The sequence below is a fragment of the Cryptomeria japonica genome, chromosome 5 (genome assembly GCF_030272615.1).
Source record: "Cryptomeria japonica chromosome 5, Sugi_1.0, whole genome shotgun sequence".
Taxonomy (NCBI): Eukaryota; Viridiplantae; Streptophyta; class Pinopsida; order Cupressales; family Cupressaceae; genus Cryptomeria; species Cryptomeria japonica.
The window spans coordinates 699027282-699099370 of record NC_081409.1 but is presented as its reverse complement, the minus strand read 5'-3'; the positions used below and the strand labels follow the sequence as shown (position 1 = coordinate 699099370).

At 36.7% G+C, this 72089-nt stretch overlaps 1 protein-coding gene across 1 annotated transcript; it reads right to left on the bottom strand.

The window, feature by feature from the left end:
* Positions 1–28783: 28783 nt before the first annotated feature.
* LOC131070657 (thiamine-repressible mitochondrial transport protein THI74) lies at positions 28784–64191 on the bottom strand. The gene is made up of 8 exons (XM_059221638.1): positions 63849–64191; positions 62654–63055; positions 46629–46846; positions 46215–46285; positions 45985–46086; positions 29608–29725; positions 29386–29521; positions 28784–29246 (listed from the first exon to the last, which is right to left on the bottom strand). Exons 1-8 carry the CDS (start codon positions 63927–63929, stop codon positions 29184–29186), a joined length of 1191 nt encoding a protein of 396 aa, XP_059077621.1. The 5' UTR covers positions 63930–64191; the 3' UTR covers positions 28784–29183.
* Positions 64192–72089: the final 7898 nt, after the last annotated feature.

The following is a 72089-nucleotide window of genomic DNA, read 5'->3' as shown; positions in this document are numbered from 1 at the left end:
ATGCAGATTTTGGCAAATTGAAATGCCAAACAAATTCCCAATTCCTACTGGTGTTTGAATGCAAGCTGGAATGGTGATTGAAGACATTGCAGAGACTTTCAATTAAATGTAAATAGTTCACATTCCCCTCCTCTCACGTGGTTTTGGCAGAGGCTGAAACTTTATGCAAATTCCATTGGCCTGGTCCCCAATTCTCCTTGTTGTGCGTGGCTGTGTAAAAAGCGTTGAAACCAAATGGAAACTGGCAGCTTGTGTGGGGGTCTTCAAACTCCACACTATGAGCCCAGCCCCTTGTTGCGTGGTCAAGGTGCTGAATGGTCAAGGTGCTGAAAGGCATATAAAACATAGCAAATACAATTGGTTGGTATAAAGCCATAACCCTCCTCTTCTATAGTGATGAAACAAGTAAATGCCAACAGAAGACCTCACTGGACATGGCGTTGAAAATAGCAGAAGACTCCATGCTTCACGTGGCATGTGAAAAAGCAATAGAAATCTTTAAGCAAATGCAATTGGTAGGTGTGCAGCTATCATCTCCTCCCTCTCTGCCGTAGCCAGGTGAATAGCCCACAAAAATTGCCATTAAAGCTTTGTAGAAAGCTTAAAAAATGAAGTTCCAAGCAAAATGAATTATCCCACATTCGCTGGGAAATGGCATTTTTTGGTATTTATAACCAATACTCTACCTAAGTATAATGTCAAAGCCATCAAGGCTTTTGATGGACGGTGCCCAAGCGGATCCCACGTGCTTGGGCATGAATCCCAATGCGACCAAGTGGTGACTAGGTGGACCCCATGAGAGCATGAATCTCGAGGCAAGAAGGCAAGTTTTGTAGGAAACAAATAGCTTAACCAGTGAGCAGGTTCGAGATGATCTGACGGTCAACGCGACTTCGCAGGGTGGAGATGCTCATCGGTTAGAGGCTGCAAAATGGCGAAAAGTTCAGTGAGTTAAAGACCCTACAGGCTTGAAAGATCGGACGGCTCGTGCGACTTTGCGAAGGAAAGTTGCTCGCCGGTTAAGGTCTGCGAAATAGCGAAAAGCATCTCCAAAAATGAGCAAGGTTAAAGGTTGAGCAAGTTCCAAACAGATCGACGATGCACGTGGTTTCGTGAGGCAAAGATGCATGAAACATACCATCTGCAAAATGGCGAAAGCTAGGTGGCAATGACATGGCAGGTCCAGATGGCCGTCCAGCAGGTGGGCACCATCCCAGTGGTGGTGATGTGGCTCACATGTGGCATACAGGTGGACAAACAAGCAAGCGGACACGTGGCGGTGATGAGGTGTCAGTTGAGGTGGCACCCAGTAGACCTTGCGAACCAATCAGAGGTCCCCATGTGGCAAAGCATCAGAGCACAACAAGAGCCAAAAATCAAAGTTAAATGAGGTTTATTATATAGTTGAAACTATATTAAAAATTCCAAAATTTAAATGATTGTGCACATGTGCATGATTAATTAGCCCAGGGCTCTATTTTTGGCCAAAATATGAAGTATTATATGTTTTCGAAAAGCTCTCGAAGTGAGGAATTTGATCAGACACTTAATTTTAACCAATTTGGGATATTTTGAGAGAAGTTTCCATGGGAATGAAGAAGATGCTCACCTCTTAGAGGCTGCAAAATGGCGAAAGGCAAAATGGCGAAAAGATCAACGAGTTAAAGACCCTGTAGGTTTGAAAGATCGGATGACTCGCGCGACTTCGTGAAGGAAAGTTGCTCGCCGGTTAAGGTCCGTGAAATAGCGAAAAGCATCTCTGAAAATGAGCAAGGTTAAAGGTCAAGCAAGTTCCAAGTAGATCGACGGTGCGCGTGGTTTCGTGAGGCGAAGATGCATGAAACATACCGTCTGCGAAATGGCGAAAGTCAAGTGGCGATGACATGGCAGGTCTAGATGGTCGTCCAGTAGGCGGACCCCATCCCAGTGGTGGTGATGTGACATACACGTGGCGTACAGGTGGACAGAAAAGCAAGTAGACATGTGGCGGTGTTGAGGTGTCAGTTGAGGTGGCGCCTCGTAGACCCTGCAAACCAATCGGAGGCTGCCACATGGAAAAGCGTCAGAGCACAACAAGAGCCAAAAATCAAAGTTAAATGAGGCTTATTATATAGTTGAAACTATATTAAAAATTCAAAAAATTAAATGATTGTGCACATGTGAATGATTAATTCGCCCAGGGCTCTATTTTTGGCCAAAATATGAAGTATTATATGTTTCTGGAAAGCTCTCGGAGTGAGGAATCCAATTAGGTAGTTAATTTTAACCAATTTGGGATATTTAAAGAGCAGTTTCCATGGGAATGAAGAAGATATTTTGCTATTAGGGACATAGGAGACACTTGGCTTGTTCTGATGAGATCTGATCTTTCCCTCCTCTTCTTATTCTCAATTCTTATCATTTGTAGGGGTTCCATAAATTTGGAAAAATGCTCTAGTTTTCATAGCTTCCATTTCTGAGTTCTCTTCAATATTGTATAGGGCAGGGCTTTTCTTTTGAGTAATAGAGTTCTTTCTTGTTGTAGATGTTTTGCTGCAGGTTCTTGTGTATGTAAGGCATGCACAAATTCACACAGAATTCGTCTCTGGATGTATTTCTTGTTGTTATAAATTGAAGGCCTTAAGGGGGTTTGAAGTTTATCAATTTCAAGGAGGTTGTAGTGATTGTTTGCAGGCATTCTTCAAGGAGGAATTTAAATTCTATAATACATCATAGATAATGGGATATACATTTTTTGCAGATTTGATGGTTTTGTGAATGAGCTGAGTAATGCATTTTTGTAAGGCATTAATGCAGGGATATTAATAATGAAGATGGATTTGCAGTACATGCTATCATTTACAGTTTGATATATGACTCTGTTGCCGTTAGATAAGGCATTGGTCTCACAAGTTTTGGGGATGTTCTCAGAGCAATACATTTTAAAAGATAAATCTATTTCCCTTTATGTTTAGGGGTTTGTGTTCCATTCTTTCCAAGCTCTATTTCATCTTATTGTTTGTACAGATCTAGCCAATTTGTAGTGTTTCCTAACCTGTTGAGCTTGTGAAATGATCTATCAACTTATAGTTGATGCAGTTGTGTGTTTGTAATCATTGTATTCAAAGCATCAAAGGGTGTCCCCCCCTAGGTCTAGCAAAAACTGAAGTGTAGGAGGACCAATTAGGGTCCTATGTTATGTTGTCCAAGCCCTGATGTGTTTTGTAGATTGAAATTGGCCATTTCATAGAAGGATTGCAGGTGTTCTTGGGTTATCACTTTTGGTGAACAACAAAAATGGCGACTCTACTGGGGAATTAATGGATTTGAATGTTTGATTGATAAGGTCAGAAGTTGAATGTATCCTTCGTTCTATCAATTTCATATCCAACCAGTTTGTCCATTATGTATGCACAGAGTGTGAAAGTGATTTTATGAGTTAGAAAGTGTTCCTTATTCTAGATCTGCAGAATGATATGTGTTTCATGTCATATTTTATGAAGGAGTAACAGTGAATTTATATTGTTGAGAGTTGTAAGAAGTTCTTGCAGCTGTGTGCAAATTTTTCCCCAATTCCTTATTGGGTGGCAACTTTGTGGTTCATACCAGTGTTAAATAGCCTGGAAGAGTGTTTATTGCAGTGAGATTGAAGGGGGAAATAGAGATTTAAACTTGTGTTGAATGGCGTTTTGCTGTTCAAAATATCCTCTGTGCAAGAGGTGGCGACTCTGATGTAAAAGACTGTGCTAAAAGTGAAGTAAATCTTCAGATCTACAAGTCTTACAGCTACAAATCTCCAGGTATTTTTAGAAGTTTTAAATGCAAGACATCTCTTTTAAAAATTTGAATGTGTAATGTTGTTTTCCCATTTAGTGAACGACACTAGTCTAGAGGGAAAGAGGAATCACAAAATTAATTTGCATATCTATGATGCTAAAATATCCAGTGTATATGATTTTCCGTAGTATGCAAATGTGGAAGAACTTTATGTCAAGCAATGTTAATGAATAGATTTGAATAAGGATATGTGCTTGAAGTTTTTATCCAAAGTTATATAATCATTTGTGGGAGTAAGAATAAATGTGTAGTGAACTTTTTCAGCCCCAATCTTATCCACACATGACCATGTCCAACGAAATAGAACAACCATGTAATAGGAAGAGTTTCAGTATGAAGTATTATGCTGCTCTAAATTTTGAAGGTGTTCTGGGTTACCCAAATCCCACACCCACAGAAATTAGAAAGTATTTGCCAATTTTCAGTGGGAAGAAATCAGAATCAACATGTCAACGTTTGAAAAGATTTTCAGATTTGATAGGAGAGTTTGAAATTTGTCAGGAAGATGTATGCATGAAGTTGTTTGTTCAGTCATTGAAAGAGGATGCAAGGGATTGGTTCTCTTTTTTGCCAGGAGATTGTATTTCCTCATGGGAAGAATTAGTTTCAGATTTCATGGATCAATTTGATGAAAAGATGAGTGATTATGACTTGTTGAAAGAATTCACTTATATACAAATCAGGGAAGATGAATTGGTACCAACATTTAATATCAGAATTTCACAAGCTTTGTCTAAAATTTCTAGAAAGTATAAACTTGATGATAAAGTATGTTTGGATATTTATATGAGTGCTTTTGGTAAGAAGATGGGTTTCCTATTGAGAAACAAAGAACCCAAAACCTTGTATGAAGCTTTTAACACAGCTAGGGACATGGAAAATAATTTGAAATTTGGGATAGCCAAGAGATTTGTGTCTACTGTTGTTTCATGCCAAAGTACCTTCAATGGTGAAATACCATGTGAAGCTGAGCAAGTCATTCCATGTCTAGGTGCATCAAGCTTTGCAGTTCCGAATGGTTTTGTTGATGCATGTGTTTCAGATTTAAATGAGAGTCAAGAACCTCTGCTGTTAATGTCGGTTGTCTCTCACAATAATGATGGAATGATCAATGGGAAGTGTTGTGAAAATGTTGATACAAAGGTAGATATATACAAGGGATACGTACCATTTGATTTGTATGCCAGTTATGTTGATTATGTGGCTGCCAATTACCAAGTGAATCATGCATCTCTCCAGGATAATATTAATGAAAATAATGGTGGTGATGACCATCAATCTTTACATGCTGCTGATGTATTTGATGTTGAAATACAAATACAGAGGGATTACCAAGTGTTGCTATTTGTGCAAGTGAAAATGTGCAATATGATGAAAATCAGAATTGTTTAGTGCAAAAAATAGTTGATCCTCACTTAAACATTGATAATGTCACTTGTGTTGAGGATGAAGTAAATCTATTTTCAGATTTCACTTCTTCTAATCATGTTGATAATCTTTCTATTTTGAAAGTTATGCACAAAGTTAATTCAGAAAATTTCAAGGGTGCACATTATGGCAATGAAAATATAGCACACATGGATGGACAAATTTTTACGGAATCTCACATGGAATAGAAAAGTGCAATGCAAGTCTAGAAGATTGTAGAACTTAGAAAAGCTCTTGAGGTTGTGGACAAGAAGGTTCAAATGTTGGAGAGCCTTTGAGCTATTAATGAAGACCTTCTACAATATGGTGAAGAGAATTCGTCGGAAAAGGACTATGAATTGAATGCTTGTACACTTGATGAACATGCTGATCTTAAAGATGGTTTTATAACAGAAAATTTTAGTGAATGTGCTGAAAGTTCACTTGATGAAGTAAATGGCAGCGATGTTCATTTTCATTCTTTGGCTGATGACGAGTATTCTATTGGTGAAGAAGATCAGTTGTGGCAAGATAAGTATGATTATCTTGATTTTCAGAATGATGGTCATAGGATAAAATCTTATGGATGTGAAACATGGAACACTGATGATTGTTCCAGCCAAGTTTCATTTTCTTCTTTGTCTGATGAAGATGATTATGATGATAATGCGGATGGTATCTTTAGCAATTTTACTAATGTTTTATTCAATGCTGATATAGATACGGACCAATCACTTCAGTGTCATAATGTTCATAAGGGGATTCTTCATTTTGTTTCTAACCCTTTGTATGAAGAAATAACTGATCAGCCAAATGTTGTAAATGATGAACCAGTCCATAATACTGATGAAATTCCGAACAACAATAGCATGGGTTGTAAAAATTTACTTCATGATGAAGGTAAGAGGCATGGGTTGTGTGGTGATTACTTAAGACCACAAATGAAAGTGTTTCAGGTGGATGTAAGCCTGGAAGGGAAAGAGTTAGCTGAGGATTTGCTTCAGCTAGAGGTATGCATTCTTTTCCATGAATGGGATGTTGAGAATGCGGAGGTTTTCAGTTTGATAATCAAGGATAGTATGAGGTGTGATCAGTATAGTGAAGTATCACATCCGGATTGTAATGTTTATGTTCCTTGTTTGCATCAGTTGATTAGTAATGCCCCTCATTCTATGAATTTAAATGATAACAAGGTGAGTGCTGATAGGAATTGCAATGTTGAAAATGAGTGTTTTATTTTTCAAGTTCAACATGATGAAGCTCTTGCAAATGATAGAATTGATTGGGATAGTGAAGTGTATTGCATATTGTGGGAAGGCCTCTATGGTGAATTTTCTCATGTTTTTACTTGTGTTGAAGTAGTGTGTGATTACAAAGTTTAGAATCAAAGAAGAGGTATGCACACCAACTATTACAGTAATGAGACAATGGAGGTGGATTACAAAAGTTATGCTCAGTTGTTATTGAAAGGTGCTTTTGTTTGGATCACGACATCAAGAGATGAAAATCAGATTTTTGACAGAGGTAAATATTGAGGAAAGTGGAGCAGTTATGATCAATTGTAAGTATGTTTGTATCTATTGTACAGTCACTTTGCTTCAATTGTGTGGTTTTTAATAAAGTGTCCTACTGTTTGGGTAGAATAAGGAAGCCTTGTTTTTGAGAAGAGAAGAGAAAGTGATCCGTTTTTGGGTGGTCTACTTAACCATTGATCCTAGATTCTTGTGCTGATCTTGCAATCAACCATCCCTAATCAGAGCCATTGTTGGGACTCATTAAATTTGAGTCAAGTTTAGAGGCCCATTTCAAAAAATTTGCTCTGTATGTCAGAAAAGTACCTAAATGAGTTAGTTTGAACGACCCATTTAGAGAGAGGGCAAAATGGAGGCAGTTGATTTTCAGGGGGTAAGGCTTTGGAAACATGTCCTACACCTTTAATTTGGCCTATTCAGTGATGTGCAACTTTCAGAATTCAATTTGGATGAGTTTACCAGGTACCCATTTCGAGGGGTGAGCTGAAAGTGCATTTTAAGCACAAATGCAGATTTGATTGAGTAGCCTACTTTGAGTGTTTGTATCTTTTGCCCTATTGATCATCATGAAGAATTTTAAAATGGATTCAATTGTATGCATAAATTTGAGTCATCCTACAAAGTTTCAAGTCTTAACGAATCCATTTGCTCAGTTTTCAAAGCCAAATCCGTTTGCAGTTTGTGTGGTTTGACTAGTCCTTGTTTTGACAGCTAGTCGGAGCCCTGTTTCGTACAAGTGTAAAAGTTGCCTCAGTGAGTGTTATGACATAATGTTTGTTCTAGGATAATGTTGATATAAATGATGAGCTATGTTTCAAATTTCAAGCCTCTGTCAATCCGTTTGATCGGTTTTCAAAAGAGTTCATTTAGCCATCGTTTTCAATTATCCGTACTTTCAGTGCTAAATCAGTTAAAGTAGTTGTTTTTATGAGCACGCCATTTGCATCTAGTCAGGATTTTGGTCGAATTGAGAATTCAAAGATTTAGTATGTACTTCAAGGTACCTATGTTTCAAATTTGAGGGTCTACGGAGGTCGTTTGATATTTTTGAGAAAGGCATCAAGTGTCGCTAGAACATTGACTTCATCGGGTCCGTAGTGTCGACAAAGCCAGTTGGTCATTTTTGGCGATTAATATCTCTTCGATTGGGACTTGTCTTGAGAAACTGGTTGGCATTGTTCATTCTTGTATATCAGAGTACATGCCTGTCAGATGGCGAGGTCCAGAAAAGTGTTTTGACCAGCTTGAAAAATACGTCTTCGCGATTAAATGCTAAAATGTGGCGTAAGTGCCTGAAAGTTGTAAAATTCAATTTTATGATCCGAAAATGGTGTCGATCGATTCTAGAGGTATGTTTGAGGTTCGTGAGTCATTTCAGAGGTTAGTTGCATGAAAACAAATTTTTTTTTAGTCGAGCCCACTTTGGGGCCCGACCTGGCTCATGCCCGATGGTTTTGAATTCATGGTAATGTGTATCGATGTCAGCTCGATTGCAATTTGCCAATGGGATGGTGAGAGATGATTTTAGTTTGCTTGTTGTTTATGGATTGATGAGTGGTATCTTGCATTCTGGTTGCAAACCTCAAATATTTTAGAGAGATGTTAAATTTACCAATATATATTATTGATTGTGCATGCGCATATGAAAAATGAAGAGAGGTTAGTCTTGCATTGAAAGAAATGCTTAAAATGAATGTGGTAAAGAAGAGTTTTCATTATTTTGACAAAGGCACACAAAGATAGTCCATCATGACAATTCCTGCTATGAAGCATTGTGCAAGATCAAATGATCAAAACAATGAGTAATCAAAATTTTAAGAGTATTTATCAAGAACACGGGGATAAAAGTATCAATACTTTTGGTGCAGCATTTAAAAAGACATTGAAACTCTAGGAAAATGAAGATTAGCAGATGTATATGCCAAATTATCCTGCTGGAGAGTGGCATAGAAGTCTGGAGAGTGTAGTTTAAAGCTCAAGCAAGTGCCAAAATAGTAGCAAATGCCTTAGCATCTCAAAGCCAAATTCATTGCCTTTGTCAACATACTCATCCTCCTAGGTTGGATACAACAGCAACAAACAAGTTTTAGCGAATAAAATTTGCAGGGTAATGGCAGCCAACAAATACCTTCATGCAAATGCAATTGGTAGAGGAGTGAGCCAAAGTCCTCCTTCCACGTGATGTTTAGCCAACATATTCTCTGCAATGAAAAGTTTAGAAACTCAGAAGCAAATCCTCCTCTTCGCGTGGGTATGGGAGCAACAATTAAAACATTCTAGAAGATGCAGATTTTGGCAAATTGAAATGCCAATCAAATTCCCAATTCCTATGTGGTGTTTGAAAGCAAGCTGGAATGGCGATTGAAGACACTGCAAAGACTTTCAATTAAATGCAAATAGTTCACATTCCCCTCCTCTCACGTGGTTCTGGCAGAGGCTGAAAATTTATGCAAATTCCATTAGCCTGGTCCCCAATTCTCCTTGCTGTGCGTGGCTGTGTAAAAAGCGTTGAAACCAAATGGAAACTGGCAGCTTGTGTGGGGGTCTTCAAACTCCACGCTATGAGCCCAACCCCTTGCTGCGTGGTCAAGGTGCTGAATAGTCAAGGTGCTGAAAGGCATATAAAATATAGCAAATACATTTGGCTGGTATAAAGTCGTAACCCTCCTCTTCTATAGTGATGAGACAAGTAAATGCTAGCAGAAGACCTCCCTGAACATGGCGCTGAAAATAGCAGAAGACTCCAGGCTTCACGTGGCATGTGAAAAAGCAATAGAAATCTTTAAGCAAATGCAATTGGTAGCTGTGTAGCTATGATCTCCTCCCTCTCTGTCATAGCCAGGTGAATAGCCCACAAAAATCACCATTAAAGCTCTATAGAAAGCTTCAAAAATGAAGTTCTAGGCAAAATGAATTATCCCACATTCGCTGGGAAATGGCATTTTTTGGTATTTATAACCAATACTCTACCCAAGTATAATGTCAAAGCCATCAAGGCTTTTGATGGATGGTGCCCGTTGGGCATCCAAGCGGACACCACGCACATGGGTGTGGATCCCAATGTGACCAAGGTGGTGATTGAGTGGCGACCAGGTGGACCCCATGCATGCATGGATCCCAAAGGTGAGCGAGTTTTGCAGGAAACAGACAGCTTAACCAGTGAGCAGGTTCGAGATGATCTGACGGTCGACGCGACTTCGCAGGGTGGAGATGCTCACCGGTTAGAGGCTACGAAATGGCGAAAGGGGAAATGGCGAAAAGCTCAGCGAGTTAAAGACCCTACAGGTTCAAAAGATCAGACGGCTCGCGCGACTTCGCAAAGGAAAGTTGCTCGCCAGTTAAGGTCCGTGAAATAGCGAAAAGCATCTCCAAAAATAAGCAAGGTTAAAGGTCGAGCAAGTTTCGAGCAGATCGACAGTGCGTGTGGTTTCGTGAGGCGAAGATGCATGAAACATACTGTCTGCAAAATGGCGAAAGCCAGGTGGCGATGACATGGTAGGTCCAGATGGCCATCCAGCAGGCGGACCCCGTCCTAGTGGCGGTGATGTGGCACACACGTGGTGTATAGGTGGACAGACAAGCAAGCGGACACGTGGCAGTGATGAGGTGTCAGTTGAGGTGGCGCCCAGTAGACCCTGTGAACCAATCGGAGGCTGCCACGTGGCAAAGCGTTAGAGCACAACAAGAGGCAAAAATCAAAGTTAAATGAGGTTTATTATATAGTTGAAACTATATTAAAAATTCAAAAATTTAAATGATTGTGCACATATGAATGATTAATTCGCCCAAGGCTTTATTTTTGGCCAAAATATGAATTATATGTTTCCGGAAAGCTCTCGGAGTGAGGAATGTGATCAGGTAGTTAATTTTAACCAATTTGGGATATTTCGAGAGCAATTTCCACGGGAATGAAGAAAAATATTTTGCAGTTGGGGACGAAGGAGACACTTGGCTTGTTCTGATGAGATCTGATATTTCCCTCCTCTTCTTATTCTCAATTCTTCTCATTTGTAGGGGTTCCAAAAATTTGGAAAAATGCTCCAGTTTTCATGGCTTTCATTTCTGAGTTCCCTTCAATATTGTATAGGGCAGGGTTTTTCTTTTGAGTAATAGAGTTCTTTCTTGCTGTAGATGTTTTGCTGCAGGTTCTTGTGTATGTAAGGCATGCACAAATTTGCATAGAATTCGTCTTTGGATGTATTTCTTGTTGTTATAAATTGAAGGCCTTAAGGAGGTTTGAAGTTTATCAATTTCAAGGAGGTTGTAGTGATTGTTTGCAGGCATTCTTCAAGGAGGAATTTAAATTCTGTAATACATCATAGATAATGGGATATACATTTTTTGCAAATTTGATGGTTTTGTGAATGAGCTGAGTAATGGATTTTTGTAAGGCATTAATGCAGGGATATCAATAATGAAGATGGATTTGCAGTACATGCTATCATTTACAGTTTGATATATGACTCTGTTGCCCTTAGATAAGGCACTGGTCTCACAAGTTTTGGGGATGTTCTCAGAGCAATACATTTTAAAAGATAAATCTATTTCCCTTTATGTTTAGGGGTTTGTGTTCTATTCTTTCCAAGCTCTATTTCATCTTATTGTTTGTATAGATCTAGCCAATCTGTAGTGTTTCCTAACCTGTTGAGCTTGTGAAATGATCTATCTGCTTATAGTTGATGCAGTTGTGTGTTTGTAATCTTTGTATTCAAAGCATCAAAGGGTGTCCCCCCTAGGTCTAGCAGAACCTGAAGTGTAGGAGGATCAATTAGGGTCCTATTTTATGTTGTCCAAGCCCTGATGTGTTTTGTAGACTGAAATTGGCCATTTCATAGAAGGATTGTAGGTGTTCTTGGGTTATCACTTTTGGTGAACATCATGTTGTCTTCTGAATTGCTCGTGTTGAGCTCTAGTCCAAATTGACATATGATTGATTTGAAACTTCTCAAGTTTTGATTTTCTAAATGCAACTCAATAGCTGATTATTGGTTTAGGAAGATATGCTAAGTTGATTTTACCACCCCTATTAGTGCGTTGAGATAAGGCATCTCTTTGTTGAAAAGAACATTCTTGCAAAGTTCCTTTGTCAAAATCTGTTTCGTAACCACGTAAATAGTTACGAAAATGGTGTAGGAATGTGTAATGCTTTAACAAAATTTTGTGATTGATGTACAAGAATCTCCTCTTCTTCAAGATAGCCTTATAACTATGCTTCCTTTTATTGAGGCGATATCGAAAAGTCATATAAGCATATAATGATTTTCAAGTTATTTGATTCCAAAGTGAGTGCAATTTTGATTTCGATATAATAGGTCCAAATAGGAACAATATATCCAAGATGATGAACAAAGGTTGATATGATCTAGTTTCGTGATAAAGGATTTGATGTATCCTGATAAGAAATTGATGATGTTAACAATTTTGCACTTGAGATGGTTGAGTCAATACCTTATTGAATGTTTATGCTTATGAAAACCTTTGGAAATAACCCATTTGAGTGATAAGCTTGGTTGTTTGACTAGTTTGAAAATCTATGACATTTGAAAACAAACCTCCTCAAAAAAACGGTATCTGAAATTGATGTTGAAATTTTGCTCTGATATGTGGAAATGCTCACTGTTATAGATGTAGGAGAACAAATGCGCTAACTTGTTGAATAAAAGTGTTGTCCTGCTCAACAAATGCATTGTTCTATTGATTAAAAGTCTTGCTCTATAGCTATAAAAGCATGATCCCAGAGTGTGAATGTGTTGTTCTGTTGAGCAAAAGCGATGTCTTGTTAAACAAATGCATGATCCTAAAACTCAAATGTGCTATATTGTTGAGCAAAAGCGCTATCCTAATGTGTAAAAGCACTACAAAAGCATGATTCTAATTGTTTAATTCAATTTTTTAGTTTACCAACAATTTGTCGGATTTTTGACTTATTTCTAGATGATGATTTTTTTTTCAGTTTTTGACTATTTTGCAAACACAAAAGACACAATGTTTGGAAAATCAAAGTGCACAAGCAAGCACAAGTCCTATGGCAGGCCGAGATAATAATTGTTGAATCTCACATGGGGTTTCCCTCGAGGATACATTATTCAAAGCGGATATCTAGGTGCTTGACCCCATTGGCTCCACCCTCGACACTCACTTCTCCAGGGCATCCAAGCACCAGTTTCCATGAAAAATCCCCATGGAAAACTCCAAATCTCTACTAAGAACCATATGTGTGTGAGATGCTTCAGAGGTCCGACCTCCTACACCAACAATTAGAAGGATTTTGGTAACTAGACAAAGTGGTTTTTAGTAAGAGCTTTCGGTCATGTGGCCATACATGCAACACTTTACACTCTGTAAATACAGAAGGTTCCCAGCCTATAGAGGTTGCGCTCCATAGGGTTTATGGGGAAACATAGTGTTGGTATGAACTAATTAGCACATGTTGCCCATGACTTTCGTTATAGACACAATTTATTTAGAGTGGATCGAAAGGACTTGGTATTAGCCCATTGCCACTTGGGTCATTCCCCTCTCATTGGCCCCCTCAAGACAGCTTGGGAAGGCAAGCCCTCTAAAAGTAAGACATAAAATAAAAGCAAGTCTATCTTTTTTATCGCCGTATTAGGGTGAGAGCATACTCACCTACTACTTTTAAACAAACATGACAAACAATGTTTCTTTTTAACCTTTAGATTATCTATGTGCATCTACCTTACTAAAACAGATGATGCAAGTTGTGTGTTGTTCATTAAACCCCCTTAGTTAAGCTACATGAAATATGTATGGTCTTTTACTTTCCAAAAGAACTCCTAATTACACTAAGTGAGGAAATGCATCAAAATTGCTCAAGATAAAACCTGCATGCACACAAGTTATTAGTTTGAAAAAATTAAGTCTTGGACAGTTGAACCTGCAAATATCTGTTATCTGACAGATTGTAAAATTTCAAATTTTGCAGATAATGAAAATGAAAACACTAAAACAACAAAAATGTTATCCCGCAGAGAAAAAGTGCTACCTTGCAGAACAAAAATGTTAACTTGCGTTGTAAAAGCATTGTCCTGCATTGTAAAAGCATGATTTCACATGCATAAGCACTAACCTAAGAAACCAAAGTGCTATCCTGAGCAATAAAAGCACTAACTTAAGTAGTAAAAGCCCTAACCTAGGGAGTAAAAGTGCTAACTAATTTTACACAGGTTTGAAAATGGTTTACAAATGCATTAATTTCAAAATTAGACAAGATATTAGAAGATGTGCGAGGCCTCACACCCCACGGTGGGTGCCAACTTAAGTTTTCACCTCAAAAGTAACCTGCAGCTTGTTAGTCCATCATGAAAATATAAAACTACAAGGAACTCAAGCTTCAATCGATGAAACAACATGAAATAAAGAAAAATAAACTAATTATACCTTCATGACTTATGTCTCATTGTGTCCTAACCCCATTGTTCTTGGTTTCATATGATTTGCTCTTAGACAAGCACTGGTAGCTTCCAAGATGACAAGTGTGGAATGAACTGATAGATGATATGATATGCAAAATCTATGCTATGAAAATGATTTATGCTAAGTTGCTCAAAAACTCTAAAAATGCTTAAACAAATGAACTCACAGATACAAAGATTAAGACTCCTAGTTAACTATAAGATTAGCTATTAGTTTCAAAAATGGCTTAGGAGGCCTCTATCTATAGATTTTTGAGTGCATAAGCTTAGGTGTCAGAGCTCAATGGTCATGATTAAATCTTTCTTTTTGGATGGCTATGAGCAAGAGGTTAAGATGTAAGAGATAAAGGTGGAAGATGTTCCTCCTACACCTACATGATGGAGGAAAAGGTGGAAGGAGAAGCCAAGTGTCAGAAGGCTCTCCTTGATTGAGGATGTAGACTGGGAGAATATAGGATAGTTGGAGAAGATTTAGGAATCGAGGGACAAGTGGACATGGAATAGGGTTAGGTGGACAAAACCTCCTCCAAGAGTATAGGAGTGTTGGAGATAAAAATAGGGAGGTTTCAAAGATTATGTGCACATACACATTTTATTCATGAATATGGAAGTTGGAGATAAGTGACTCATAAATGTTTTATTTTTATTTGTTTTTATTGATTTAAATTAGCCACATGATGAATGAGTTGGCAAAGGTAGATATGATGTTGAGATGAGACGAGTTGGAAAGTGTTAATTATATAATTATAAAATTATTTAATAATGGAACTATAGGATAGCGAATAGTGCACAAATATGATAAGGAATGATAATTAAATATTAAATATTTGATTATTGGCTTAGAAGAAAGAGGGATAATGAATGAATTAATTAAATGTTTCAACTCAATTAATTAATATAAGAATAAGAATAATGAATTAAATAAATTAATGTTTTTAAATTAATTATTTAATAGAAGAATAATCATTAAATAAATATTTTATATTTATTTAATTGCTCATAGCCAATTTTATGTGTATACACAATTAATTATTCATAATACAATCCATAATTATTATATGTAGGCCCCATCCTTACTTCTTTCCTAACCCTAATAGAGGATGGGGATTTACTAGCATAAGGTGCTTGGAAACTAGTCTACAAATAGGCTTCCTCAAGGTTTTAGGACTTCATCCATACTCCATCTTGGGTTTACCTATCTTGTAAGGATTTACTCAACCTCTCCCTAGACACACCAATGTATTCTCTTGAAGGCAATAGTGAATGACTAAAGCCTAGGCCATTAATATAATAATATGTCATGTATTATGAATGCATATGTGCATAAATGAAATTAAGTATAAATCTAATCTCCCTATTATTAACAAATATAAAGCTTATTGAAAACAACACTTCTTTATACATATTCATGCTCGAATAAATACAATAACTTAAATATTACAGTTATATATATATTGCTTATTATTCATGATAGAATGCAGATATATATATATATATATATATATATATATATATATATATATATATATATATATATATATATATATATATATATATATATATATATATATATATATGCTTATTATTCTTGATAGAATGCAGACACAAAATAACATAAATGTAAACAAGCATATGATCATAAGTAAGATACAACATAGCAATCTGTTGTTCTGATTAGGATAGTATTTAATTTTGATTTCTTCTTTGATGTAGACTTAACATTAATTTCCCTAATCTCCTTTGACACCATAGACAATTAGTCTTCATACCAAATTATACTATATGTTTGTAAGTCTAATCCCTTATATGTTCTCTTGGTTAATGTTTTTTCTAATATATTCCTCCATTTGTAATATATATATATATATATATATATATATATATATATATATATATATATATATATATATATATATATCAAAGAGTCATACCCTTTGAACATTAATGAGATGTGTCTTCTCATTGCATCTCTTTCCTTAACTTAAATCACACCTTATAAGAAGCATTACTAATTATAATTAATTTTTGGCTATTGATAATACACCAAAATCACATCATTTGGTGATTATAATAAAATCTCTCATTAAGATCACACTTCTTCTTAATAGTCAAACATGTTATCATACTCGTTGCATAGAACTCTCTCTCATGAAGTCAAATTTGTATTACAGTCTACCTTATAATGATCTCTCCCACTGTCTCTTTTAAATGCATTTGTTGCCTTCATCAATCATCATAATTATTGTGTATTTGTTGGTCTTGCACACCATTATCATTGGCAATTAATATGTACTTGTATCAACATTAATATATTCATTAGGTCTCTTGCAAAGGGGGTTGAGTTGGATTTCAAAAGATTGTGAAGTCTCGTTCCAAGAAAATATTATCTTATTAACTATGGCATAGGTATAGTTGTCATGGTGGGAATATGACTTCCACTCTTGGATGGAATTTTAATAGTGTAGAGGAAAAAAAATATTTCATAATGATCCAAGACAACCATGCATCCCAAATCTAGTACATAACAATTGATTGGGTACAAACATAGGGGAGGGGGGAAAATAATGGCACAACACTTTAGGGGTTGGCATGGCCTTATATTTCCCGATTTGACACAAAATATTTATATTCACATGGCCCATCAATCATTACAATCATGTGGAGGAGGTCAATTTATGAAAACTATTTTTTGGGGCTAAAAAAGATTGACTAGAGGTGGTGCACATGGCCCCATTGTTCTTGAATGCCATTTTCAAAATACATGTTTGCGATGATTTTTTTCATTGTGCAAGCATACATGTTATAACCAAATGTGAAATAAATTGAACTAGCATCACTCCACACTCAACTACCACATTGATATATTTACTAATATTGCCTCCACACTTGCATGTATGAGATGGAGTGGGGAAATGAAATGATAGCACCATCAATGCAATCCACTATATGGACAATGCAAAAGGTTCCACCAACCATTGCATTTTCCCTAAGAGAAAGTGTAGAGTTTGTTATATGTGCTTCCCAAAAATAAGTTATAAGTTTCAAAAGTTAGAGTGATGGTTGGATAGAAGATTAAAATTTGCAATTACAATTGTGTTCATAAAAACAACCATATGGATGAGATGATATACTTCTATTAAATCATTGTTCTTAGAGACATGTCATTCTTCAAATAACAAGATCTAGAAACCAAAAATAGATGAATTTTTGAAAAGCAAGAGTCATTGATGTTTTTACATGATGAAACAAGAATAGTATTGAGTTGATCAATACAATGACTATTATGAGGCATTCAAGATAATTAAAAAAAATCAATTATTAAGATTTATTAGGAGAATGATGTTGATTTACTAGGTTATTTATTCACAAAATTTGCATGTCACTTTAGAGTCCAGATATTCTTTAGATGGTTTTCCATAGATAGAAGGATCCATATATATAAATATTGAAGATCAAATACCTTAAGATGAACACTATATTCACCAAAACCACAAGGCATAAAATAAATCATATTCATTGTTGGGTTTGGACCAAATGATTCATCATGAGGAAATAAAACTAAATCCCTATCATCATCTCTAAGGCTAGAAACGTATAATTATAAAAGTAGTAGAATGCGAATGTGAAAGAGTCATCAAAACCAACATACATCTCTATCAAGATAGAATTTGAATTTTGTACTCAAGATAGTATCATCATTAATAATTTTATAGTTAACATGCAATAATGTTTTGACAAATAATGAATCATTTGTAGAAATTCATAATCATCACTGAAAATTGAATATTATCATCATAAAAGAAATAAAGTATCATTTAATATGATCCTCTAATAAATCATTATCATCAATCCATGTGGTAAAAATAAGTGAAATAATTATCATTATAGAGGTCATAGTGATGGTTAGATAGAAGATTTAAATTTACACATAAGTTTGTTCATAACACAATCATGGGGATAGTACACTTCCATTGAATTCTTATTCTCGAAATGTATCATTCTCTAGATAACAAGAATTAGAAACCAAAAGCAAATAAAAATATTTGAAATCAAGAGTTATTATGAAACAAGAGTAGTTTCAATTGAAAAAGGAGGTTGAACAAGTTTGTGTCTTCACAGGAATTGAAAGAGAAGGCTCAAATATTTTTTCTCACAAGAATTGCGATTCTAATTTATTTTGTTTGGTAGATAAATTTTTAGAATTTGTTTTTCAATTTATAGGTGTTTGTTCATTAGAGATATGTTTACACAAATGTCCAACAAAAAGAGGAAGGAACAACATATTCATATACATCCAAATGACTAAAGGGTGATACACTAGTTTGAGTTGGGTAGTGATGTTTGAGTGATGATGAGGGGTGGTGCTAGCTATACTTGTGCTACTTGTTAGGTTAATTCCCCTTGGACATGGTAAGAATAAGAGACTCCATGATACAAGGGATCGAGGATTGTAGTCCCTACCTATACATGGGATCCACTTTTCTAACATTCATATACAATAACATGGCGTACTCATTGATAGATTCGATGATGATGTAAGCATATGCCGAATATTTCTTCCAATGTTATAGCTCTACCTTGCAATAGTACATCAATACAAAATGGAAGAGACTATACTCCACACAAAACAACATGTCATACAGTTTTCCAAAATTGCAAAAACACAACTGTAAAGCGGAAAATCGCAATCGAACCCTAGTTGCTCTCCCCTCTTCCAACTTCGAGGAGAGAGAAGGGAGGTTCGCTAGGATTCGATGGTTTTCACTTAGGGGAGAGAGACTTTACATTCAAAAGAGGGGTTGAAACTCATAAGATCCAATCCCACACAATGCAAGATTGGATGCTAAATGAATTTCAAGGGTCAAGACAACAAGGCTACCCTCTTTTGTAAAGAATGTTGATAGAGGAATTAAGCTAGGAATGCATAGAAAGTGACAAAGATTTGCTTATAAACTGAGTTCGGATTATAGGATAAAGCTGCGGACCTAGAATTAGCAGTAAAATGTCGATACGGCGCTGTCCTGTAAATTTGAGCGAAAGTTGTCGGGACGATGGCGCCCGGTGCCACGGTCCTCCGAAAAATCCGCGAAACCAAGGGGGATCTGTTCGTCTCTGCACAAGGATTCCAGATCTTCAATTTCAGCCGCGTACCTGCAACCTACACACAGAAAAGTGAAGACGATTGGGGTGTTAGGGATTAGGGGTTTGCCTTTAGGTCAAACCCCGGTTTTGGAATTAACCAAGAAATGAGCAAGTGCTGTAAATGTAAATGACTGTAATGTAAAACAAGTACTAATACCTTGTTCTAAGGATGTTTGTATCCTTATGTGCGAAGGTTTAGATGTTGTTGTTTGTTGTATGTTGTAGTAGCATGTAGTAAGTGATCTCCTCTTCAATGGTTGAATCCTTGACTTGAATGCAACACTTAGCCTTGAATGGAGACTTGAAATGATCAATTGCTTGAATGCTTGAATGCTTGAATGCTTGAATGCTTGAGTATAGTTTCCACGTCATATCATCTTATGTCCAATGAGAGAGGAAAATGTAGTTTATATACTTGTCAATTAGGGCTGATAGACTGATTTTCCCGACCTTAGGCCGACCAGGAAATGTAATTTCCAAATTGCAAACAAAAAGACCCGCAATCTCCTTAGGAGACCGGGCCCAAAATAGGACCCAGGGACCAGGGCGCTGGGCGCTCTGGTCCCACCTCCCGAGACAGCAGGGTGCAAGGAGGTTCAGGCCAGGGTGCTTGAAAAATGCAGTTTTTGGTGTTGTGAGCAAGTTTCGGGGTCTCCATTCAGGTTGCGTGTTGCGTCACCATCGTGAAGACCCAAATGCAGTCGAAATTGCAAGTGTCGCAATTTTAGGACGCTACATTTAGCCCCCACTTTAGCGGGAGTATGTATGCTCATACTTCCGGTAAAGTACAAGGAAACAACATTGAATAGACTTTCACCACGTCAAGGAGGCAAGATACACCAAGCCCCCAGTGGACTAAGGGTCTTACGACTTCGATTGACAAAGTAAAAGGGAAGATCACGAGGGAGAACCATGACTGTCAGTAGTAAGGTTCCCTCACTATGAGTCATGCAAAAGAAATACCAAAATTTTTCAAGGCAAAGCTAAGTTCGCCAAGAAATTTTCAAGTATCGTGAAAGGATAGACAGGGTGTATGCCCCCCTACGTTAAAGCGATTGCACACGCCTCAACGGGGGTGATTGTTTTAACGTAGTGATACACATAAGAAATGAGAAAGGAAAGGAGCACGTTATCGCAAAGATTTAGCCCCCAAGTGTGAGATAAACCCAAGGATAATAAACACAAACACAAAGCACGAGGTGACTTCGCTTTCCTCGGGGTCAGTATGCTGTATGATAAGTCATGTATATATCATATGTATGTATGCATAATTGTTCTTCATTCCCCAATCAAGGAAGGTCACCTAGAAGAAGGGAACACAAGTGTCTTTTGAGTCAACATGAGAGAGACCAAAGAGATCTCAGTGCTTTGCATCGTCCTCAAGTAGACAACACTAAGGACGACAAATAGAAGAATGAGAATAACATATAGAAGAAGTAACAAAAGAGAGGAGGAGAGAATCTGCTATGCTAATGTAACTAGTCTAGCACGTCATCTACCCCCTGATCTTACTGATCAATGTTTCGAGAAGGCAGGGAACACGCTAGAGGAGGAACATCCAACACAGCAGATGGAGCTATCACAAGATCCAAACAAGGGCTATGTTCATGTTCCAAGCCACGTTGTTCTTGTCTAGGAGCTAGGATAAGTGCTTTAGAAAATTCATTAGATAAATGGTTATCAACATCAACAAGTTCATATTCACTATCAGAAGCAAGAGGAGTAACATGTTCATCATGAATAACATTTTCATCTATACCATCATCAAGATTTATAAAAATAGGATCTTTAACTCGCACAGGATCAAGACCATCATGCATCTTATGTTTAGGAGATTTAGGCTCAATTTCTGGCTGAGGAGAAAATGGAATAATGCTTGTTGAAGGTGTTTTTGGAGATTGTAAATTTTGAGAAGCGGCTGCTTGAGCCCTAAGACAACGCTTTCGTCGGCGTTCACGTGCAGAACGATTTCGTCTAGTCTTAGTAGGAAGTGTAGAAGATAGAGGAGGAGGAATGTTCTCATCCTTATCACTTAGGTGTTTAGGTTGTGGTCTCTTAGGCTGGATAATAGGAGAAGAAGAAGGTCTCTTCTCTCTATAAAAGGCAGGAGGAGGAACTGCTCCATATAAAGGAGGAATTTTTGGTTTAGGAAGAAGACCAAGTCCATCATGACGAGGAGGTATAGGTCTACTTTTAGAAGGTTTATTAGGCATAGACATAGTCACATCCATAGGAACGGGTTGGGAATCTTCTTGAGGAAAGACATTAGTTTTATCTTTCAAAGGAAGAACTTCCTTCTCAAGAATGATAGGAATATCAAGTTTAGGTGTTCTAGGTTCACTTAGAGATAGGATCATATCTGTTTTCCACTTTTGATAAGATTTGAAAAGATGATCACTTCGCGGAGGAAGAGACTGGAATTGTTTAGGCCAAAAGTAATCAATAGGAACACTAGAAGTTCTTTCAGCTGGTTTAAAGAGACTATGATTGACAGTAACAACTTCACCATTATGGGGAAATTTCAAACACTTATGTATAGGAGAAGCAATAGCTTTCATGGAAGATAGCCAAGGATAGCCAAGCTTCACACGAAATTGTTCGGATGAAGGGATAATAGCAAAGTTCACATCAAGGGATTTGTTATGGACCTCAATAGGTAATGTAATAGAACCAATTGCAGGAGAAGAAAATGCATCAAATAATTTCACAACCACATCTGTTTTGTCATAGATCACTTGATTCAATTGCAAAGTAAAAAGAAATTCCTCAGTAATAACATTAACCATGCAGGAAGGATCAATAAGTACTCCACGGCAAGGTGTATTCTTAACTTTTGCAACTATGTATAAAGGACCATCAGGTGCTCTAATGGTTTCACTAGAATCAAATGTGATGGAAGGTTCTTTAGGGTTTTCTTGCTGCTCTACAAAGTTAATCACATTCGGAGTCATAGACACAAGACCATCAGATGAGAGAGAGGAATCATTAGCCTCAATCGCATTAGAGGTATGAGAAGTATGAGAAGGTAATGGATCAGTAAAAATTTGAAGATTTTGGTTAGGAGGAGCTACAGATGTGTTGCCTTTATCATTCACTCCAGAAACATAAATAGTATTATTATCAATCAAATCTTGAATTTTACCCTTTAAAGAAAAACATTTTTCAGTATCATGACCAGGCTGACGATGAAAGTGACAAAAAGCTTTGTGATCAAAATAAGGTGAAGTAATCTTTGCAGGATCAATTTGCCTTATAGGAGGAAGAGTACGCACATTTTGTTCCAATAATTTATTCATAATACTATGCAATGATTCATTCAAAGGAGTATACTTTCTTTCTTTCTTGAAAAATTTAGAAATAGGAGGCACACCTAATGCTGCATTCACATTGTTGTTGATGATGTTTTCATTGAATTTGATGGAATCTCTGATCGGTTTAATCTTCCCAAATGGTTGTTGACTGCTATCACCCTTATCACTCGGAGCCATAGGATGTGATTGTTCCATTTGACTCACAGTCAGTTGATAATTGTGAAGAGTGGCACACAACTGTTGGAAAGAAGTAAACTCAGAAAACGGAAGTTTGTCTCGAATATCTTTTTGCAAATTAGAAATAAAGATTCTTTGAATATCATTGTCAGGCACCGGAAAAGAAATTTGAGCATACAAATGCTTATATCTACCAATAAAATCAGTCACTTTTTCTTTAACACCTTGTTTACAATGCATTAAATCAATCAAAGTAACTTTAGGACTTATATTGTTTTGAAATTGTTGAATGAAAGCATTTGCAAGTTGTTCGAAAGAAGTAATAGAATAAGAAGGCAACGAGCAATACCATTGTAGGGCTTTGTCTCTTAATGTTCTAGTGAATAGTTTTGCAAGCAACCTTGGGTCATAAGAAAAATCAGTACAAATTGTTTGAAAAGTCTTAACATGTGTTAGAGGATCTCCTTTACCATTATAGAGCTCCAAATGCGGGATTTCAACATGTTTAGGAGGGATAGCTCGAACAATGTCAAGAGAAAGTGGGCTCGCAACATCAAATGTGGGCACACTAAACTTAGATTGATTCATAGAGGCAATTTGTTGCTGTAAAGAAGAGACAGTTTGTGCAAGATTATTAATGGTCGCTTCAGTCGAAGAGTTCATATTAGGTGTGTTAGATTGAGATGGAGGTGTTATGTTATTGAAAGAAGGTAGAAAGTAAGGTGGTGGGATCCTATGATAGTCAACCATAGGGGATGATTGGATAGGAGGAACACTACAAGGAGGAATGGAATGGTTAAATGAATTGCCCCCTTGTGTCATGTTCATTTGTGAAGATGTAATAGGAACACTCATTGAAGGAATGTATGAAGAAGTCGGATTAAATGAAGGAAGAGGATTAATTGAAGAAGAGGGATTGCCCCCATGACTAGTGATCACAGGGGGAATGTCTTGTATAGAAGTAGTCATTATGTTTGATGTAAAGGTAGGTATGCTAGCAATAGAAGTTGTTAAAGGAATAGAATGATTTACTTGTGTAGGAGGTTGTGTGTAACCTAAAGTTTCAACACAACTCTTCATAGGCATCACGTTCGAATTCACAATGTGTGAAATACCACGCAAAATATCAATTCCATTCTTATCACTTTGAAGCATGCGTTTTAAACCCTCAATTAAAGGAAGAGCTTGACTATCGGGATACTCATGAGACATCCATTGGTGAAAATCATCAAATTGGTTATCCAATTTCGAAAGTTGTTCAACAGAAACCTCATGGAGAGCTTCTTCATCATTAGGAGGATTAGAGGAATTTCCCATGTCCTCGTTAAAAAGGCTATTCAAATTAGGTTCCATCTCCTCGGTAGTTAAACCTCGGAAAGACTTAATTCTACAGCTTCGTCTAACGGGAATAGTGTAAGTAGGGCTTATTGTTGTAAAACTCATGCACTAGAGAGAGAGAAAAGATTTTGATTTTAGAGGTAGCAATTTTCAGTAAAACCAGCCAATCTTCTAGATTTTAGCTGTTAAATGCAATCACGACAGTCTCCCGAAATTTCAGAAAAAATGTCCGGGACCGTGGCGCTCGGAGTGCACATGGTCCTTGCAACTTTTTTTGAAATTTTCAGAGATGAAAGTTATGATGATTTTAAAGCTAATCTGAAAAAATTGAGTGATTTTACGATCTGTAGATAGGCCAAATTAAAGTTGCAATCTCAAAATTGAACCCTATCAAGATTGTCGAAAAATGCAAAATTTGAATTTTGAAAAAGAGAGGGAAACTGAAATTTTGAATTTTATGATTTTAGAGGGAATGTCAAAAGCAATGCAAGTTTTGAAATTTAAAAATTGACTCAATTTCACGCAAAATTCAATTTTGAAAGTGGAAATCGAAGTTGTTGTAATTAAGCACTTAATTTCAAAAGTCACAAATTGCAAGAATTTGAATAAAGCACTGAAATTTCGAATGAATGCAAACACACTTTTCAGATTTAGGACGGTAAGAAACACAATTTTGACACAAAATTTCAATTTCCACAATTTTTGAATGATTAGGAGCCTTAATCCAAGCAATCACAAGACCAACTTTGACTGTAATTTTGAGAGTGTTATAATTGATAAAATCAGCCAAAATTCTGGATTTTAGCAGGAAAATACAGTAAGATCTCGCTCCCGAAATTTCGGAAAAAATGTCGGGGACGATGGCGCTCAGAGTGCACACGGTCCTCGCAACTTTTTTCCAAATTTTCAGGGATGAAAGATATTGTGATTTTATTGCGGAATCCAAAGTTACAGCTGATTTGGAGATGTTTTGATCAGTGAAATTGTCGGACAAAGATTGAATTAAGAGGGTTTCAAAAATTAGGGTTTTGACATTTAACCACTTAATTTTCAAAATTAAAGCACAGATATGAATTGATAATTTGTAATAGAAAAGCAGATCTGAAGCAAGCATTAACAATTAAACATTTCGCAAGTTCAATGTTCAAAAAGAAAATTTAGGGTTTTTATGCAATCACCTCTAAAATTTTGCAAAAGATTAAACATGGAAATGTAATCAAGGAATCAATTTTCAGATCTAAGCATGAAAAATCAGAAAGGATGTTCACGTCGGGTTCACCAAAATGTAAAGCGGAAAATCGCAATCGAACCCTAGTTGCTCTCCCCTCTTCCAACTTCGAGGAGAGAGAAGGGAGGTTCGCTAGGATTCGATGGTTTTCACTTAGGGGAGAGAGACTTTACATTCAAAAGAGGGGTTGAAACTCATAAGATCCAATCCCACACAATGCAAGATTGGATGCTAAATGAATTTCAAGGGTCAAGACAGCAAGGCTACCCTCTTTTGTAAAGAATGTTGATAGAGGAATTAAGCTAGGAATGCATAGAAAGTGACAAAGATTTGCTTATAAACTGAGTTCGGATTATAGGATAAAGCTGCGGACCTGGAATTAGCAGTAAAATGTCGATACGGCGCTGTCCTGTAAATTTGAGCAAAAGTTGTCGGGACGATGGCGCCCGGCGCCACGGTCCTCCGAAAAATCCGCAAAACGAAGGGGGATTTGTTCGTCTCTGCACAAGGATTCCAGATCTTCAATTTCAGCCGCATACCTGCAACCTACACACAGAAAAGTGAAGACGATTGGGGGGTTAGGGATTAGGGGTTTGCCTTTAGGTCAAACCCCGGTTTTGGAATTAACCAAGAAATGAGCAAGTGCTGTAAATGTAAATGACTGTAATGTAAAATAAGTACTAATACCTTGTTCTAAGGATGTTTGTATCCTTATGTGCGAAGGTTTAGATGTTGTTGTTTGTTGTATGTTGTAGTAGCATGTAGTAAGTGATCTCCTCTTCAATGGTTGAATCCTTGACTTGAATGCAACACTTAGCCTTGAATGGAGACTTGAAATAATCAATTGCTTGAATGCTTGAATGCTTGAATGCTTGAGTATAGTTTCCACATCATATCATCTTATGTCCAATGAGAGAGGAAAATGTAGTTTATATACTTGTCAATTAGGGCTGATAGACTGATTTTCCCGACCTTAGCCCGACCAGGAAATGTAATTTCCAAATTGCAAACAAAAAGACCCGCAATCTCCTTAGGAGACCGGGCCCAAAATAGGACCCAGGGACCAAGGCACTGGGCGCTCTAGTCCCACCTCCCGGGACAGCAGGGTGCAAGGAGGTTCAGGCCAGGGTGCTTGAAAAATGCAGTTTTTGGTGTCGTGAGCAAGTTTCGGGGTCTCCATTCAGGTTGCGTGTTGCGTCGCCATCGTGAAGACCCAAATGCAGTCGAAATTGCAAGTGTCACAATTTTAGGACGCTACAACAACAGATTTCTACAAAAATTTTCAGGAGTTAATTCGTGCTTTGCATCCCCATTACTGTTAAACCAAAAAAATCCGACGAAAAAACTGTGTTTTACAAATTTGGGAGGCTTTTTGGAATGCCATCTTGTGTGGATATTAGCCTGTACCCAAAATTGTATTATGATTTGTACAATCACAAATTTTCGATAGTGAATTCTTCAAAACTAAAAATCGGTTGCCAAACCCTATTGACTTGTATATTGATTTATAGATATTAAAGCCTTCTAAGGTCAATGAAATTGTCATTTTTGCACTAGGATATATCATGTGAAAGTTGGTCAAAAATATCCATGAGGGAAGGGAATTGTAGATATGGTGCTTTGGTACTATGTAACTCTATAGGAGACATAGATAATCTACAACCAAAAACTAGAGAAGTAATGGAAATACTATGAAGCTAGAGAATTCATTAGATGCATAAATAAAACTAGTACAATACACAATGAAGAAACCCTTATTACAAGAACACAGATGAAAACCTAGGATAAATAAAACTAGTACAATACACAATGAAGAAACCCTTGTTACAAAAACATAGATGAAACCCTAGGATAAACTGGGATCCCATGATATGAGATAAAAAGAGTTAATGACCTACATAAGTTGAAGTATGTAAGTGTCAACATGACCTAATGTGAAACTGGTTAGGTGATATACCACGTCGACACCAACATGTCATTAGTTTAGCAAGGTGATGACTCGACTAGTAGCCTAATTGCCAAATAAAAGCAAGTGTGTCATTGCATTGAGTGGATTTTAGTGAGAATCTAAAGTCGCCACAATAACAACTTTCATGCACAATGAATAAGAACTAAGTAAACATGTAGCTATAGACATATAAAAACATGCACTTTTAACACATTTGATGTTGATTTGTTTTTGGTGTGGTTCATAGAAAAGTTTATAAGCCTTGATTGAAATGTGAACATGTGTACTTGTGGCAATATATGATACGTAGATATAGGTTTAACAATGTGATTGGATACAAAGTAGTATGGCTTAGCAAGTGGTCCTGGTCTTAGATAAGCAATTGTATTAAAGAGTATACACACTTTGTGCTAATGGACTGCGTCTATTCTGGCTCCAAAACAGACCTTTCATACAACGTGTTAGCGATAGGTTAGTCAATCGCAGCCGTTAATTGCAAAATCAACGGTGTAAAACGCGCAACTAACACGCGCGTTAGTCAATCTGTACTCTATCGTTTTGGAGCCAGAATAGATGCATCCGTGCTAATGCATTTGAGTTGGGTAAGCCGGTAATAAGATTCAATGCAGTCAAGAAACCTTTATATGATATATTTTTACATACATTTGCAATGAAGAAACCTAGAAACTATAACGCATCGCTAAATTCCGGTTTGCAAAGCTTATAAGGCTATTTGAATGTTTACACCAATGCATCGAGTTTGGTAAATGCCCAAAGCACTTAGCTCAGTGAACATGATGCTGTACAGAGCCATTTCTTGAAGAGAAAGACACACATAAAGGGGGTACAAATGGCCACTAACTGAAGCATATAATACAATCAAGAAGGTCAATGGCTATTTTCATTAGAATACAAGGTTTGAACATTGTTTGCACAGGGAAAATTCAGCCTTTGATTTTAAAAAACACATCCTAACACAAAATACACTTTCTGGAGACCAGTGACAACAACAATAGCCTGATTGTTGCGTTTGATTTTAAAAAAATGCATCTTAACACAATACGAGAGCTGGAAAAGACATCTTTAGATCAATTTCTAAAGTGAAAAAGAGGAGGAAAATGTAGATTTGAATTTACTGTTAACATGTTTAGATAATTGGTGAAATCTATAAAGCAAAATTTGTGTTTGGATCCAATATCCGCATTCTCACATGTACCCTTGAAAGACTAGTTCTACTTGAAAAATACTCTTACTAAATGTTTATTTTGAGCTCTAAGTCAATCAAGATTACATTAATTATAAAAGGAAACCAAATTAGTGAATTTGAAAGCAAAATAATATGAGATGTTCACATCAATGACCTATTTTCACCGAGGCAGAAAAATGATACTAGCATGCAGCTTTGATGAAAACATTACCAAAAGCTTTGCTATTCTGAGATTCAAATGTTGGAAGTGAACATAGAATTTCAAATATAAAAATTAGTTTATTTACATGAATTTGACAGAGCCGAACTTCAGTTATAAGTATCAATACACAGTATATGCTGAACCCTCAGGTCCTTTTGGATTATTGTAGTAAACATGTTAACAATGACCAATACATGTAGATACTTCACCTCAATAGAGCTTTGTAAGTGATCTAGAATTTTGCAGTTCTCAGGTGTAAAGGTTGCCATACAACATTAACTGGACGAACATTTGAATATGCAGGTTCCTATCCAAAATTGTACTGGGCACCATCTTGCCTAAAAGAAAAAGATTGCTACCAACATTCCAACAATTAACTGTATGCCTACTAATCAAAAGCTGGAAGATCAAATTGCACGCTTTAAAAGATATTACTATGCTATGAACCCAACTTTTGGGTACACTGGCCTGAAATATTTGCAATCACAAATCCTGCAAAAACCTGTAAGAAACATGATACCGAATATTAATAAATATTTTGAAAGCTGTATTCTATGAAACACTTAGACCTAACGAGAAATTACAACATGCTTTCTTTTGTGACAACTGCTGCATTATAGTTGCTTGAGAGTTACGCATACCTGTACAGAACCAATAATGTAGATGGTGGAATAATGACGACCATGGATTATCATATCAGCCATCATTGCTAAGGGTATAGTAAGAGAAATTCCCAAAGTGGCTACTAAAGGTGTTGTCCACACTACGGACAATGCCCTGCAGAAAGGCATAATTTGTATGTGTCTTATCTTTATTTTGCTTCAAATAATAGTGAATGTGTTAAATAATTACAAGGTACATACCAAAAGTAGTCTGAAAGCACACTGCCTATGAAGCTATTAGCAAGTACAACTTCATCCACTCTCAATGAAGGGGGCATGGTAAACTTTGGTTCTATACCAATAGCATTTAGAGGCCATACTGTGCAACCACACAAAGTATAAAATATATTGTCAGATATTCTCCTCAGCCGATTTTACAGCAAATGTTTAAATTAAAATCCACATAAAAATAAGACTAGCTCAGCTAGAAATCTAACATAAGTATAGAAATGAAGGAGATAACATGGGACTGAACCAAAGTACTTCAACTGGTGGATAGAAAATGTATACCATCACATTCTATAAGAGTTCCTTTCCTCTGGAATCTTTGTTCATTAATTCAAGATCAGGCAACGAAGACTATTATCATGCCATGGGATTAAAGTCGCATTTCTAAGCTATTAGATTCATTCTAGAACTAAGCAGTTATTTGAATTAATGGGAAGTGTTTTCTTCAGTGCTGAAGCTCCGAGAGGTTTAGTAATTGCAAGCTGACAGCAATGCATTCCTTCAAAATATTGCCATAGTTAGTTATAGTTCAATGATTTGGGCTATACATAAGTTTTCTCTATTTGGTGTGCTTTGGATATTTCAGACATTTCTAGGCTCTGGGATCTCCAATGACAAGTGAATCATGCTAGCTCTGTAAACAATTCAGGCTCAGGAGCACGTATCGGCATAATATAAGAAGGGGGAGTGGTGAAGCAGGACAACTTTGAATTTTATCAAACGATTTATTATTTACAAATTACTGCCACTCTGTTGATCTAATAAAAGTGTCATAACGACAACTGGTGGCATCGCATTACAGCAGACAAGCAGGGAAGGTTCAAATTATATTATTGATTTCATTTGTCACTTTTTCTTTGCAGTGCTGGTAACGTGAGGACATGCAGCTAGCGGCAACAGACTACTCAGAAGAAATAGGGAATACAGCAGACAAGTAAGGGGTTCGAATTATACTGTTGACTTCATTTTTCGCTTTTCATTTGCAGTGCTGGTAACAACATCAGGGCATGTAGCTAGTGGCATCATACTACTATGAGGAAATTGGAATTACGAAAGTCTTGCTCAATTCCTCAACTACGAATCAGCCCCATTGCATTGTGCCTATGACTGAACTGGAACTTCATCTTTTTGTCAAGTCAGCTATCATGTGGAATCATCCATAGACGTGCTAGATTTTTTAATCACGATATAATAATATACCTATCCTGTCAAACTCATAATCATGACCTTTCATCCATCATTTCTCCACTTGGCAATTTTTCCACAACTCGTGATTATTTCAAGAGCATTCTATTCATTTGCGTTTTAACTTTTAATGATGTTTCTCCATTGTCCACTCTGTCATACTATAGATATTCTGCTACATATGCTACTACATCCTGCACTTATTTATCTATAGCAGCACAATCTCTCAGATCTGGAAGATATTTTTGGCAGCTGCAGGATGCTCTTGCATCAAACTCTTCTTGACAGTATGAGCTTCCTAACTCACTAAACATCACCTAGATTGAAATTGGATTTTGAGCAACATAATTGGTCCAACTTTTCTAAAATCCACATCCTGGAAACCTTTTCTCTTCCATTTTATTAGGTATTGATTGTAGTTCTGCAACATAGTTTAGTGCTCCTTTTGTCCAACACTGCAGTTTCATCTCTCTTATCTGCTGCCTCCAATTTACTATTTTTTCTGTCTCTTCCTCTGACTGATCTCTTTTGTGGTAGTATTAGTTTGTTAAATTGAACATGGGAGAAATATACAATCTTAGTTACCAGAAACGAGAAACGAGAAACGCAACCGCAACGGCAACGTGACGAGAAACGGAATATTTAAAGGTTGCGTATAAGAAACGTATATATATATATATATATATATATATATATATATATATATATATATATATATATATATATATATATATATATATAATTATTTTACATAAATGAAAAAGCATGGAGTTTTATATATATTTTCATTAAAAAACTTTATTTCACATAAATAAAAAATATGAAGTTAAAGTTTCTAAAATACAAAACAATAGATATATACGCATGTAAGTTTATTATAAAAATATATGTATATGCAAGTTTTTATTATAAAATATTATTCTACATAATTGAAAGGCATCTACTAGTTAATCTAAAGTTAAGCCATGAAACATGCAATTTCACATGCCAAAAAAAATCAATGTGTCAATGTTAAATCAATAAAAAACAATTAGTTTACTGTCAAATCTGTTTAAAACATTTACTTTACTATAAAAACCTGTTAAAAACAATTACTTTACCATTTAAAACATTTACTTTACTTTAAAAACAATTACTTTACTTCAAATTGATAGTGCATGCATCTATTGCTTAATCCAAGTTAAGCCATGAGCAAAAAAAAAAACTCAACCTGTCAATGTTAAATCATTAAAAAACAATTACTTTACTGCACTTATAGTAATTGGTACGAAGTAAAGTGAAAGAGTTCGTTATTTTAAGTGCTAAAGATTTCTGCAAGTCTCGCATGCAAAGTGAAGATAAGTCGAAAACACCCAAAAAGGAATTTGCCTGCTGGAAACGGCCGTTAGAAACGAGAAACGCGAAACGACAGGAGACCGTCGCGTTTCTGGCAACTAAGTATACAATGAATCTTTTCAGCAACTTTACCTTGTATGCACTGTTCAAAACTTTCCTCAGAAGTTTTCATGAATAATCTTCTGATACTTGATCTTTTTTATAGGTCCCAATAAGAATCCTGTTCTTCAACAGTTGCCTTCACTCTCCTCGCTATGTCAGCATCTCCTTATAACTCTGGTTGCTACTCCATAACTTTCTTATTTCTTCATGCTCCTTATGTATGCAATCCACAAGCTTCTACACATCAGCAATCCTCTTGTATGCTGATGGAAAACTCGCCAAGCTAGTCATTTCTTTGGATGACATCCTATATAATTTGTGATGGACCCTCTCCAGTTGACTTATTCGCTAAGTTATTAAATGTGAACTCTGCAGGGACAATGCCCTATGCCTTTGTTATCCCTTGATTCCTAGTAGTTGCCTGAGTAAATAATCTGGCCTTTTCTTACCATCTACATTTGTCCATACGATGGTGACTATAAGCAGTAATATACTGTAATGTTTTTCCTCGTCTTTTTCTACAAAGCTCTCTAAAAATGAATAGAAAACTGGATGGGGTCTCTTTAGCAAGCCCCAAAGTTTCACGACCTCTTTGAATTGTGCCACATCGGTAACATTACTTGTCTTTTTAAACAGAAAGAAATACGCCATCCTAGAAAAATCTATTGAACACCAAAAAGATGGAATCATTATTGCTTACTTTTGTTGGTAGATCTCACACAAAATCCAGGGCCCTTTTGGTACTGAAAATTGGGTATATGAACAGGTGTTTTAACAGTTTTGTTTAGCTATTTCACAGACATTATATCTCTTGAAATATTTTGACATCCCTTTTTAGGCTTGGTCAACAATATCTCTCATCCACAAAGCTAGTGTCTTGTCCTCCTAAAATATCCACTCAGTGTGTAAATCAATTTTTTCTCATAGAGGCTCTTGGTACACAAAATTATCTCCCTCTAAACAAAAACCCATCCTAGAAGAAAAATTCCAAATATGCAGTTTGGCCTTCACCAATGGAACCTAGAAAACACTTTAAACTTCTGCACAGTCTTCATCAATCTCACACCTTCTTGATGCTCTTAAACACACTTAACTCAATAGATATAATCGACAACAATGAACATTCCTCAAAGAATCAACTACCTTATTTGATATCCCTAATCCATTGATCAATAGAAAAAGTAACTTTGCAAAAACTCTAAACAGCTAATGTATCTTCAATTTAACTTACCCTATGTTGAAATATACAACACAAACTCCTTCGGCATTAACTAATGCTTTGATATCTTCAATGCTTGAACTATGGCATAAAAATTGTATATCATACACAAAATACTTCCTCTTAGCTTCATTTAACTTCTCACTGGATTATGCAACAAATGCCTCTTTGCTAAGAACAGTTCTGATTGCCTCATTCAGGTTGTCACTATCAACACTTCAGTGCTTCATTAATAGAATAAAAACTTACCATGAGCTGTAATTCTGGGCCAATTATTCGTCAACAGACTTGCAGAAATGTTTAGGCGAGTGTGAAATCCAAACTCATTGCAATTACTCAGTTAGTCTACCACGTGTAGACTTGCCATATGTGGCAGACCTGCATCTGAACATGCATGTGCAGAAAAAATTCAGTAATGTTGGCCAAAGTGTTTGCCAACAGACTCGCAGAAATGCTTAGATGAGTCTACGGTGGAGACCCATCACAAGTACTTTGTGAGTTTACCATGTAAACTCACACCTGGGCTCATATCTGAACATGTATATGCAACAAAAATGCAAATTACTTTTTACTTCTTGAGAAATTCAATCCATGCAATTTTCTCACACAACATTTGCAAATTTACATTGAGTGATTCAATTGAGTTTAAAAATGCTTTGAAGAGCAAAATTCTGCAATTTTCAGAGTTCCAGGTCAGAATTTTTTTTCTTTTTTTCCACGTATTTCAAGAAACTTATTTGTTTCCTAAATAGTAGATTGAAATCTTTAAGAATTTTTGGAAAGCACTGAATTCATTTTCACAAGTTTTAACATTAATTCTGTGTTATCGTTTATGAATGAAAATGCTGATTGTTTTACTAGTTAGCGTTTTTCAAATTATGGTATTACATTTTTTTTTGTTTCAATTATTAATGCTATTTATCTATCTTCGAAATGCAAACCATTTAATATTAATTTTATTTGAGTTTAAATCAGTGTTGCCTATAATGTTCTTGTTTTGGGTTTAAACTTTAAAGGTCTATTTTTTAGTTTTTAACATTTTTTCTACATTACAAAATGTGGCAAAAGAATACATTTTCATAATTATATCTATGTCCGATTTGATGGCATAAAAAAGTGGAGTTTGATCCACTCCTAGAAGGGGAGAAGGGTCTTCATTTGGAAACATGGCACACCATGTTTGAACTTGAGAATTGTTATTTGCAACTACCATAGGCTAAAGATGAATGAAGGTATAAATCACCTCAAGTACCATGTTGCATGTATTGTTGATCATGATATCAAAGTGTGTCCCGATGCCAAAAACAACATAGAACAAGAGATGTACACAACCCTTGCATTGACAAAGAAGAAGAGGATAAACATAGGCACAACAACAACCATTAATCCCAACTTTGCACAAGAAACAAAGGTGGATATGATAGAGATTGTGGGCTCCAATTATGATCCATGCCTACACAACAAATCCACCTTGTCTAGCTCAAATCGAGTTCTATCACAAGGCTTTTTTGTCACTCAAATACACTTGGATCACAATCTTCATTTCAAGGTACAATGTGGAACAAGGAGAAATACAAGGAAGTAGATGTGTCTTATGTTAATGTTTGGTTTTGCAATAATGCTCCTTTCAACATAGTGAAGAGCCTATATTGGGAATATTTACTCATTGTATTGATAGTTGCAAGGAAGAGTATAGTACAAAGTGTTGGAGTTGATAGTGAAGCCCATAGCTCCCAAAAATCACCTGCAACCAAAATGCCTATCATTTTTGAAGAGAAAAATCCATGACTATGCTTTGCAACTTTGAGAGATGAATTGCCACAAGAGAATTATTTGATATTGAGATGCATCTGAATAACCTTGAATGAATACAAGGAATGCTTATAAAAGAAAAAGCAAAAAAACCTAGATGAAAACCTTGATGAGGATTATATTAGATCATGACAAGTGTCCTTATCCAATTTTATGTGACAACATGACCTAAATATAACTTAATATAACAATAGAAAAACACTCCTAAGTTTATCTTAAGTGTAATAAAGTAATAAGGGACCCAAGTAATTAATAATTGATTAATTAATTACTAAGATGATTACCTAATTACTAAGATCAACTTAGGGAGAAGCTTAGAACCTAATGATGAATGCATGGATGGTTCTTAGCTACAAGGCCTAATGAGATACCCATGTACAAACAAATGAACCTCTAATAACCAGCGAAAGGAGAAAACCACATGGAAAAAACTCATCTCTAAAATAGAGAAAATGAAATAAATGCACTAGTGAAAGAAGGATAGGAGAACTGATGTGACCCAAGAATTTCTTCAATCACACAAGTATAGTAGATGTTCCCCCCATAGAGAGAGATAATGAGGATAAGAATTCCCCATAAAGTAGTTGTTGTGCCAATGATGACAACTTGAACATGGAACACGACCAACTTTCTGCAAACAACATTTCTTGCCTTAAGAAGAAACAGATCCACTGGTGATAATATGAGAAGTCATTCCCAATAATTGTAAGAATCAAGAATACAAATCCAAATGATGTGTGCCTCTAAAAACAACACAAATGTCCTCATGTCAGAATGAGATGATGTCAATCCAGAAACCTATGTGTTGGCCATTTGGTGGAATTGATTATGTGTTGCATTGATGTTTTGTCATTGATGCCAACACTAACTGTTTGGATGCTTTACTGGCACCCTTCTGGTCCCGGTGGGTTGAGTAGTTTCTGGTTAGTCTGGATCCGACATGATCCAGTAGGCTCCGGTATAGTTTGGTGATGGAATTGGCTTGTTCATAATACTCATGCTCATATTTGGTCAGTTGGTTTTGGTTTGGTGATCAGATGCTATCCTGTTTGCTTAGAAGCTTAGTTTCTGGTTTCGACAAGGGTTTCACCGGCAGAGCTTTCGATGAAGATCTTTGATAAATTGCATAAGTGGTGTTGGTGTAGCTTCTGGTGGAGTTTCAGGATGCTGTTGGTGATCATGTTTGAGACTTGGCGGATGGAGATCATTGTTGTAGCGTGTGGACCTATACTGGGTTTCGGTTGATCTAGGTTATGGATCGGCTTTAATGTAATGTGTGGATTGGACCTCTCGATGTATTTCTGGGATGTCTTATGTGTTGGATATTATTTGTTTGGTCTAAGGCCGACATGGTTTGTAATTATGTAATTGGTTTATTATTTGGTGGCCGACCTAATTGTTTATGGTCGATGGTTTGTATATATAGATGTAAGATCTCATTGTAGATCATCATGGTTATTGTTAGAGGTCATGGTCAAGGAATGTAATGTGCGAATAATGTAATATCATTCGGAAAAGCATTTGGTCGATCATTGGAGATCGAATTGGGTTTATGTAAGAGGATTTAGTCCTACAGTATTGAGCTTAACCAAAACTGTACTCAGGCATAGGAGATGCTATCTTTTGCAGTTCAACACTTCTCCGAATTGTAGTCTAGATTTCTATGTAGTCAGTGAGGCTCCTTTTGTGATGAGCAGTGCGCTCTAGGCTATTGGCCTTCCTGCAAGTGCAGGCCCCTCAATTGTAATTCACATACTTACTGCAAAAGTATTATCTGGTTGTGGGTAGGCTTCCCACTGTGGTTTTTCCCTTTACTGGGTTTTCCACATATAAATCTTGGTGTCATGTGGATGGCTTTTATTCTGTGATTATTGTTTATGCTTAATTGGTTTAATTGCTATTCCTGTATTTCGTCTAAGCATTCCGGTATTAATGTTTGAGTTCCAGTATTAAAGTTTTAATTGCTAATAGTTCCAGTAATCTGTGACAACTGATTCATCCCCCCTTCTCAGTTGTCTTCTGATTATTTGAACTGTCTAACACTATGAAGACTGATGTAGCACAAGTAGAAAAGGCAATGAAGATGGTGGCTAACAACAATGATGTGGCTATTAGCAAGGAGACGAATATCCTCAAGCTAATCCTCCTCCAAATCACAATTTAAGACTCCACAAACAAGGATGACATGTTGCAAGATACAAATCCCAAGTAGCTATGTCTGAAAGAAGATGAATTTCTTGTTGCACTACATCACTAGGGACCATGGATGTAGCTGATCAAGAACAATAGAAGATGGAGATTGGGTCTCTATGTGAGGAGTAAGAACAAGGAGAGAAGCCTATAAACCATAAAACATGCAAGACTATTGATATACTCAAGCTCCTGTAAAGTATCATCACCAAAGGGAATACAATCTTCATGTGCAAGAGGAATGAGACAATCTGCAATAGGATTCTCTAGGAATGGAGAGATATGAGGGTCTCCATGGATCTCCCAAAGTCTAGTCCAAAGTGACTGGGGATAGTCAATTTTCGATACAACACACAGTATTAGGACCAATGCTAGAAAAAATCAGTGTTCCACGGGCGTTCGGGACGGGGGGATGGGGGGACGAGGGGGACGCGTCTCGGGGACGGGGGGACCAAGGGCCTAAATTTGGCGACGGCGGGGGGACGGCGGGGGGACGGCGGCGGGGGGGTGGCGGGGTGGTGGTGCTCATATATATACATATAGTACTTGAAAAACTAGTTTTGAAAAGATGTATAACAGTATAACAGTATAAGAATTAGATTTCAAATGAAACTATAGGAAATACCAAGATTACTTAGATTAGTGATACGTAACTAATTGCTAATTGCTAAAACTAAAAGTAAATAAAATTTGACAAATGAAATTGTCAAATTGGAGATTTCTCATTTCTATCATATGAATATCGAAAAAGGAAAACGAAAAATATGAATATCTGATGCCATTGCAAAGTCTATAATAATAAAGATGATTACATGATTCATCATTACAATGAGTAGCCAAATACAAATACGTGTAGCAATAGCATTACAAAAGAGACGAGTCAAATACAAAATGACAAAACTGAAAAGTGAAAACTCAAACTGTAGCTAATGGAGGCCTCTAATCATCTGCAAACTCCTCCTCACTGGAACTGCTGGACTCCTGAGGATCAAGGTCCCTCAAGCTCACACCAACTAGCCCTGCATCTGAAGTGGTAGGATCATCCTCATCAATCTGTGAAGGCTCCTCTGGCTCTACATCCCATCGTGCCATTGGACTCTCCTTGTACATAAGTGTCTTGCGGTCAATGAGACGCAAAGCACTGTGTACAGCCACAAGCTTCTCTGCTCTCTTAGAGGTAAGTCTGTTCCTCTTAAGAGAGTGGATGAAGCTATATGTAGACCAGTTCCTCTCAGCAGCTGAAGAACTGGAAACCTGGGATAGCAGACGGATGGCTAGAGTGGTGGTCCAAGATTTCGGGCCATGACATTTCCACCACAAAAGTGGGTCCTCCTGTGCCATAATGTCTATATCCATCTTTGCTACATCTGAATAACCTCTAAGAGTGGCAAATCTTCCCCACTCAGTGCGCATTGTGCTGGCATCTCTGGAATCAAACATCTTCTCTATGCACCTAAAGAAACCTGCCTTCACCTCATCATCCTCAATCGGTGTCGTTCTACCCGGTCTAGCCTTGTACCACTTAGGATTCAAGGCAAAGGCAGCCATATGCAAAGGAGTGTTCAACTTGTCCCATCTACTCTGAATGATAGGCCGGATTTGCTCATTGTAGAATGCTAGAGAGGGGTCCTTCACTCGCACAGCAGCCCTCATCTGGCCAAGCATAGAGTCAATGCACTCATACACCTCTCCAAGGTTAGGTGCATCCCCATCCCCATATCTGATCACCTGGAATACTGGAGAAATGATGGAGACAATGTATTTCGTATCAGTCCAAAACACATCACTCTTCCCTATCTCCTTCACCCTTCTCCCCTGCTCTGTCTTGGCCTCAGCCCACCTATTCCACTCATTAGTCATAACCATGAGTTGCAATGCCTCTTGCAACTCAATCATTCTCTCCAAGAGAATGAAATAGGATGCATATCTAGTCTCAACTGGTTTCAAGAACTCCTTCTTCGCGAAGGTCCTGAAGAGTGCATGTGAAATGTGGTGGTTGCAGATAAACATCTGCACATCTCTCGCATCGGTGACCACTCCTCTAATCCAGTCAATCTTCCCCATGTCCTTGAGTGCATTGTTCATGGCATGCACACAACATGGGGTCCACCAAATGTGTCTATAGGCTACCTCAACGAGTCTCCCTGCTGCTCTACACACATAGGCTGCATCTGTCACTACTTGGACCATGTTTTGTGGCCCAACCTCCTCAATAGCCTCCCTGAGGACCTGAAACTGGAAATCAGCATCTTTACGATGCCCTGTACAATCAACTGCTCTAAGGAAGTATGGGCCCTCTGCACATGTGACCATGACGTTGATGAGTGGACGATGGCTAATGTTCGTCCACCCATCCATAACTATGTTGCACCTCGATGCCACCCAACATGCCTTCATCTTCTCCATCAAAATATTGATCTTGGAATAGCTTTTATCCAAGATCGAGGTCCTCATTTTCGTCTCCCCTGGTGGCACATAAGATGGTCCTCCCTTGGCCACCATATCTATCATCTTCCTATAATAAGGAGACCGTGAAACATGAAATGGAATGCCATTGGCAAAGAAGAAATTGCCAATGGATTCATCTATCTCATCTCTCAGCTGCACATTAAACATATCAGCAATGGGGTTGCTCTGTGGTGTATGCAACTTACGTTTCCCAGCCCTGGCAGCAGTAGAAGTGGAAGTAGATGGAGATCCAAACATCATTCCTCCCGCCTGCGAAGCATGATAAGTATGTGGCACTGGCACATTCTGGCTGTCGTGAAGTGATGCCCTAGCAGACAAAGTAGTAGGCATTGAAATATTTGTGTCATCTGGAACCCCCCAAAGCCTGTTAAACTCAATTCTGTAATGTATATTTTTGGGTTCCTCCAAAAACTTACAATGTTTCATGCCTTTTCCTCTCCAAAATAGAAAGTGTGCATTCACCCTACTAATGCTACCGAACCATTCTCTGTCACAAATATTGCACTTCCACTTCCTTGTTCCCCCACTTGAATGTGATGCAGTGCCTTGTACTGATATTTGTGAAGCAAACTGTTTTAGAGGAGACTTAGGATCAAAATGACCCCTAGCATATGGTGCCAACAACTCTGAAGGGCAACCTATACTAGCTGCTACACTTGCCATAGAACTAGATTGGGCTCCAGGATCAGCCCCATGGTCACCTCCCTCATTTTCAGGTTCAAATTCTGAATCATTCTCACTATGAGAATGGATTTCCATGTTATCTTCACTCGTGCCTTGGGAGCTCATTGTGAAATTTTCAAATTGACACTGCATTTCACAAAATAAAAATAAAAATAAAAATAAAATCAGCCTTGTTTAACAATATATTTTTAAATTTTTTTCCTATTCATCTCAAAATGAGATTTGATGTTGAATCTTGAGGGCAAAATGATGAATCATTTTGCCCTCAAGATTCAACATCAAATCTCATTTTGAGTCTTAAGATGAATAGGGAAAAAAAATTAAAAAAACCAAAAATGACATAGAACAATGAAAATCAGAAAGTAAAACAAAAAAAAAACAAGAAGAAGTTGAAAAACCCTACCTTGTGCTTGAAAACTCTCTCCAAAATGTAGAAGAATCTTCTTCTTCCTCTTCTTCTTGCTTCTTCTAGCTCCTATCACGCTTTTCTCACCCCTTCAATCAATCTTCTTCAAGCTGTTCCTCCTCTTCAAGCTGCTGGAAAAAAAATCAGTTTTGCATAATGAGAGTGAAATCCAAACTAAACATGTTTTTGTGTTGTTTTGGGGGGTAGGGTGGGGCCCACGTCCAATTAGGGTTACCCCTTAACCCCCCCCAAAAAGCAAATGTCATTAAAACTTAAAAAAAAAATGAAAAATGCGCTTTTAATCCCGTGGGAACGTGGGAGACGCCTGGGCGTCCCCCCGTCCCTCGAGAGATGCCTGGACGTCTCTTGAGGGACAGGGAGACGCCCAGGCGTCTCCCACGGAGACGCCCAGACGTCCCCCAGGAGACGCCCAGACGTCTCCGCGTCGGGGATGTCTCCCCGTCCCGGCGGAGTTTGGGTGGCGGTGGCGGGACAGCGGGGGACGTCGCGTCCCCGTCCCCGCGTCCCCGAGACGTCTCTGACGAGGGGACGCGCCCAAAAATGGGGGGGACGCGTCCCCGTGGTTCACTGGAAAAAATCAACCCTACAACATGATCATTGATAATACCCCAAGTTGATCTACCCCCTAGTGTGGTTGGTTTAGGTATGAGTCCATACAAATAAGGAAATGGATCAAGCCACTCGAAATGTGTTAGGATGCCATTTCATCAAGACTCATAATTATCCTTTGCTAGGATGACAATAGAAGGATGAACAAAAAACTCATGATGATTACTCAAATGAAAAAATTAGAGATTGATAACCTCAATGCATGTAAAGTAAATCTAGTGAATTCATCTTACACAAATAGATCCTTTTAGGTGCCAAAATGTCCTAGTAATTGACCAAAATCTGAAAACACAAATCTAAAAATAAAATGTACTTGGGGCAAATTCTAGAAAAAGTGCATAGATAGAACCGAAGAGATCTAAATTACCTTTCCAATGCCAAAGAATTGCAAAAATCAAAGATAGTAGCAAAAATTTGTGAGCTTGAAAGCAAAAAATGATATCTGACTTTGAATGAGCATAAAATGAACCAACAAAAAAAACCGATTATGCAACATACACCACTGGAAAGTGCTTGGAACCAATTTTTCAATGATATCTTACTTCATATGCCCAAGTTATGGGAAAAAGAAAAAAATAGCTAACTTAAGGGAATATTCCCCTCAATAGCAAAAAAGGCCGATCCTTGTGAAAAATCCTCAATTGTTGGAAAATGCCACAAAAGGTTGGAATGTTCTTCGTGGGTGTGAAAGATGGGTGGCCAATTTTTTTTGACATCGTCAGTATATTTTGTGTTGATCCTAAAGTATTTTGCAAGTCTCCGTGCATGGGGTGGTTGAGAGTTTTATTGTTCGTGAGTTCATGACAACTAGGAGTGGAGGGACCATGTTCGAAAGATGGAAAGCTGGGAAGCTACCAGCTAGTGAAAATACACATTGTTGATTGAAAGAGGACCTCTAACAGTTTTCACAAACGCAGTTGCTGCTGATTTTTGGTCAGCCAATAACGATTTGGTCACTAATTGTGAAAAAAGGTCAACACTGCCTACAAAAAATTAACATTATGTAGGTCTTCTTGCACAAGGTATGAGCCCCTGCATAGGCCTTAAATACCTACTTTTTAAAATTTGTTTTTGATTTAATAAAAAAATTATTTGCCAAAACAATTAATTTAATTTTGAAATTTCAATTGTTTTTGGAAATGTTGATTAAAAAAATAGAACTTCATCCACTCTATCAGTTCCTCTAGGTGAGTGCACAAGTTGGTGGCTATGCATATTGCTTTGCAACTTCAAGATCATTATGTTGAAATGTGGAGACTGATCAGCAAAGTACTGTACAATCAGCATGTATCCTCGCTGGGGTTCGGGGCCGGGCCGGGCCAGGCCCCGGGCAGCGGTTTGGGGGCAGCAGCCCCCGAGAATTTTTTTTTGCCGTTTTTCGTTGATGAAAACCGACATTGTAATAAAACCCTAAAAAGGCCGACTTTGTTTGTTGCCCTAAAAACGCATGTTATAAGCGGTTGGGATGCTTAAGGCATTGTAAGGTTGATGTACTGTTTTTGCTGGATAATAAGAAAGATTGGACGACTATGTATGGTGGACGTAACCCATTCTGGGTGAACCACGTTAAATCTCTGTGTTATCTGTGTCTTGTTTTATTTCTTTATCTTTTGTATTTAAATCTGCATATAATTGTTAGTTCATATTTGCTTCGGATTTGCTTGAAACCCTAACACATCATACTTCAAAGTATTGATAAGCTCAAACTTTATGGTAGAATATTGATGCCAAACTCGCCACCCAAATTAAGGAGGCAACACATGAGGCATTGGATGGGATCCCACTCTGATTCAATTCCTTGAAGTGGTAATGGCACAAAGTAAGACTCCGATTTTAATGTTGGCAAAAGCCAATTAGGGGCAGCAACAACTTTCTATGTTCGTCATTTTATTGTTGAAACTTGCAGTCTTTGGAAATTTTATTGTAATTTTTAATTTTATATATTATATAAAATATCATATGCACATAAACAATTACTTATGGAAACAAGTAATTTTTGATATTTGTTAATTTGTTCGTCGCTCATGTGAGTTCTGAATTCAACTCCAATGTTATGTATTAAGGATCTATAATGTATACAATGAATGCTTTATCGATGTTCTCATATGAACATTTGAAATTTCCCTATATTTTAAAAATTTCTCATAATGTATATGATGAATGCATTATCAAGGTTATTGTATGAATATTTGAAATCTCATTATATTTTAAAAAAGTTTCCTATTTTTTACATAGCTTTCCCATTTGTTGTCCCCTAGCATCCCCTAGAATGGCCTAAAGTAACTCCATCCCCAAAATGTGAACCCTGTCCTCTACTGTCCTCATCTTGGAAACCTAGTGGAACAGCCATTTTGTGATCTTTTTCCCACTTCTGTTTCCATTATGTAGATGATCCCACCAAAGAGATCGATGCATGTCCTTTAATCTTGGTACATGCAAATCTCATGCATTTAGTGAACCACGAGTTCTCAAACTGAAGTATTTGTCTATTTCATCAATGGAATTCACCAACTTATGCATGTCCTTTAATCTTGGTACATGTGAATCTCACACATTTAGTGAATCATGAATTCTTGAACTCAAGTTTTTGTCCATCTCATCAATCCAATTCACAGACTCTTCCTTATTCAAAATTTCAAGTATGTGGGAACACACTTTGGGCCTGCCCCAAGTTTATAATAAAGCTACATTTACTTGTTCTTTTGAGGAACTCATTTCAATACCTTTTTCTTTAGTTGTTTCTTCTTTATCTGATACACTATCAGTGTCATGAGCGACTCTTCCTCTATGCTAACTCCAACTCTTCAGACTATCTCCAACTCTTCAGCCTATCTCTACTAGCTATCAATGCCTTTGCAATTCTCGATACACCTCCTATAACATCAGCATAACTAATGCTATGACTTTTCTGATTAAAAAATCTTAATCTTCCATGATGCAACACTCCAAACATTGACCATAAACTCATTCTCATAATACAGTACAAAACTTTCTCTAATTTTGCTAGGGGTTCATGGTAAGGAGAGCCAACTAGAGCACACATATGAGAGAACTCACAACTCCAAACATTCATTTATGATAGAAAATAGGACAAACTTAGATTCTATTGTTATATAATTCTTATTTAACTTGGAAAAAATCCCTAACAATTCTGATTCTGAAACTGAAGGTCTTCTCTCTTCTCTGACAATAATCTAAACCGACAAAACTTACATGAGCTAAAATGCTCTTAACTTCGCTGAATCCCTTTGCAATTTAGAAAAGATATAATGGCCAAAGGAAACTAGATTATATTCAATTTCCTGGTTCTTATATTGGACAGGGCAGAATCTCCTTCCCTGTTGCTACTGGATAGTTTGCAATAACCCAGATCTAAGTTGCCAGATTCTTCACTGGCATCCCAGGGTCTTGGTCCGGATGTGGTCTGGCCCAAATACGGCCAGGGTCCTGTAGTTGGCCTGTGGGTTTTCTGTGAAGGATCCAAGGAGAATTTGGAAGAATTTGCAGCGAATTTTGACCTCTGTGGCAGAACCCAGGAAGAATTTGATGGATTTAAGACATTTTTTTATTTTTTAAAAGTTATTTTTTTGGTCTATTTTGGTCAACTCAACTCTCCAACCCTGAAATAGACCACTAAAAAGGCCAAAAAGGTGAAACATATCTCATTTGTGCATTAATTTGCCACAGCAGGAGGAGGATGATATGTTTGATGACTTTTGATGATATTTGATCAGTGATGATTGATTGAACTGAAACACTGATATGGTGGTGTATTTTGGCATTTTGCTATGTTATTTGGACTAAAACATTAATATATATGGTGGTGTATTTTTCTATGTTACTTTCCTATTAGCATAGTTGATAGTGGTGTATTATGAACTTATTTGCTGTTGCATATATGTATATATTTTTTATTTTTTATTTTTTTGTACGGACGACCCAAAGCGAACCTGAACCCACCCCAAAAAAATTTTGAATGAACCCACAAATCCAAATCCGAATCTGAACTGGGACCAGCAACTTAGACCCAGATGATTAAATATCCAGATTAGTTAGATCAGCCCCACAATCACTGAAAAGACTCTACAAATTCCTTGGAAACTGTAAGAACCATGAAATAGACAAAGGTAAATTAGGAAACATGCAGTTGACAGGGAAAAACATTTTGGTTTGGCAAGAACTAACTTGCCTTCTTCTGGTTGCACTTAATCATATTCATCATATGTAAGGTGATTGAAAATTTTCATTTACATAAAATCTGTTACTGAATCGAGTATTCAAATCAAGTACAAATTTTGATAAATGGAATCTGTCTCACCAAGCCACCAAAGACCAACAAGGTTGAACAATCCAATGTATCCAAAAAACTTTTGCACATCAACCTTTTCCCCTTCTGCGCCAGCAAACTTCTTGAGCAATACTGAAAATGTAGAAAACAACACCAGCATGAACAAACTAGTATTAAAATTCATTCACAAATTTATATCTAATCTGTAGCAAGACAAGTATGAAACTCAGAAAGTGATAGTATTGCAATAATGATGTTACCAGTGAAAATGCCATAGGTGGCTGCAGAAAGAAGTCCAAATATATCTCCTAGAATTGAATGTTGATGGGAACTGCAAACCAACATATAAAATTTAAAAAACATTATTACTTCCAAGCGCCAGGAAACCAAAAACACTAACAAACCTCAAGCGATAATATAACAGTTCATAGAAGTACAATCCACTCACCGCCGAAAAAACTGCTACAACACAAGCTTTTGTGAATTTATTTATTTATCCACTGATTCAAACCTGTAAACTACACAGGACTTCTTTCTGTATGGCTATAAAATTTTACATGAAGAGAATGTTCTGGTCATGTGGTTATAAAATTTTATTGTTCCAAAAGATAATTGCTATATTATATATTATGATATATATGCATGAAAAGTGAACACAGAAATAGAGAATGTACCCAGAAATGCTCAACTTCGATTCATCTGCAGCCCACGTCTTTCCAACAGTTGTCATGGCTACTCCAGCCATGCTTACAAACACAGCTACGACTTTTGAAACATTAAGGGAATCTTGACCCAACATTACACCAAAGAAAAGAGTGAAGAGACCTGATGTTGAAGCTATGACAGTTGTGTTTGCCACACTTGTTCGTGCCAAGGCAGCATTTGATAGGTACTGCAATTATTCAAGGTGTTACATGAGGAAATTCTAATGCATATTGCTTAATGGAATGTACACTACATCAATACGGAGCTCTTAAAAATAGTTGGTAGCATAAGCAACTATTGAATCATGCCAAGACTTATGCAAGATATCCACATTGAAAAGCACAATATTAAAATTAAACTTAGGATAGAAAATAATAACAAAATGACTAAACAAAGATTGCATTTTGACACCTTTTGACATGGAATCAAGGTGTTCCTTTCCTTAACTAGGCAATTGAAGGCCAAACTAGAAGGAAAGAATCTGCAGAAGCTTACACACACACACAACTTAAAACCCATGGAGAGGCAGTTAACATTATCATATATGGATTTTGCAAAACAGAAAAGGATGATTTTAATTTGGATAAACAAGCCTTATGCACACATATGTGAAGGATGCCTAGCACCATGAACTTTGAAATTGAGTTTTTGTAAGGTTTTGTTGGTAAGTAAATCCATAGTTGCAGTTTCTTAAGTTATTTCCTTGATGCATCCAATGGTTAGCAATGTGAACTTACAACAGTGGGAGAAATTAGCCTGGGGCAGGTGATTTTCCTTTACCTTTGAGACTTGAAACCTTTCAAGTATTATATGAATGTTGAAAGAAAGTAGTTAAGGAATCAATGAATAATATTTACAATGATCCCTTACACACAGTTCAACAGGAGAAGGCTACATCAAGAAGATCAAAAGACAAGGAACTGGAAGAGACAACATCTACAGTTGTTAACCTGCATATTAATTTCTCTAGTAGAAAACCTCTGCTCCTGCCAACTTAATCGAAAAATTTTCGTGACTCAAATTTGACAGTTTTGTCACTGCCAAAATTGTACACTATTTCTAATTTGTTTCTTAGGAACCTACTTCAACTGAATTTGACTCCAAGCTGTCTAATTCAACTAAGAACTCCCTTCATTTTTTGTAGACCCCTATAATATGTGTATTCTTAGACTCCGGCTGAAAATAATTGGTTTAGGAACGTTTTTGAGTGTTTTGAGTTATGTGGTCATTTTGACTAGAGATGGAAGTAGTAGGATGGTAGGTTATCATGGTCCAATTTGGATATTTAGTACATACTTCCCAAAAATATTTTGGCTATTCTAGCAATGTTTCAACAGAGACAAATCATAATTACAATTCACCTAACTTTCTTAACAAGGAGGCTAGATATAACAAGTTGTTTGAAGTTTGAAGTTAAATAGTCTTGATATTACAATGACTGTTATGGGATGTCATTTTTTTGGTATAGGTTTGGTGTTCATGGTACTCAAAATCTAAACAGCAAGTTGGGTAAGTCCCTAAGGTTTACATCATCAAATCCTATTATGGTATTACCAATAAATTTTTCTCATGCATTTGATATTTAAGTTTTATGTGAATTGATAGGAAAGATTTTCCATCACTTTACCATATAGTTTCTTAGGAAACACTAAATAAAAAGAGAATGCCTTTAGACGAAAGGAAATGGATCAATGATCCTAGCAATATCAGTCACCTTTACTTCAACATTTTATACTCTTTAATTGCTTACAACTCTAAATGATCTACTGAACTTCATGCCTTGACATATATGTAAGATTGTACGGTTTAGTGTGTTTTACCTCTAGCATTCTTATTTAAGGACCCCTATCATAAGAGCGCAAGAATGAAATGTCCACAATTTTTAACAATGTTGTTCTATGAGTGTTTGGCCAGTTTTTGGGTTTTCTGTAAGCCTTTGGATGTGTTGGAGAGAACTCCATGGATATTGGAGAGCTAGGGTTCAGTTTTTCTTGGCTTTCAATAGAAGTATAGTGATCAATTAATGTTATAGTTTACTGAAACACTCTTTGTAGATTTTCGGCCTTCTAGGTTGTTCTTCACAATTCTTGGAGGAAATTGCTATTTTTAGTAAGCGCCATTTTGGCACCCAACATCACTTTTAAATATCAATTGCTTCTTGGTGTGATCAGTTTTAGTATTCGGTGCCTTGGCAGTGCTTTCTGCATTGTCGTTGAGATTATTTAAATTATTACACTAAAGTTTAGCCAGCCATTGAGAAAAGAACAACAGACTGGTAGTAGCCAATTCCTTGGTATTTTTTGACAGATTTGGATGATTGTTGTTGACTGTTATTCCCTGCAATTCTTCACAACAGTCCACATACTTATTATTTTCTGTTTAGAGGTATTTCATATTAGTACTCTTGTGTTCAATCATTTTAATGACTCGACATTACTTTGTATTCTATCCAAAGAAAATTTGTAACAGTAGGATATGCATATTAGAAACTTTATATCAAAATTTGAATCACAGTGAATATCATCTTTGCAAGTGTATATTGTTGTTACTTGGCAAAAATAATTTGAAAACAAATTAGGGGAGTGTTTTTACAGTGGTATGAGAGCTGGCATTTCCTTCCAGCCAATGTTTTAATCAAGTTGTGCAATTGCAATTGACTCTATGAGTGAAAGGGAATTGAGATATTACACACGAGAGTAGAGAAAAATATGACCACTAAATCCATTTGAAAATCCTTTTGCTGTAGATCAGAGTTTACAGGAGGGATTGGTGAGTAACAGTGATAGTTCATTAGATTACACTAGCCACAGCCCACCTAGAGTCATGGAGGACAGAGGTAAGAGATGAGCTGGTTCAGTTAGTCCCAGCACTCGATTGGGGAAAACATTTGATACCATTCTGGACATGATGTCATAGATGCTTGCTAAGATGAATCAGGGAATTCCACTGGTCACTCAAGTTCATAATGGTGAAATAAGCTCTTCAAACGAGAAGAACACAAAGAGACATATAGGTGCAGAAGCATCAAGATTTGTTCCTAGACCTCTTCAACCTTCTTTGGTTTGCAGAGAGGAGGTATAGGTTGCTCTAGAGGTACAACTTCCCTTGGTTGATGAGGTGAGGGTCGGTTATGCAAAGTATTCAACATTGCTTGATGAGATTTGGAGCCATTTATCTCTGAATGAGTATTTGAATCAAAGGAAGAAGACAGGAGGTTGTAGAGTGGAACAAAAAGGACCAGTAGTTTAGAAGGATTTTCAACAAGCATTAGGCAAGGTTACATTGGCACACTTTGATGGTAGTGACAAATGCATACCTAGATTGTGGGTTTAGGAGTTAGATAACTAATTGGCACTTAGATCCATGTTAGAGGATGAGGAAATTAAGTTAGCTGCTTTGCATTCAGATGAGATAGTCCATGAGTGGTGGTACCATGGCCTAGTTACAGTGGGCCACAATCTAATCACCACAAATGATGAGTTCACAAACAAACTCATTAAGAGGTTTGATAAGAAAGATTCTAAATTGCACTTTAGAGAGCTTGCACGACTAAAACAATATGGTTCACTTGACACATACATATTAGAGTTTCAAAGGCTTTCAGCGATGATTTTGGGTATAGTAGAGATGATTTTTGTAGTCCTCTTTGGTTAAGGACTAATGGAGCTTGTTAGAGGATGGGTTAAGGCCTTTGATGCACTGAATTTGTAGGAGGCTATGAGGATGGCTAGGAGTGTGGAGCTTGATGCCCCAAAAAGTAAATTCTCGTCCAAGACCTTCCAACATGAAAAAGGTAAGAAGTGTGTTAACAAGGAAAACAAACAGCCCAAAAAACCTCTTCAAAGAAGTTGGAAGATGACTTCAAAAGGAACTAAGGAAGAAGAATATTTTCTTTACATGCAAGGAACCATGGGCCCTAGGACATAAGTGTTTGGAAAAGGGAAAAAATCGTCAATTGGAGGCATATTAAAGTTAACAATTCCACATCGAAAAATTCAGACCAGCAAGCTGAAATAGAGGAAAGTGAAGAAGATGAATCGGTACAAGAGTCTGGGGAAGAGAAGGGAAGTGGAGGCATACTTGTTGGGCTCTCTAGTCTTAAAAAAAATGATTCATTCAAGGTTAGAGGTAAGTTGGAAGGGCAGAAAATTATTGCTCTTATTGACATAGGCGCTATGCATAATTTCATTGATCAGGACATTGTGGCACAACGAGGCTCAAACTAAGAAATTTGGAAGTTTTACAGTCATGGTTGCAGATGTTCACACTATGTCTTGCATGAGGAAGATTCCACAATTGAGGCACCTATAGAACCACTACAAAGTCAATAATGATTTTTATGTTGTGAATATAGGAGACACAATGTTGTTCTTGGTATGTTGTGGCTTCGTTCTCTAGGTGTGATAAGTCTTGTCTTGTTTCTTTCAAAATTGGTCCATGTGAGGATGAAGTGCTCTATGATGTGGTGTCGATGGATGCATGGCATTTGTTGTTGGGTAGGCCATGAAATATGATCGGAATGTAATCCACTGAGGTAGGGAGAATGCTTATGAGGTTTAGCATGAAAGAAGGAAAACTATCTTAAAACCATGGAAAGAGGAAGGAGCATTTGAAGTGGTAGCTTTATCTCTTCTAAAAGAAGCTAGATTTGAACTTGAAGAGAAAAGTGAAAATCAGCCAAGAAGGAATCAAAGGAAAAATTTGTAGTGATAGAGAAAAATTATTTGGAAAGTGAAGTTCAATCAAAATATGAAGTAGAGCTGCAACAAAATTCAATTAATACAATTATTGGTGAACCTCAAAAGGTAGACAATGAAATTTTAGTTGACTATAATATAATTAAAGGGAATAGTGAATTGTGGGGATATGAGCATGATCATGAAAAATATGCCTTAGATGTGACCAGAAAATTGGTGAAGAGTGACTTTTTAGCTAAGTATGTCAGCAGTGATGTGAAGTGTGATTTGAATGAAGGAAAAGATTTCAGGTCTATTAGTGATTTGTTTGGGCATTCTACTTTAAGGAGTTTGGATAGTTTTATTGGTCCAACTGAATGGTGGAATCAACACTGGACTCCTCTCCACGAGAAGACCGAGGTTGGAAATTTTGGTAATGGTTCAAATTTGTGTCGAAGAATCCCAAGAGACTACCTTGGTGATAGGATTGTTCCTTCATATTGGTGGCAATGTTGTCATGCACTTCTGAACCAAGAGGTTCAAACTTTACAAAAAGACATGGAAGATAATGTAACTGCCGGTTAAAAGTTGGGCCCATTACCCAACTGCTGGCCTTTTTTCTCGCTTTCCTTCCTATTTTTGTCTTGTAACTGTCCTTTATAGATAGATTCTAATTTTTGACTTTGCTTTCCGTTTTAGGGGGTGGGAGGCAGATTTTGTAGTGGGGAAGAGTTGGTTTTGGTTTTGGAGGATAATTTTGTTACTGAGTTTTGGGCTCTTGAAACATTTTTGCTGCATAGTGAATGAATCGCAAGATTCAGTTTTGCATGATTCAGTTATTTTGTGTTTCTCTTGTTTTTAAATTCATGTGATATTCTGATTCTATAATTCTTAATTTCTGTTCCATTTTAGTTAAGATTTTTATTGTCTTGTGATGGATAAAAGTGTTTGATTATGGAAGCAAGTAAACGAAGTGCAGGGAGGAACAGAAAGAAAGAGAAAAATAAAATAAATACACAAATAGATAGAACACTAAGATTTTACAGTGGTTCATCAGGGAATTCTCTTATTATAATCAGTTCAAGAAGAAGTTTAGGAGTACACATCAACAGATATATGTAGAGACTCCAATACAACTCAGAAAGAGGAAGCCTAACAGCCAACCATATTGGAGGGAAAAGCTATTGGCGTTTCATCTTCAACAATCTCCCACTTGAAACCCAATCGCTGCTGCAGAGATTCCCTGCTTGCCTTGCTATCAGAGTCTGACAAGGCCAAGAGAAGTCCGACAAAACTCAAACTTTGCCCTTGTCATAGAATTAGTCAGTGCGTCAGCTGGATTCACCTTTGTATCAGTCTTGGCAACCTGTAACTTGCCTTCTTCAACTACATTACGAATGAAATGTTGGTGTATATCAATGTGCTTAGAGCGACAATGAGACGAATGATTATTAGCCATAAATATGGCGCTGCTACTGTCACAAAAAAGAACATAATCATTCTGATTACATCCCAACTCACTCAATAAGTGCTGCAACCAAATCATCTCTTTGGCCCCTTCAGATAGAGCCATGTACTTGGCCTCGGTGAAAGAAAGAGCAACTAGCTTTTGTAACCTAGAAGCCCAATTGATCGCTGCCCCGACAAATTTGAAGACATATGCTGATGTAGATCGACGTGTGTCCAAATCACCACCCAAATCAGAATCAACATAACCCTGTAACTGAAGCTTACCTCCACCAAAACACAAGGCATAATTTGAAGTCCCTTTCAAGTACCTCAAAATCCACTTAACAGCATCCCAATGAGCCTTTCCAGGATTGCTCATAAATCTGCTAACAACTCCCACTGTGTGAGAGATATCTGGTCGGGTACAAATCATGGCATACATAAGGCTGCCAACTACTGATGAATAGGGGATACATTTCATAAAGTCTCGATCCTCTTGTGTCTTAGGACACATATCGGAGGATAAACGAAAGTGATCAGGTAGAGGAGTGACAACGTGCTTAAGATCCTTCATACCATACTTTCCAAAACTTGAGTGATATACTTTCCTTGAGACAATTTGATTTCTTTGTTTTTCCTATCCCTTATGATACTCATTCCAAGTATAGGTTTGGCAGCCCCCAGATCTTTCATGGGAAAATTTTGAGCTAACAGTTGCTTCAAATCACAAATGGTTTTCATGCTAGAACCGGTAACTAGCATGTCATCAACATAAAGTAGAAGTAAAACAAACTCACTGGAACCAAGCTGTTTGTAGTAAACACAAGGATCAGCCTCACAACAAATGAATTGATGCTCAGTCGTGAAGTGATCAAACTTACGATACCACTGTCTTGGGGCTTGTTTGAGCCCATACAAACTTCGTTTCAGTCTACAGTATACGTGTTCTTGACCCCTTTTGACAAAGGCTTCAGGCTGTTCCATATAGAGTTCTTCTTCAATATTGCCATGAAGAAATGCGGTTTTAACATCCAATTGCTCAAGCTCAAGATCATTAGCTGCTACAAAACCCAATACAATACGAATGGAAGTCATTCTCACAACCGGAGAGAAAATTTCACTAAAATCTACCTCCTTTTTCTGATCATAACCCTTTACAACTAGTCTGGCCCTGTAGCTTTTCGTACCGCCTTCTTCTTCTTTCAATCGATACACCCATCGATTTTTCAAAGCTTGTTTGAGGTGGAAGGTTCACCAATTCCCAAGTCAAATTTGTCTGCAAGGAATCCATTTCCTCACGCATTGCCTCCATCCATTTTTTCACTATAAGGATCATGATAGGCTTGTTTAAAGGTAATCGGTTCGGTCTGATCAGTGAATAATAGCTCTGGGTAGTCAACTAGTAACAATTTCTAATCTTTAAACCTTTCTGGAAGTTTTTTCTGTCTGGTAGATCTCCTCAAACCAGTAATAGTAGTAGGGTGGCTTGTGATATTTTGATCCCCAATTGCATTTGTCTGAGTATTGTCATTAGTGCTAAATCCATTGCGGGACCCCTACAGATAACTCTTTCCACTAGAAGAAATAATAGACTTTGTATTGTCTGTGTGAAGCTGTTTGACATTATGCTGATGTGAATCTAAATTAATAGAATCCTCCTGTCGTGGCTCTGTCATATGAAGGTGTGAGGAATTGCGTTGAATGGTTCCCCTGTTCCTATGCCGACAGAACCAAAACTGAAACTTGAAGTGTTTGCAGGCTGCGGTGAGATCTCCATCGGTGAGGTCAAGACTCATTGACTCGTAGACTTGCGTGAGAGCTGTGGAATGTGTTTGGTGGGATTGCAAGGCGAAGAGTGGGTATCAACCAGGTTATCAATCCCACAAAACTACACGGTTGTGTCCCTTGGCGATGGCAATGCTTCATGCTTGATGCTATTATGAGAGGGTTGTGAGATATCATTAAACCGCAGAGAGTTGTCTAGCATGGGGACTGCTCGTTGACCAATTGTTTGATTAAATTCTGGGCCGGTTTACAGGGGAGAAACATCTGCAAGCTATAAAGGCTCATCAAATTGCCATTGTGCGTTGTCACACGCCTCAACATCGCATGAACAATTGAATGCTTCTCGTGCACTGTCCAAGGGAGAGACATCGTGCTGACAATGAGGTATTTTCCCAGACTGTGGACTATGATGTGCAAGCGGTGAAGCATATCAATATATTGGGAAAAATTCAAAGTCCCCTTGTAAAGGGTGAATGACAGGCCATATTAACTCAGGCCCCTCATGTGAGGTCACTTCATCAAGTTGAGGATGAATGATTCCAAACATTTAAAACTCATTCTAGTTGGAAACATGTGATGAAGAAATAGGGCCAAGACCCAAAACAGTGGTTGGAGAGGCAGGTGACGTTGGAGGAAACCTCAAGGACCCCTTTGACACATTGTTTTCGAAAGAAGAGAAAGGTACATATTCGGTGGTGTCAATTGGTTTTGTTTGCATTGCTGGAAAACAGTGTTTATTGAACACTACATCTCGACTTTGAATTATCTTTCTTTGAAGCGGATCCCATAAGCGAAAGCCATATTGGTCTTCACCATAACCAAGAAAGATGCAATGTCTTGATTTGGAATCAATTTTGGAACGCTTCTCCTTAGGAATGAGAGCGAATGAGAGCAAATGCTTCACAGCCCAAAATTCAGAGATAATGATAAGTAATTCGCTTACCCAATCAAGTCTCTTCCGGAATGTCGACAAACGAGATGAGGGCACTCGGTTGATAAATATACTATTGTGTTGCAGGCTTCTACCCAAAACTCCTTACCCAACACAACATTCGAGAGCATGCAACGAGCTCTCTCAATAATTGTATTATTGAGCCTTTCAGCTGCATCGTTCTCTTGAAGCGTAAAGGGAACAACCTTAATCCGACAAATACCATCGTTGGCACAAAAACTATAGAATTTTGTGGAGCAGAATTCTCCTCCATTATCTATTTGCAAACACTTAATTTTGTTTCCACTTTGATTTTCAACAAAATCTTTGAATAACTTAAATTTAGAAAACACTTTTGATTTTCTTGACAACAAGTAAATCCAAAATTTCCTTGTGCAATCATCAAGGAAGGTGACAAAGTAGTTAGCACCTCCAATGGAGGTTACCTCTGTGGGTCCGAAGACATTGGAAGAACCAACTCCAAGGGCATGCTCTTCTTCTCATGAAGAGTCCTTAAGAAGCTAACTTGCTTTTGCTTGCCATAAAGGTAATGTTGGCAAAAATCCAACTCAATTGATTTTAGAGCCAGTAATTGCTCTCTCTTAAGCATGATTGAGAGTCCCCTTTTGCTCATGTGACCAAGTCTTTTGTGCCAAAGCTCGGTACCGCTGTCTTCAACAGTCATAGCAGCTCCCACTTGATCATGATTGTTAAAAACATATAGACTACCAACTTTATTTCCCTTTGCTATCACAAAAGCCCCTTTAGTTACTTTCCAAGAATCAAATGTAAAGAATACATGGCAACCCTGATCATAAAGTTGACTTACGGAAATTAAGTTCCTCTTGAGTTTAGAAACATGGCGAACATCCTTCAAGAGCCATTTGCTTCCATCTTCCCGCTGCAACAAAACATTACCTTTCCCAATAATTTCACATGCTTTATTGTCACCTAAATACACTCTTCCAAACTGCCCTTCTTCATAATTAGTGAAGGCTTCCATGCAAGAAGTGGCATGAAAGGAGGCTCTGGAATCAAGTACCCATAAACTTGATGTGGTCTCAGTTGTGGAAAGAACTAAAACACCATCATCTCTATTAGAAGTTGTATTAGCTTTGCTGTCCCACACTTTTTCTTGTGTTTTCTTGTAAGACCGACAATTCTTTTTGTGTGGCCAGCCTTACCACAAAACCAACACTCGCCATCGCGACCTCTTGATTTCAATCTTTTCGTAGATTTGGATCTTTTCTTGCTATTATACTTGCCTCTTTCTTGAGGCCTTTTAGTGCTTACTACCGTCAAAGCTTCTCCGGATGAAGGTTGTTGATTCTTTCTTCTCATATCTTCGTTGAGAAGAGTACTTGCAACATCATCAAACTTCAATTTGCTTTGGGCTGCCACCGAAGTGCTGACAGCCATTACAACACCTTCCCAGCTATTGGGTAGTGAACATAATAGCAGAATTGCATTGATTTCATCATCTAAAGTGATGCCATCTGAGATTAATTGATTCACTAAGGTGTTGAATTCATTCAAATGGTTGACACAATTCCACCTTCCTTCATTTTCAGATTATAAAGTTTTTTCATAATATATACCTTATTAGATGCTGAAGCCATCTCATACAGGGAAGAAAGTTTGTCCCATAATTCTTTCGAAGTTTTCTGCGATGAAACATTGAACAGCACATTGCTGGACAGCAAAAGGAAGATTGTCGCTCTTGCCTTCTATCCATTTTTTCCAAATCTTCGTTAGATAAAGTGCCTTGTCCTTTTGCCTTTCCTTCCAACACTAATGTGAGATCCTTCTTAACCAGCAGTGACTCCATCTGCACCTTCCAAAGACCGAAGTTCTAACCCGCGAATTTCTCAATTTTCAACTTGTGCCTCTTCCATAATTTTGGATATTTCACACCAAATTTCCAACCAGCTTTTGACCATCGAGCTCTTCCATAATTTTGGAAATTTCACACCGAATTTCCAACCAGCTCTTGACGACCAAGCTCTGATACCAATTGTTTGATTATGGAAGCGAGTAAACGAAGTGCAAGAAGAGCAGAAAGAAAGAACAAAATAAAATAAATACACAAATAGACAGGGAGCTATGGATTTCAGAGGGGGACCGTAACACCAAATTCTTTCATGCATCTTCAAAAGGCAGAAGAATCCATAATAAGATTAATGCCATCAAGGATGAAAATGGTCATTGGAAGATGGTAGATGAGGAAATTCACCGTACTGCCCTTAATCATTTTCAAAGATTTCTAGGGAATGCTGAATTGGGGGATATTGATTTTGAGCACCTTGTCGATGTGAATATTAATAATAATCTGATTTCTAGTTCAGATGCTGATTTGTTGGTAGCTCCCTACACCATGGAAAAAGTTAAGGCTGCGACATTTGGATTACACCCAAACAAAGCCCCTTGTTCCGATGGGATGACTGTAGATTTGTTTCAAAATTGTTGGGAGTTCATGGGAAGGGACATTTGGTTGATTGTTGAAGACTTTATGAAAAAACATAAATTTGTTAGAGAATTCAACCATACCATGATTGTGTTGATTCCTAAGAAAGAAGATTGTGAAACCATGGCGGATTTCCAGCCCATTTCGTTGTGCAACACAATATACAAAATTATATCGAAATCTATGGCCAATAGGCTCAAGAAAATCATGCCTAATTTAATTTCTGAAAACCAAAACAGCTTCACTCCTAGTAGAGAGTTAGTGGACATTATCATTTTGGTAGTAAAGGTGATGCACTCCATGTAGAAAGGCAAACAAAAAGGTATGACCATTAAAATTGACGTTGCAAAAGCTTACGACAGGGTGGTTTGGGATTTTCTTGTATGTGTTCTTAATAAATTCGGTTTCCCGAAAGACTGGATTGATTGCATTAAATTTTGTATTTATTCGGTGAGTTTTTCCATGATTGTAAATGGAGCAGTTTGTGGGTTCTTTGAGGCCACAAATGGGTTGCGCCAAGGGGATCCTCTTTGCCCTTCGCTGTTTGTCCTAATGGCAGAGGAGTTGGGCAATCTCATTAAAAGGAGAAATAGTGAAGGTTTTTGGAAAGGCATCGGGGTACATGAAAACTTCGAGGCCATCACACATTCGCAATTCGCGGATGACACAATTCTGTTTGGCGAAGCAACCATGAAAGAAGCAATGGAGATCAAGAATGTCTTGGACATTTACACTCGGGCTTTGGGACAGGCCATGAATAGGGACAAATCACAGGTCTTCTTCATCAACACCTGCAAACCCCTTCAAACCAAAATTGCTAACTTCTTGGAGTTTAAGATTGGGGAGTTCCCCATCAAATACCTAGGGGTTCGAATCAGCTCTAGTTGCAGGCAGAGCCATATCTAGGAAGATGTGATCCATTCGTGCCAGTCAAAATCTGAAAAATGGAAAAACAGATGACTCTCGCAAGTGGGACGTTTGACTATGATCAGAGTTGTCCTCTCGGCCATTGCGGTCTATAGTATGTCTTGTTTCAAGATGTCATAGGTGGCTGGGAGGAAGTTGGATGAGTTGCTCAAGAAATTTGTGTGGGAAGGTGCCAAAGATTAGAGGAAGATTCCCCTAATCAACTGGGACACCATGTGCCTTCTAAAGGATGAAGGTGGAGCAGGGCTGAGGAAGATGGATCTTCAGAACCTTGCGTTGGGGGCGAAATTGACTTGGAAAATGTATGTACAACCGAACAAGTTGTGGTGTAGACTCTTTAGGAGGAAATATTTGGAGGAGGAAAACCTGAATAGGATCCTCACCATAGCACATGCTACTAGAGGTTCCTCGACCTAGAATTTCTTGTGGGATTGCATGAACATCATCACCGATCATATATCTTGGCGCATTGGTAATGGCCAGACGACTATGTTCTGGCGCAACTCATGGGAAGGCGAGCAGGTGCTTTGTGATTGTTTTGCAGAACAGGAATGGGTCAAAGAAGTCGAAAGCAAAATCGACCTATTTGTTAAGGATTATGTTGTTGATAGCTCGAGTAATGGTGGGATGTTGGGTTGGAAATCTATTGACATTGGAGATAGAAGACTATGTTTGAAGTTGGCAGATCTTATAAAAAACAGATTTGTCTTGCAGTCGGAACAAGAGGACACCATATTTTGGTGTGCATCCAAATCTAGGAAGTATAGTGTGAAATTGGGATATGAGATCCAATGTCACAGAGTGAGAGAAAGCAAGTGGCCTTATTATCTTTGTTGGGACAACATTGGTCTCCCTAAAGCTGGAGCTTTTTTGTGGATTTCACTCCATGGCAAAATACTAACTAGTGATAGATTGAAGCATATTGGGATTTCAGGGCCGAGTTGGTGTGTTATGTGTAAAGGGAGTGAAGAGATAGCCAATCATTTACTATTTCAATGTCCCTTTGCGGATGCATGCTGGGATTGGCTCATGGATAAAATGCAGTTCTTTTCGGTTAAAAATGAGCTTCTTAAAGATTTCGTTCTGGTGTGGCCTAAAGCAAGTCATTCGAAGTGGAGTGGATTGTGGCTGATTACCCCTGCATTGTCAGAAGGATTTTCAGAGAATTTTGTCTTTCGTTGGAGGAGGTGATTATCAAAATCAAGGTGGCAATTGAAGAATTGATTAATGGCAAACCCCCCAAAGTTAAATCACTCAGGTATTGCAATTGGGACAAGGATATGGAACGCAATTGGTCACTCAAGGATTGGGGGTTGGGGTGCAATCCAGTTCCCAAAACCAATAGGAAGCTAATGAGATGGGTTCCTCCACAATGTGACTGGGTGAAACTGAATTTTGATGGAGCAAGTAGAGGGAATCCTAGGATTTCAGGTATCGGTGCAGTCATTAGAGATTCCTTGGGACAATTGTTGGGAGGCTTGTTTGGGAGTTTGGGCCTAGCCACAAATAATGAAGCAGAGATTAGGGCATTGGCGACAGGATTGGACTTATGTGTTCGAAAAGGATATGACAAAGTCATCATTGAAGGAGACTCACAGATTATCATTAATGTTGCCGCTAAATCTAGCTTTCTAAATTGGAAACTAGGTAAGTGGATACCTTATATTGATAACCTTCTGGGATCCATTAACTCTTTCGAATACAAACATACATTTCGGGAAGGCAATAAGGTGGCAGATCTTTTGGCCAATATTGGGATTGATAAGGATCTTGGTACAATCATTTTCGATAAAGAAGATGCAAACACAGTGGTATTGGAAGCCATTTTGACTGAGTGCCCAAATTTGAATCGTACGGGGATTGGCTAGACATTGTCTGAAGCTAATGCCTCTCGCGAACCGGACCATAGGTGGCATAGTGGTATGATAAAAGGGGAAACAGAACTGTGGTTCAGTTCCTCGTGAGTCCCGATCTACAGAGAGTGGCGGCAATAGGTACAAGTTAGTTGCACCTCTAGCAAAACATAGTATGAGATATCAGGTTAATGTGCAGAGAGCGGATCCAATTAGATTTCCTTGGAATAAGAGTTTGGAAAGTTCCAATAGTGTGCATCCTTTTTAAGGAGGGACAAGAGTGAGATGGACATCATGTTTCTTTAGCCAAAATGCCACCTTTTGTGGGTCTAAGCTGTGTCAACTGTGGAAAATCCTTGGAGCGACAATGTCTCAACCTATTTGTGCTCGAGGAAGAAATTTGTGGGGCAGTTATCACCCTGGTGGACTGTTCTTTGAACTTGGAGCATCATTGGTGTGATGGACTTGTATATGGAGCGGTAATCACCCCCATAGTGGATATCCTAGAGTCTCGGGTGTAAGGTGTTGGCTTCATGCAAGGATTTGTTAACCCCGTGAATATCCATGCCGTGGCAGATGCTATTTTTGAACTGTGAGAAGGGGCCAGGGAGAGCATCCTGAAGCTGTATTTCGAGCCTGCAGAGAGCAGTTCTTCCGCATCTGACACAGAGGACTCGTCGGGCAGTGGTCAGGAGGAGTCAAATGGTGATGATGCTGAGGAGTTGGATGCAGAAGGAGAGGAAGTGGAGGAGGATGATGAGGGAGAGGAGCTGGACGCGGGCATGACAGAGATGATAGACTCGGACCACGGCGAGGAGGAGGAGACTGATGGTGAGGCGGCTCGTGGAGCAGAGCAGAGAAAGAAAGCGCAGTTCGTGAGAGAGGCTTGGTGCACGTTCAAAGCTAGTGTGTTGAGCGGCAACCTCAACAATTTCAGGAGGCTCCTGGAATCTGATGATTGGTGGCTATCAGAGGGGTCAACTGATAATCTCCTCAGCATAGGTGATGCAGTAGTGGATATCCTTCGCTTTATTAGACAGAATTAGGGATTAGGACTCTAATGGTTAGGATGTAATGTAGCTTTGCTCCTTCCTTAGGTGAAGAGATTTTGGTATGTGATAACATAACTATGTAGCTATGCTCCTTCCTTAGATGAAGATATTTTGGATATGTGATAGCATAACTATGTATTTATTTTCTTATATTAATATAGGGTGCTATCCCCACAGCTGATAGCACTTACCATTAAAAAAAATAAAAAAAATAAAAAAATACACAAATAGACAGAACACTAAGATTTTAGTGTGGTTCACCCAAATTGGCTACGTTCACTTTAATCAGGGAATTCTCTTATTATAATCAGTTCAAGAAGAAGTTTAGGAGTACACAGCAGCAGATATATGTAGAGACTCCAATACAAATCAGAAAGAGGAAGCCTAACAGCCAGCCGTATTGGAGGGAAAAGCTATTGGCATCTCATCTTCAACAAAAAGTACTTTGACAGTCTTCTTTTTAGAACAGACATCTACCTGGTTTTGGTAACTATGAATTGATGAGCAGTTTGAGAGACAGGGACAGAGGAGACTTGAGATTCTTTCTGCATCAAAGAGTCATAGAAAATTACAGACTAAGAGGATTATTAAATATGCATCAAGTATTGCCCATACAATGAAGAGTATCACAATTTTCATATTAATTGATAGGACTAAGATATAGGTCAGAATCAAGATATTAGGTAATCTATATGCAGTAGAAAACACTTTAGTACCGGTTCCATTTCACCAGAAATTAAAAAGCACATAAATAATTTCTTCCATTAGCCCATTATTTTCTAGGTTCCCGCAAAATAGTCTTACAATCGTTGAAATACGGGGCTGGTTGTATAATGGAACCCAACACCAAAGCTTACCTCTGTAGCAAACCATATCGGTGCTATACAAAGACTATATTTTGCAACTTCCCACGGTGTAAGCTCTTCTTGATACTTGAAACTTTCAGAATCCTCTCTGCTTTTAATAAGCAGTGGCTTTCCTTCTTCCTCTGCACAAAGATCGTTATCATTGACTTTTCTTGATAGACAACGATCCATCTTAGTCTCCAAAACTTTATACATAAGATTTATCTTTGCTGGTAAATCAAGATAACAAGAGGTGTCAACAATAGCTTCCGCCCTTTTTTTGTTATTTTTACAATCCCTCCTTATCAGGCTGCAGGTCCAGTCTTTTATAATAGCTATGGGAAGGTAGACTACCATAAGAGAAACTCCCAAATATGTAAGTGCAAACGGTTGCTTGTACGTCAGAAATATATCCTGTAGCGTAGAGAAACATAAGAACTTTGATCATTATAAACGAATTCATCTACATAAGTTCATAGTTGTTTAATATAAATCAATGTTACTAAATGAGAAAGAAAACAAATCCAATAAAGTGACAAGAAGAAAAGGCTAGTTGATAAATATTTATGTAACGTGTTTCTGCTGATCAATATGCTCAAGCATAAGTATTCATAATCCAAACGTGAGATCATTCTCCCAATTTTGTCGTAGAAATAGCAGGTTAGGACTATCTACTGGCAGATGACACAAACGTTTAAACAACCACTTGAGATGGTTTCAAAGCTCAAACAAATGTATATATTGTTCTCAAACACACAATATGGTAGCCCTCACAGTAAGGTTCAATGTACTTATCAACGAGGATACCTAGTCTATAGCGTTTTTCTTTTATTGATCCTCTTTAATCATAAATAGGAAAGGTCAGTCTTCAAACATGCCATTAGGTAGAGCTGAGGTATATCCATGGAGAATATTGCAATCTAAATTATATCTTCATGATAAAACCGTTAACTGTATCTTTAAATAAGGGAGTATTGTCAAAGGAAAAGAACCAAGGAAGACATAGAGGAAGGAAAAACATCTCATACCAAGCAACAACATACAGAAGTTTTCCTTTCCACAGGAATTAAATCAAACCCAGAGAATAGAACAGAATCCATACAGTATTTCACAAAGAATTCTTGACAATTTTTCAAATAGAAGAAGAGTTCAATTCAATCCAATCCAAATATATAACCTTTATTTAAAGAAAACAAAAAAATCTAACCTGAGTGACTTCAGCCGAGGTGACCCATATGAGAACAACTATAGCAATGAGCACCAACCCTGCATTGTACCGCCATCCCATCTCTCCTTACACTCACCTAAAATCCTCACAATACCACAGCTCTATTTAAAATGTCCAAAAACTATTGTGCAGACACCATTTTCAAGTTCATTCATGTAAAAAAAACTCTATTTTTTCAGCAATCGTTCACTACAGGCAGTCTCTCTTCTTGCAGTCGCTCCCACCATATAATTAATCATAACAAACATGTTGATATGATGTTTCCACTTTCCAATTGTATACCCAAATGTGAAAATATGATAAAACTGGATAAGCCAAACATATATAGATGTAATGTACAGAAGGAAATAACGTACAATACGGGAGAGTTTGAAAATTGTATAGAGCATACAGGTGCCATATCCATGCAACTCCACGACAAATGCAATATACATGCTGCACGTATTGAGTTTTGCTTAAAACTATTGTTTTTCACATTAATCGTCTGCAGAATATGTTGAAAGAGTGTGTGTGCATGCTGTGCTATAATATAACGTGTATGCATCCATTGCGTTCTCAGGATTCAGTTATTCAAACGGTGGGTTGAGGTAAGCAGTAAACAATGTGTTGCCTGTTTCATGAGTAGGGAGTTTTTTTAGTGCGACTTCTTTAAAGGATTGAGAGGTTTCAATTTAATGTTAAAGGGTTGAGGGATTCTTTATGTCACCAAGGTTTAAGGTGATGGTTGTAGCAATAATCAGACTTTCTGAATTTAGTGTTCGATTAAGTTCTATGTTATTAAGAATTAAGATAACATATATAGACATAATCAAAATTTCATTAATTTAAGTTTGAGAGAGCTTTCTATTGTATTAAGGATTAAGGTAACAAATGGATGAATATTGAATTTCTCGATTTGGTATGAAGGATTCAGGGATCATTGAACTATCATGATTACTTTGAGTACAACCCCAACCTTATTCTCAACCTTATTCTTTGAAGGTGTTGTAGTTTTGCACTTAGCAAGATTTGATATGTAGTGAACTCTTTAAGAGTTATTCAACCTCACCAACAAATCAAAGGTCTCTTTCTTCTAATAAAATTGAAATTTAATTCAGGTGACTCAAATAAATTTTGACACATTGCTACTAATTTACTAATTACTAACTAATCAACCAGACTTTTCTATCATAAAAGTGGCCTTCAAAATTCCATGGAAGTTAGTTGTCTCCCAAATTTTTTGTTAGAGAGTAGAATACCAACATGTTAATTAAGCTCATGATTCAATACAAACCACTCAACTTCATGCATACATGTGAAGAGATTAGGGGTGAAAGATATCTTTTGAATGCAATATTGTAATGTATTTTGAATAAAGTAAGGTTGAGATAAGTCATAAGAAATTTAGTTTTGACAATGGTCATGAAAAGCTAATGATTTTTTAATGTGAATTTTTAGATATAGAATTAGATCAAGAAGGTGGCATTGAAATTTCAACACAGTTTATTATTCATTAGTCTACTAAAGGTTATGCATCTTGTATAAGGAACATGTCTTCTAACTTTCACAAGTGCACTCAACACAATATGTGTTCGTCTTCACATAAGAAAATTCGATCCAACTACATAGCCTATTGATAATGTTAATTTACACTTTTTCACCACTATAATATTAGAGGCTTTTATGGCCCCTTATCATGTTGAAAGAGAAAGCCCCTCACATGTCATTACTCTTTCTCTACTTCACTAGGGTATATAGAAAGAAAATGTTAAAGACAAATAATGAACCTATGACAATTTGATTGTGTGGTCAAGTATCAAATCGACAACCAATGGCAACTTAACTAGGCTAGGACGAACAAGCACAATATACAATAAAAATTTACATTCATGATTTTTCTTTATTAACTTTACAAGATTTTACACAAATAATTCTCTAAAAGAAGATTCTCCAAAAAATGCATAAACAAACCCCATAGACTTGACTAGTATGAAATTGTTAAAGATCTCTTACAAAGTGTACTCAATTGTTTCTATTCTCTCACTTTTATGCTAATACATTTTTCTAAAACATAAAAGCCCCTTGTCCATTTTGGTAGGTGTTTCTTGTTTCTATTTATTAATAGAGAGAAGAAAATATTGTTCGAAAAATGAACCAATTCGTCTTCCAATCATTATAAGATCTTATGCGTTGATAGTGAACTCGAGAAATAAAACTATGAATGAAAAAGCCACATGTCAAATTTAACATTTAAACATATGAAGATGACACATGGCATGCCATGCAACTAAGAATCAACATGTAATGTTTTCATGAAATGACTCTTGCGAATGATTAATGGTAGATAACATGTGGCTCAATTATTACCATTGTATATTTATCTCCTTAAAATTTGGAATTCAACAAGGCATCTTTGTTGGTATGCTAAAACATAATAATTCTACTAACATATGATACTCTACTATCTAAACTATAATTCGAGCCTTATATAATCATAATTTATCACCATACACATGGAATTTAGTATGGTATCCCCATAAAGAAACCATAAAAAATATAAACATATTGGCTCCACTCTATTCCTCTTGAAAATTTATGCAATTAAAGCAAGATGACAATTCTCAACCTATGTGACAAAGTTATTGTTGAAACAATGTAACTACATAATGAGATGTATGTTGATCATAATGAAACTAAATTAAATAATAATGATAGATCATAAATAGCAGTAGAAATCAATCATAGAAACATGCAAACCATAACACAAAGATTCACATGGAAAAACCCCGCGGGAAAATTTTTCACATCAAAAGAGACCCAAACTTGTATTAATGATATAAAAGTGGTAATGCATCACCTTATACCTCTAAAATCCAAAAACATAATGACAAAAGAAAAACCTACAAGCATCAAAACTATAATAAAATAAAATAAGATTTAAAACATAAACATCGAAAACCAAATTATTGTGACTATGCACACAAACCTTAGAACATTTGTGATAAGCTCTTGATAGAATTTATTTGCACATACTAGATTTATGATTGTAAAAGATAAAGAGCTGGATCGTGATTTATAGGATTTTGTGGATGCTGAATGAGGATTAAATGGCTATTATTAGTTAGTTAGTTACCATGATTAATGATTTATTTTATTTTCTTGATTAGTTAATTGCTCTAATTTCTTTCTTTTTTCATTTGCAAAGATTTATTGTTCATTTTGAACAATTGATATATGCTTATTTGATTTAATTTAACTTTATGATTTATTAATTTAATTTGTAGATTTTGGGTTAAAACATGGATTTTTATTATTAATTTTAGAAATTGTGAACTATCAAATTATTCAAATAATTTTTTTTTTTAATTATTTAATTAATTTAATCTGATAAAAAATATTAAATGATTAATGATAAGTGATTTCTAATTAATGGATGCTTATTTGAAGATAGTAGGACATGTGTGTTAGTGTGATTTAAGTGTATATATTGTGTTCTTATTTAAAATGGTGTTAGGAATGTAAGAAGCAATATTGTTTCATGCTATAAAGTAGATAGAGGTACTTGACAATATAAGATGCCCCAAACACCAAAGATTAAGTACAAATTGATTTGATAATGTTGTTGATGTGGGAATGACACTATTAGGCCTTGCAAATTTTTACGCCCTCATGTTTATGGTCTAGTAAAAAAATTAAGTTGAAGAATACAAATTTGTCCAAGTATGGACTTTTCTAGGTCATTAGGTTTTAGGTGTTCCTCGTGCCCACAAGCTTTTCTTATACTCTACTTGTACTTTTTAAAAAGTGTCAAAGTTTCTAAGTGTTGATCTTTCAAGACATTGGGGTTTCCTTTTCCTTTATCCATTTTTCTAATCATTGAAACCCACTAGGTTTTTGTGAAAATGCCCAAGTCTTCAACCTATTCAATTTTCAAATTTATTCTTCCCCTTATACCACCTTGGCATGTGGTATACATTCTCACCGGTCTTTGATTCATCCTCTTTTCCTATTCAAAATTCTCCTAAATCAAGCACCCTGATTGAAAAGTCGAATATTTGTCCAAATGTGAAGTTTGCCAAGGTCCCTATCTCGAACAATGCCCAAATAGGTGTCACCATTTAAAATTTGAAAGGAATTAAGTAAAAATCAGAGAATATATTGCATATTGGAGGCTTTCCCTTATCTAAGAACTCATTGAAGGTTTCAGGTGGTTTAGGAACCTCAAGAATATCAGATAAAATCTTTCAGCTAAGTTCTACTAGAGACTTCCAATAAAATCTTTCAACTAAGTTCTATTGGAGACTTCCAAAGGTTTCAAGACCTTGGTTAGTGCTATGTCCCTTTTGCTAAAAATAGAACTTGCTAAAAATAGTAAGCTCCCATTATCAAAAAATAGCAAGTCCCAGGTAACATGACACAATGGAAAAAATATTTATTTAATTTTTATACTGTTTGGATATAATTTGCATCATTTGGATGAATAAATATATTATATTTATTATATTTTAATGGTGTTGGCATAGATGGGGCATGGGATTTTCTTGGAGGTAAATAGAGTTAATTTGGCATTTTTCGAAATAAGAAAACTACCAAGTTTTTCCATTAGTTATAATGTGGGACTTATTTATCAATTCAAATTCATTTTCCCTCCCAAATAATGATATGGGGTTTTTTGGGCATGCTGCATATAAAATAATTTTTTTTTTTCATTTGAGAGTATTCAAACATAGATTTCATTTTATCTCACAAAGGTCTATGCTTGTGGCCTCTTTAGTGGATGAAAACCCATTGGAGAATTGGGGCTTGTGGATGAGATGACCATGAGTTTCACATTTTATAAGGATGGGATAACTTAGATTAAAAAAAGTTATCTCACATATACGTTACATTTGTGCTAAAAATATAGATGATTCAAGCAATTTCAATATTATTGCTTGCAAATCAAAGTAGTTGCAACCTTTGGAGTTTTTGAGGTGTGATTCATGGTTGTTATTATGTATTTAGTTTATGTAGAGATGAAAATTCTATTGTAGAAGTGTTTTGTAGATCAATTCTTGATGTCGAGATGCTAATCTCTCATTTCAAAGCATTTCAATGCTTACAATGTTTGGGTTTTAGAGTGTATTTGGAGGCATATTTTGATATTTCCTTTCCAACATGTTCTAGCTATTTTTGCTATTAATGTCACTATAATTTAGTTTCAATAATATGTACTTTGATTATAAATATTAATAATATAATTTTTGAATTTCATATTTAGTCATTATTGTTTCATATGATTTAGTTGATGTTATTTACCATTATTTGGGGTTTAAATAAGTTTCTTGCTATATTTGTATCAAAATTGTTGATATTAGGATAAATTAGTGAAAGGGGGATCTAGGTTTTTTGAAAAAAATAACCAAAACACATTTTCATTTTTTATATTCTTTAATTTTTTCCTATTTGGTACATTAAAATCGGCCTCCAACAAGGCTCTTAGAACCACATTGTTCATGTCGATAGTTGAAAAGGATAATGATCTTGAACACTATGGTTCCTAATAGTGTTGAAACACTTGACAAGGTAGAATTGATGGAGATTCTTGATAGGGTTGTAAACCTTGATGATTGTGACCAATTCCTAGTTCCTATTGGGGTCAAAACCCATTAGAAAGTGAAACAAAGGGAAAATGATCAAACATTTTGGAAGGTAAAGATGGTTCCTATGAAGCTCTGATAATGAGAAATATATCATGATTCCCATTAGGATGGGAAATATTGACAAAAAAGAAGTTGAGATGAATGCAAATTAAATACATTCAATGAATAGTTGATTATCTCATATTTCTTAAGAAAGTACCTACGGTGTCTAAGGACAAAGGTAAAGTAGTAAAGAAGATAGAAACATAAGTCAAAGGTTTCAAGTGTTCCAAGTAACCCTAAAAACATCAATTAGATCTTGTTCATGCTCAACTTGTCCATTTTTTATTCTTGATCACCTATGAGCCCTTGATGCAGTTTTAGGAATATATATGACTAGTGATTTGAGCATATAACATGTCACTTTTCATGTTTTTAATGGGAAATATTTAGTTTACATGAAACAATTTCTTAAGGGGCTAAAATTACAAGCATGAAAAGTGGCATGCTATTGATGTTGAAGGCTCCAAGTCATAGTTAGTTACAAGGAAGTGGCAAAGTCTGTTAAACTCAAGTGATAGATGTCATATTCCAATTGACAAGCAAATTCATTCTTTGAATTAAGGGGGGATTTCTAATCAATTGTAAAGGGTCCAAGGAAGGTCTAAATGGTTCATGAGTGTAGAAGTTTTGAAAGTTGGAAGGGTTGTAAGTGGAAGGTATTTAGGTTTGTTATATATAGGTGAAATTCATGTGTGTAAGTCATTCTTGACACTACTAGGATATCCTAAAGGATGCACTTATGAATATCATACTACATTGTTATTGTCTCCAACCTTGGAATGTAATGATTTTTCAATGAAATAATCAAGAATTCTTTAATTCTTCATATACATTTGTTGTAATGAATTTTTCGAGCATGGTTTTCTCTTTGTTTAAGGAAAAGTATAAATTCTTACATCGAAATAATAGGATTATTATGATTTCAATTGGGTTATTAACTGTGATTATATTATATAGGCTGATAGAGATCTTATTATCATAAGGTGATGAGTTTTTAATAGATCATCAAGATATATTTTTGTATTGTGATGTAAAATACAATGTAATGTGACATTGTACCCTATGATAGGCACCGATCAATCCTTTGCAATCTTCATTTTAATTATTATTATTTAATTAATAAATCTCAATGGAAATCTTTTAAAGTGTAATTTGTTAGGTTTTGTTTGTCTTCATGAAGTTTAGAGGATGTAAAGGACATTACCAAGGTTTACTCATTCATCACTCTTTGACATATTTGAGATGAAGACATGTCAGTTATGTGCAAGTTATTAGTTCACAGTGTTAATTAAAGTATAAGGGATCATGCCTAAATATGTTAAAATTTGTAATGTCCTTGCTTATATATATTTGTGCACATATTAGTCATCCATATTTTAAGGATATATAGATACACTTTAATATGAAATCAACATAGTAACGATTCCATAAAAGTTGAGTAGGTCTTTTTTGTTGTGTTGAGTTGGACTTGGTTTTGTCCTTTTTGACATTATCTATCAAAAGGCTTTAACATTCTCTAAGACCCATAATAGGATTACCCTCTTGAGACCTATCAAGTTCAAAGTGTAGAAGACTAGGTTCAATATTGTTCATTGTCTTTTCCTTGTCCCTAGTTTAATCATAGAGAAAATATCTAAATGTTTTGATCCATAGGTTTAGGTGTTGTATTTTGTCTTTGAATTGAGGGTAACAAGAAAAAAGGACCATAAAATACATCCCACAAAAATTATGAGGATTGCCTACAATTGGATTTGAAGGATGTTTGGATTCTTAGAGAGGCTTCAAGTTGGGATTGGATGGATGGAAATTAGGATTAAATAGTAGCCATGACAACGATGAACTTATGTTGATCCTTATGAACCTTATGTTCTTCTTTATTCATGCTAGTAGCAATTTGTGTGAACTTATGATCTTGCTTAGTACTTGGATTTATGTCAATGGAATTTTTTGCAAAGATAGTTGATCTATCTAGTAATATTTTTGTAGCAAGGCGATTGTGAATTTTTCATCAAATGATGCATCCTTTGAGTCCTAAATGGGAAATTTAAAATTTGATTTTCTTGATTTTATAAATTTTTGTTTGGCATGCAAAGAAAATGATTATATTTGTTCTTCAAAATATGTTAAATTATGTAAATCGATGTCAAATATTTTTTTATGGTCTTCTATAAGAAGATGATGTTACCACATAGTTTAAAAAGAACATCTTATCATAAACAGTCCCAATTAATGAGGGAAGGATATTTCAAGTCAAGGTGTTTGGTTAAAGCTAAGTTATTTGGAAAAAAGGTTGATATTAGCAAGTTATTCATAAGAATCATGATTAGTAATAATTTTAATGTGATTTAAATCAGATGAGTCATCATCAACATTTTTTGAAGAGTCGCTAAGGTTATTGAGAGATCTATTCCAAGATATATACCATATTCCTTTCTTAGCTATAGATTCTAAATATTGGATAAGTTCTAGAATTTCTTATTCATCTTCTCTAATACCTTTACCCTTATAGTTCATATTTTGATTGATTTTATTTATTGTTGGATAGTCATTATTCATG

Bases quoted from the DNA above. Each gene is read 5' to 3' on its own strand.
- LOC131070657 (XM_059221638.1), bottom strand. From the start codon at position 63,929: ATGGGATGGCGGTACAATGCAGGGTTGGTGCTCATTGCTATAGTTGTT. The intron at 46,847-62,653 runs GTAAGCTTTGGT...GAATAATTGCAG, and splicing joins CGATATGGTTTGCTACAGAG to TACCTATCAAATGCTGCCTT. The intron at 29,247-29,385 runs GTATGCGTAACT...TGTTTCTTACAG, and splicing joins ACATTATTGGTTCTGTACAG to GTTTTTGCAGGATTTGTGAT.